At 45.9% G+C, this 71,724-nt stretch overlaps 2 protein-coding genes across 5 annotated transcripts in view; both read right to left on the reverse strand.

Moving 5' to 3' along the window:
* Positions 1–7,270: 7,270 nt before the first annotated feature.
* On the reverse strand, positions 7,271–45,423 carry col11a2 (collagen, type XI, alpha 2). The gene is made up of 65 exons (XM_062558638.1): positions 45,003–45,423; positions 37,309–37,470; positions 36,428–36,638; positions 36,072–36,234; positions 35,555–35,677; positions 31,475–32,464; positions 30,115–30,228; positions 28,673–28,888; positions 27,771–27,824; positions 27,296–27,337; positions 26,948–27,010; positions 26,784–26,858; positions 26,352–26,438; positions 26,013–26,069; positions 25,765–25,818; positions 25,521–25,574; positions 25,331–25,384; positions 24,969–25,022; positions 23,877–23,930; positions 23,695–23,739; positions 23,009–23,062; positions 22,642–22,686; positions 22,499–22,552; positions 22,320–22,364; positions 20,675–20,728; positions 20,527–20,571; positions 20,287–20,340; positions 20,104–20,148; positions 19,931–19,984; positions 19,713–19,820; positions 19,275–19,328; positions 19,137–19,190; positions 19,013–19,057; positions 18,379–18,432; positions 18,081–18,125; positions 17,871–17,924; positions 17,658–17,711; positions 17,213–17,266; positions 16,874–17,071; positions 16,693–16,746; positions 16,370–16,477; positions 16,150–16,257; positions 15,927–15,980; positions 15,716–15,769; positions 15,314–15,421; positions 15,157–15,210; positions 14,999–15,052; positions 14,694–14,747; positions 14,530–14,583; positions 14,329–14,436; positions 14,135–14,188; positions 13,956–14,009; positions 13,822–13,875; positions 13,540–13,593; positions 13,195–13,302; positions 13,044–13,097; positions 12,729–12,890; positions 12,563–12,616; positions 12,447–12,482; positions 12,303–12,356; positions 11,929–12,208; positions 11,717–11,829; positions 11,550–11,618; positions 11,218–11,454; positions 7,271–9,736 (listed from the first exon to the last, which is right to left on the reverse strand). Exons 1-65 carry the CDS (start codon positions 45,118–45,120, stop codon positions 9,590–9,592), a joined length of 6,300 nt encoding a protein of 2,099 aa, XP_062414622.1. The 5' UTR covers positions 45,121–45,423; the 3' UTR covers positions 7,271–9,589.
* A 14,780-nt stretch (positions 45,424–60,203) lies between these two features.
* rxrba (retinoid x receptor, beta a) overlaps positions 60,204–71,724 on the reverse strand; it is an 18,049-nt gene continuing 6,528 nt past the window's right edge. The window contains exons 6-13 of one of the 4 annotated variants that reach the window (XM_037473996.2): positions 71,526–71,546; positions 69,750–69,910; positions 69,460–69,589; positions 68,732–68,864; positions 66,490–66,525; positions 64,660–64,751; positions 64,392–64,497; positions 60,204–64,215 (exon numbers count right to left, since the gene is read on the reverse strand). In XM_037473996.2, the coding sequence (XP_037329893.1) occupies positions 64,068–64,215; positions 64,392–64,497; positions 64,660–64,751; positions 66,490–66,525; positions 68,732–68,864; positions 69,460–69,589; positions 69,750–69,910; positions 71,526–71,546 (827 nt within the window). In that variant the 3' untranslated portion in view covers positions 60,204–64,067. The remainder of the gene's footprint in view (positions 64,216–64,391; positions 64,498–64,659; positions 64,752–66,489; positions 66,526–68,731; positions 68,865–69,459; positions 69,590–69,749; positions 69,911–71,525; positions 71,547–71,724) is intronic. The other 3 variants (XM_037473998.2, XM_037473997.2, XM_037473999.2) reach the window with 3 other exon arrangements.

Below are 71,724 nucleotides of genomic sequence, written 5' to 3' on the forward strand. Positions count from 1 at the left end.
ACCATGGTGGGCACAGTGAAGAAAAATAAACCTGAGCTACCTGCTGAAATCTTGCAGGTGAAGGACAGGGCTCCACTTTCCTCAAAGTTTGCTTTTACAGACACCACCACTGTTGTCTCATATTGTCCAAAAAGAAAACGTAATGTGATACTTATGTCGACTCTTCACAAAGATGCAGCTGTGTCATCAGGAAGTGACAAAAAGTCCACAATCATCCTCGACTATAACAGAAACAAAGGAGGAGTGGCCAACCTGGACAAGCTGACTGCCACCTACACTTGCCAGCGAATGACCAGGAGATGGCCAATGGTTGTGTTTTACAACATCCTTGATGTGTCTGCATGTAACACATTTGTGTTGTGGACCCACATCCACCATTTTTGCCACACATGCATCTAAACACACTGTGGAGTCTCTACCCTAGACTGCCCCCGATCAGGTGAGAGTCTCTATTGCAGCACTGGTGTACGCAGAGGGGGCCGGGTGCAGCTCTTGGGGCGGGTCATCGATGGGAGGTACGTCCCCAGATCCATCCTTGATCAGGGTGATATGCTCCCAGCCCCGCCTGCAGGAGCACGGCTGTGCTGAATTGCCAATCAGGGTGTCGGCATAACAGGAGCTGCACCCTGGCCTCTCTGTGTGTGCCTGGCTCGTATCCGGAGCAGAGCTCTCACCATCGGGCGGCAACGACGGGAAACCGAGGACGTTTTAAGTTGGGGATTTTGATACGTGTTTGAGCCGGTGGGACCGGCAGCACGCGGACCGTGTCCTCATCCTATTGTTTTTTGTTTTGTTGGAAATAAAGCCACGCTGACGGCGTGTTCACCCTTCCCCTCCTAACTTTGTGGTTGTTTTGGACCCAGACGCATCACAAGTGGTGGAGTATGCGGGCGGTCTGACCCAAGCAAACCACAGCATGGAGCATACGGCTGCGTTAGCCGCTTTGCTAAAAAGCCAAGCCGAGCTACAGAATGCTGTGAAGGAATTGGTGGGAAGAATAGACAAAGAGGGGAATGCCCCACGGCCTCCAGGCGCCGTTCTCTCCAAACAAAGTCCAGAAGATGATATAGAAGCGTATATTGAAGTATTTGAACGCACCGCTGCTCATGAGCGTTGGCCGGCTGCCGAGTGGGCTAGTATCCTCGCACCCTTCCTCACTGGTGAAGCACAGCGAGCCTGCCGTGACCTGTCCACCGCCGATGCCCGGGACTTCCAGAAGCTGAAGACGGCCATTTTGTCGAGCCATGGCTACAGCCTGCCAGCCCGGGCCCAGCGGTTCCATGCTTGGACCTACCAGCCGGGAGAGGCACCTCGGGCCCAAGTCGCAGGGCTCCGCCGCCTCGCACACCGATGGCTCAACTCGGGCGAGGGACCGCCATGGATCGAGAGACTTGTGATAGATCGTTGCATACGTGCACTGCCGCCCGATGCTCGCAAGTATGCCGCCCAAGTGAGCCCCTTATCGTTGGATGCGCTGGTCGCGCTCCTCGAAAATCACCAGGTGAGCACGGAAATGATGAGGGCAAGCAGGAGCGAGCCACCCAGGGTCACCCCGAGAGAGCCAGCCAGCCGCGACCGCCGCAGAGCGCTGCCGCCACCCAACGCAAGCCAGCCGAGGCCCCCTCCCCATGCTGCGAGAGCCCACCAGGCCCCCCGGAGGTGCTACGTATGTGGTCAGGAAGACCACATCTCCTGGGACTGCCCGGCCCGAGACCAGGATGTCTCCATGGCTTCCGCCACCAGCACAGACGCTGCTCGGCCCTGTCTTCACACCGGCGGTCCCGACCAGCGACATGCCTACGTGCCAGTGAAGATTGGAGACGCCGACGCCCACGCCCTCGTTGATTCTGGGAGTGTCATCACCCTGGTCCATGCTGACTACGCTGACGACCTGACTACCGAGACCGTCCCAGTAACCTGTGTTCACGGGGACGTGAAGCAATATCCAGTGAGCTACGTTGCAGTCCGGACGCCTAAGGGAAATGTCGTCGTCCCCGCTGGAGTGGTCCCCAATCTGCCGGTGCCACTACTCCTCGGCACAGACTTCCCCCTCTTCCCCCGGTTCTGGGGAAGTGGCAAAAGAGACTTACCTGCTGCACCTCGCCGAAGGGGACGTCGGCGTCGGCCGGCCAGCCCCCCAGTGCGCAGAGTCGCCTGCCCCACCTTCCGGCCCAGCACAGAGGGGACCCCCGGGTCGAGCTCCGGGCCGGAGGAGGAGGATGGCGGGACCCCGCCGCCTGACCAGGATGCCTTCGCGGAGTTCCCGGTGGTTGACGCAGTGGCGACCGGCCAAAGGGGTGAGTTCGCCACCGCCCAGTGGGAAGATCCAAACTTAGAGGCGCCTCGTCGGAATGTGATGGCGATCGATGGTAATTTGTGCCCTGGGGTGAATGAGCTACCAAACCCACATTTCTGCATAAGGAACGGTCTGTTGTATAGGGGGGTTCAAGCTAAGGGGGGGGATCTAGTCGAGCAGTTATTGGTGCCAAAGAAGTATGTTTCCCGAGTATTGTATCTAGCACACACTCACCAGCTGGGGGCTCACTTGGGAGTTCAAAAGACATTTGACCGGGTGGTGGCCAGGTTCTACTGGCCGGGGGTGAAAGGTGCCATTGAACAATTTTGCCATGAATGTCCGGAATGTCAGAAGACAGCACCCCGCCCAAACTTCCGAAACCCCTTAGTACCACTCCCCATCATAGGCACCCCGTTTTCACGCATTGCAATGGATATAGTGGGTCCGTTATCCAAATCCAGCCGGGGCCACAAATATATTTTGGTGATAGTTGACTATGCTACGCGGTACCCGGAAGCCATTCCCCTGCGTATGGCCAATGCGAAGAATGTGGCCCACGAACTCATGATGTTATTTAGCCGGGTAGGGATCGCGGACAAAGTTTTAACGGACCAGGGTACATGTTTTATGTCAAGAGTAATGAGTTCCCTGTACAGATGGCTGAAGGTAAAGCGAATACGCACGTCCGTTTACCACCCACAAACGGACGGCCTCGTGGAGAGATTCAACCAGACCCTGAAGAAGATGCTGAAGAAACTGGTGGAGGTAGACGGCAGAGACTGGGACCAGCTCATCCCCTACGTCCTCTTTGCCATTCGAGAGGTTCCCCAGGCGTCCACGGGTTACTCCCCGTTCGAACTACTCTATGGCCGGCGGCCCCGAGGACTTCTAGACCTGGCCAAGGAGGTGTGGGAAAGCCAGCCTTCGCCACATCGCAGCGTGATCGAGCATGTGGAGCGGCTTCAGGAGAGGGCTAAAAAGGTGTGGCCAACTGTCCGGGAACACATGGAAAAGGCCCAGGCGGCCCAAGCCCGCACCTACAACCGAGGCGCCAGCGTACGGGAGTTCCAGCCTGGAGAGAAGGTCCTGGTGTTGGTCCCCACGACGGAATGCAAGTTCCTGGCAAAATGGCAAGGCCCGTTTGAGGTAGTTGAGCGGGTGGGTCCCGTCAACTACCGGGTAAGTCAGCCGGGCCGGCGAAAAGGCCTTCAGATCTACCACGTGAACATTCTAAAGAAGTGGCATGCGGCCGAGCCGCTGCCGTACCCGGCTCTTCTGTCCCCTGTCTCTCCCCAGACTCCAGAGGTGGCCCTTGGAGAGGACCTTGCACCAGGACAGGTCCAGGATATGAAGGAGCTCCTAAGTCGCAGCCGGGACATCTTCTCCGAGCTACCGGGACGCACAAAAGTTGTCCAGCATGACATCGAAACCAGACCAGGGCAAGTGGTCAGACAGAGGCCCTACAGGATACCGGAGGCCCGGCGGACAGCCATACGGGAGGAGGTGAAAAGGATGCTTGACCTCGGCGTGATCGAAGAGTCCTACAGCCCCTGGTCCAGCCCCATTGTCATAGTCCCAAAGCCGGATGGGACCCTGCGGTTCTGCAACGACTTCAGGAAACTGAATGACATTTCAACCTTCGACGCGTATCCCATGCCCCGGGTCGATGAGCTGATTGAGCGATTGGGGCCGGCCAGGTACGTCAGCACCCTGGACCTGACGAAGGGGTACTGGCAGGTCCCTCTGACCCCAAGGGCAAGGCCTAAGACCGCCTTTGCCACCCCAGACGGACTGTTCCAGTACCGGGTCCTACCCTTCGGCGTCCATGGTGCTCCCGCGACCTTCCAGAGGCTTATGGATCAAGTCCTCAGGCCCCTGCGATCATTCGCCGCCGCCTACCTAGATGACATCGTGGTCCACAGCGCAACCTGGGTCCAACACCTGGAGCACCTGGAGGCGGTGCTGGGCGCACTACGACGGGCCGGGCTAACGGCCAACGCAAAGAAGTGCCGACTAGGATGGACCGAAACTGACTACCTGGGCTACACAATAGGGAGGGGCTGCGTGAAGCCCCAGGTACGGAAGATCGAGAAGATCCAACAGTGGCCACACCCAGTGACGAAGAAGCAAGTGAAGTCCTTCCTGGGGTTAGTGGGCTACTACCAGAAATTTGTGAAAAACTTTGCCACAGTCGCAGCCCCCCTCCACGAACTGACCCGGAAGAATCTGCCCCACCATGTGAAGTGGACCAGGGAGGCTGAAGAGGCGTTCCAGACCCTGAAGAAAGCCCTGTGTGAGGAACCGGTGTTGGTGGCCCCTGACTTCTCGAAGCCCTTTGTCCTCCACACGGACGCCTCTGGGACCGGCATTGGATGTAACATAACGTTACTTGTCCAAATGAAAAAGGCCTCAAATCATTAATGTCAAGGCATTCTCTTCAGATTCGTTTTTTTTACCCGATAGTAACTGTTTTTTATTGTTTTTAATTGCATTATGCCTGGTTTGTTTGTTGGTTTTATTGTTTATCTGTGCTATATACTGTATGTACTGGTTTTACTTTAAAATGTCTACCATGAGTACCATGTAAAGCGCTATTTCAGTAAAATGTATTAATATCATTACTAACAAATGGTATTCTCTTAATGTACAATCTGGTATATATATGCCTTCCACACACTATGTTGTCTGGATTGTATTTATGGTAATGCAGAGACACTCACCTCCTGAACAAAGCTCACCTGATCCCCAGGTTCACCTCTCTCTGAACCTTTTAAGTTTTTATTTATTATAGTTATTGGTGGTAGTATTAATAAAGCTATAATCATCTGTAATAGTTGAATTCACTCAATATGACCTCACCCTTCCATTCATTGTAAATGACTTTCAACCCCATTCTTGATCGTTTCATCATTTTAAAGAACTTCACTGATGTGGTTATTCTCTGTGCTTAAATACAGCTGCAGGTGAAGAGACATGTAGGACCACACCTAGCACAGCAGCCGGTGAAACAGAGCATGCAGCAGGTAATCTATTTCATAATCTTTATTTGACTTTACACTTACAAAACAATTTATTAACACCTAATTCAAATTTTTGAATAATTGTTTACTCTAAAACATTACTGATCCTGTTAACAGAAGAAAAATGTTTTTTAGATGCATTTACTGCCTGTCGTATGACTCACAAGATCAGTAATAAATCTCAACATATGACCAAGAGAAAAAATCAGTCATTGTATTGCAGAGGTGTGGACTCGAGTCATGTGACTTGGACTCGAGTCAGACCCGAGTCATGAATTTGATGACTTGAGACTCGACTCGACAAAACGTACAAAGACTTGCAACTCGACTTGGACTTTAACATCGATGACTCGTGACATCACTTGGACTCGAGCCTTTTGACTCGAGAAGACTTGCTACTTCCCATGAAAACTGGGGGAAAACATTTTCACACGGCCGCGCCGCTCAGTTTATCTGCCGCTGTCAAAAAATGTGCGCCACCTGTATGCAGAGAGCGCGCGCTGCCTGCTCGACATCCAATCACTGCAGTCCATTTGACCGTATCAACGAGACAGCTCGTTCATGGTTACAAAAATCGGGATTTTTTAACCCGGATTCAGACTCCGATGGAAATCCTCGCCAACATTATGTCAACGTCCGTTTTAAAGTACTGTAATGAGCTGAGTTAATGTTATTAGTTAATCAGTTATGCAGATGTTGCATGTGTTCACGTTATGCTCTGTTACCAGCTGTAGTTACGCGAGACAACCCGAGTTTTGGGGGGCCGTGTATGCGGAAGTGTTCGTTCGGCGTGGTGACGGCCAACAGTGACCGAAGTTGAGTTGTTTTATATAAATAAATGCACCGGAGTTGCAAGCCAGTCATCGCCTCCTTATTTACGCTGCAGCATTGGGGTGAGCGTTACAGTACTATAACACGGTCACAGTCGATCCACCATTACCCTTCCCTTCGTAGTCTAGGTCTGTGAGGCAGCGCACCATCACCCAGGGTTCCCCGTCCCCACTATAATAAGAGGACTCGAAATGACTTGAAACTAAAATGGTACGACTTCTGACTCGACTTGATGGCTTTGACTTTTGACTCGACTTGCCTCGTCTTTGACTCGACTTGACTCGGGACACGAGGGCAACGAGACTTACTTGTGACTTGCATAACAATGACTTGGTCCCACCTCTGTTGTATTGCCTATTGCCATAATCTGTATTAATAGATGAACATCAATTGTATGTATTTGCCTTCAGGTGAAGGAGCAACAGACAACTCGCCCTGATTCTGCACTACAGCCTGCAGACACTTTCTTCCCCACAACAAGTTCTGATGTCCATGAGTCCATCAGGGAAGAACTGATTGATCCTGCTGACTAGCCAAAGTTACTAAAAATTAAAATATTCTGAGACCATTATATGTGCTTGTAGTACATTTATCAAATATACATGTACAATATAATACAAACAACATAGTGTACCTATAATGTATAGCAGAATGATAACATGGAATGGAAGTGGTTCAAAGTGGCCGTAAGTGGGAGGGCGCAAATCTTAGTATCGCCTAGGGCAGTGTTTCTCAACTGGTGGGTCGCGCGGACCCGTTTGTAGTGGGTCGCGGGGCTTTGCGTGGAAAAGTAATTGAAAAAAATAAATAAAAAATCATCCTGTGATTTTATTTTGAAGGGACTTGCAGCGGAGTTTTGTCTTTTTTTCCGGCTCGTCCGTCCGTGTTTTCCGTCAGCGCAATTAGAACGCGGAACCCCCCCCCCGTCGACACCGCTAGTGAACGCTGCAGCACCCCCCCCCGTTGACCGATCGAATTTGGTCACGGCTTGTCGTTAAGGGGTAAAGGTGGGTCCCGGAGCCAGACAAGTTGATAACCACTGGTCTAGAGCAGTGTTTCTCAACTGGCTGGGGGACCCGTTTGTAGTGGGTCGCGGGGCTTTGCGTGGAAAAGTAATTGAAAAAAAATCATCCTGTGATTTTATTTTGAAGGGACTTGCAGCGAAGTTTCGTCATTTTTTCCGGCTCGTCCGTCCATGTTTTCCGTCAGCGCGGCAATTAGAACCCATCAGAAACACGATAATTTATGTATGATTAAACCTGGCACATCATGTGAATTGTAAGACGAAGCACTTCCAGCTCCTACAAGCTGCAATACCAGTAAATAACCCTCACATATGACGGTGTGTCCTGTCTGTTTCGGTTTGGGACTCATGAGAAGCGAGGAGAACTACTGATGACTACCCATCAGTTTGGAAATAAAACCAAGAGGCAAGCAGCTCTTTTTAAAAGAGTATATATTACAGAGACAATTAAAAAAAATACTTACACACATTATAAAATAATACTTTTTTTCTCTTTCAGCACCATATTTGTTTTTTAGTTGAAACTGGTTTCAACAGTAAAAGCACACAGATATTTGAGGTCATTCACTTTGGAGAATCTCAATGTCGGAAATTTCAATTTTTAGTTTTAGCTTTGCTACCCCCGTTTTCCCTGCTATAGTAAAAATAAAAATAAAAGGACAAACAATAAAAATAAAAAATAAAAGCAGAACCCTAGTCTGATCCCCCCCTCCCTCACAGCCACGCTGTACACCGCTCGTCTCCTCCCTCTCCGTGGTCTCAGCAGAGGGATGCGAGTCACGCCCTTCAGCCCCCCCCCCTCAGATCATCACGGGGGCCGACTCAGCAATCATCTCAAAGCCCAGTGACCCATTCACCTGAGAGCCAAAAGCCAAACAGTAGCAACCACAAGGAGATGTGACAGAACTGCAGAGTCTCGTTTAATCGTCACAGAGGAAGCACAGTACAGTCGGGGACTTTACAATGAGATATGGCCACACATTGTTTGCTTGTACAAGAGGAGCTTGGATGTAAAGCACCATCAGTGAGTCACTCGCTTCCCTTCAGTCACAGGAAATAAATACAAATGAAATATACCACATTTGACTGGCATATTTGGTGGTCCTTGCATTATTCAATCACAAAGTACCCTGTTTTAAATAAATAAGATAGAATATCACTATTTCTGTACAAATGTAATGTAATGCACATTTCCCCTAGTAAAATACTTCTATGAACCTGTAAAGAGACTAAAGAGTGGGACTCAGGGGGGAGGGGGTGGATATAGGTTTTATGCGTTGGTATAATTAGCACCTTGCCACACAGTTTCTTTCAGTAAAGCATGCGTTTTATTCACTGCTGCATGGAAAAAGAAGGAGGGAACTCTCAGATACATGTTTAAGCCCTGATGATGCGCAATCACAAGATGGAAAAGAACGATGAAGGAACCCAGAAGGTGACCCAGCAGACGCAGGACCGGTGCGTGGTAGTGACCCAGCAGAAGAAGCACCAGTGACAGCGAGAACAATCACATCAGGTTCAGCACAGTTTGGAAAAGTAATGGCTTTTAAATTCACTGATCTGTTCAACGACAGGAGAGACCATCGCGTTTACAAAAAGGAGTCACATGGACTGCGTTCACCTCGCTGCATGACACCAGGTGAACGTGTTCCATCCTTCCTGAGCAGGTGAGCACACGGAGAATCTTACAAAGACACCAAAAAGGAGTGATTTAATGGGAACAACATGGCTGACAGGTCACTGCGCGTTCTATTCTCACACAACTCGTCCACTGGGGTGTACGTCTCAGGTAAAAGGCCCGTTCAAAGCTTCCCATGGTGAACCCCTCCTCACCTGGATCAAAAGAAGTGGAATCAGTGTGTGGGGGGTGACTTTGAGGGGAGGTAGAGCACTATGAGAGGGTACAGTAAGAGAGACACAGCGGGGAGAAGAGATGACTGAGGGGGGGGTCAGAGACTAGGGGGGTGGAGGGGGGGGTTCGGGCCTCAAGTAGGCGGCAGCCCTCCTTCCGGGCCGGCCCCTTTCCTGCAGGTGAAGGAATCACTGCTTGGTTCCGATGAACTCGCTCCTGGTTTTTCTTCCAAACGATGGTCTCCTCTCCGCATGTTTCTTTGGTATTTCTCTCCTCTTTAACTTTTTTTGACGTCCATTAATTGTTGGGAGGATGTCGTTTTCCCCGGACACATGCTCCAGAGTGAGTGTTTGTCTCACAAAAGCATGTGTGTGTGTAGATGTGTGTGTGTGTGTGTGTGTCAGTGGGTTTGTGTTTCATACAATTTACAAGTTAATTTACAAATTACTGGTCGTGTGTTTCTCGTATATAAGTGTTTCTCGAAGTGTGTGTGTGTGCATGAGTGACTGCACGTGTAGATTCTTTGCGTGGTTGTGTGTGTCTGTGTGTGTGTGTGTGTGTGTGTTTTAGCCTTGGAAACAGACAGGTCCCACTTCAAAGCCAAACTGCTGGTTGCTCTCCCCAAAGTCTGACACCTTGACGTCCAGCAGAGGTAGATGCTCCACCTGTGGTGTGATGATCTCCAGGACTGTCCGGTCAAAGCCCTTACGGTACTGCATAGAGAGAGAGAGAGAGAGAGAGAGAGACACACATCAGCCAGATGTTCATATCGTTGAACTCTGCATTATATAACATCACCAACAATAATACTGGTAAATATGCCAAAAGGCAACTTTCCTTTTCACACTTTTCTTTTGCCTTTTTACCACAGACAGAAAACATAATTACAATTGTTACAATGAATAAGAACAAGAAAGGGATCTGGATTGGTCCACCCTCTCAAAAGCAGGATGAATCCTGAGACATATTCAGGTTGATATCTTGTGTTATCGTTAACGTACAAACATCTTCCATTTCTCCCACTTCTCACTAAGTCGCTCCTCTTGAGGTCTTATTCTGTGAGGTTCCCAGGTTCAAACATCTATCTTGTGATGGTGGTTCTATCTCCTGCCATCTCTGTGTAACAGCCTCGTTACTAGCTGCTAGCACACAGTATTTCCTGTTATAGTAGAGAAGCATCCATGACTATGGATGTCAATAACAATAAACCTGTGGATTTTCCCCCAAAAACAATTACACCAATTTCTGGCCAAAATACATGGGAGTAGTTTACTCTATATAGTACATAATGTAATAATAGTAAAATTTGCACCAGGTAATTGTTCCTATTTCAGTTTTAAATAAAATGTTGTATTTTTCAGATGTTAATAAACAGTTGTCCAATTTTCACCAGGTTTATTTTCTGTTTTATTTCTCAGTCAAAAAAATCCCTTATTTGTAGATATCTAAAGTGGTCCTGGTTATTTAGTGAGTATTTGTCTTTCAGCTGCTGGAAACTCACAAAACCTCCATCTTTAATAACTGTGCATGTGTTATTCCATATGGAATCCATTGTTTAAACCTCTGATCAAGAACACATACAATGTGTACTGTAGGCTATCGTTCAACCCTGAGCTCTTCTTATAAACTCCAATTTAAACCATATTGGGTGGCAACCTCCATTTGTTCAAGTAGGTCTTTTGCTATATTTATGGCTCCGGTGAGACTTTGAATTCCCCTTCCCCCAACATATCATTGTAGGTTTTTAAATTTTGCTTCTGAATAATAAAAACGCGGCTTTCTTTGACGACAACATGGAAGCAGAGTGGTGATTTTGTGATACAGTGTTTTGGTTTCTCCTGGGACTTGCAGTGAAAGGGAACACAGTGTTATATTGTCTTAGCTGTAAGTGAGCAGACAACATATTTTATGTATGAAATGTCTATCGATAATATCTACAGCAGGTTGACCATAAGTCTATCTTAAATCTTGCCATGAATCAGCATTATTTCGCTCTCAATGTGATGTATTTCCTGTTGAAACATCATTTTGAGGTAGGGCATAGCTCATCCTAAATCAAATAAAGCATAAATAATATTCATCATTAAAGTCAATAAAGTGCAGCATGGGGTCAGTACGTAAGGGCCACTGTTTTCTACAGGTCTCATACTGAATCAGTGTGTGTGTGTGTGTGTTTGTGTGTGTGTGAACTCACAGAGCAGCCATCCACCAAGGCCTTGATGTAAGGGTTGGTCTCGTAGCTCAGCTTCTCGTCGTTGGCCCCCTGGAGCTGCAGCGCCCTGCTGTAGTCGTTCTTGGCGCTGCGGTCGGCCCAGGCCACTGAGCGGTGGCAGTGGTACGTGAGGTTCTGGCGGGCCTGGACGCTGAGGAGACGCAGGAAGCCCAGCTGGACCACGCCCACGGGCTCACCGGTAGAGTCCACATAGGAGAACTGGGGGGACAACATGGGACAGGAGATGGTGAACTGAAATAAAGAGTCGTTTAGTAAAGACCGAGTTGGACTGTGAGCTGGAAAGGATTACCAACCTTACTACCAGTAGTGAACTGGCTGTACCAGGAACCGGGAGTCTCATCATCCCAGGAACTCATCTTCACCTGCCACCAGGATGGTCCACAAGTATTAGCTCATCTTACATTGTGGACGGATAGAGGAATAATGCTTGTGATGTTTTTTTGTTCTTTGGTGGACTGACCGTGTTGATGTTCCTGTTGGGGTACAAGCAGGTTTCTGCTCCGCTGGTGAAGTTACAGAAGACCTTGAATGAGTCTCTGGAGCAGCCCTGGTTGGGGTCGATCCAGTACTCTCCTGCAGAGGGCAGCAGAGAAACAAAACAAGGTGGAAAACCCGACAGAGGGAGACGTGACGGAGCAGGAGGCGGCTCCAGATTTCGGTCGAGGCCCTTACCGTCTTTGAGCTCCGGCTGGCTCAGGTGCAGGTCCTGGCAGGTGCGGGCCGGGCTGTCCTGGGTGCCGAGGGGGAAACGCAGGGTGTCGATCTCGTGTCTCAGGGAGTTGAGCGAGCCGAAGATCTCCTCCATGCCTTCGGTGCCCATTAGGAACTCGGTGCCAGCGGCGTCAGACGCGGCCATGTCGGCGTCAGGGAGCAGCTGGCTGGCATCGATGGAGCGCTTGGACTTGGGACTCCTCTGGATGGGCAGAGGCTGAATGACCTCGCCTGGTGGGCCCTGCGAGGCAAGTTTACGTTTTAATCCATGATCTGACAATCGCAGGTGAGTAGCTCAAAGTGGGCGTAACTTTAAAAAACAGTGAAGGACTCACAGGGGATCCGGGGGGTCCTTGGACACCTTTTTCTCCCTTTGGACCAGCTCCACCCTAAAACCAGATCCAAAGGAGCATCACTGCATTGGATCCACGCTGAGGCCTCTCTTTATTTCATTGGGCCACAAACACTCTTATACTCACAGAAGAGCCCTTAGCTCCCTTGACACCTTGAGGACCCTGGAAAAGACACAAGGCGTTAGTCCATTGATGGTAATAACATCTTGGGAACAGAGGCAGGAGGAAGATACGGCACTTACAGGCAGCCCAGCAGGACCAGAAGGTCCGATGGGTCCGGAGCCTCCAGACATCCCCTGCGGTGCAACACGATACAGGTCAGGCAACGGTTCACATGTGACTGAATGAAGGACAGCAATGGTGGTTGAGTTGCCCCCCTCTAACTGAAGTGCCAGAGGTCAGACTTACAGACTCTCCCTTTGATCCAGAGGATCCCTGAGGTCCAGGCAAACCTCTGTCTCCCTTCTCCCCCTGCTCTCCTGGGGCGCCGGGGAGACCGAGAAGACCAGGATGTCCCTTCTCTCCCTTGGCACCTGGGTCTCCGCGCAGACCGAGCAAACCAGGAGGTCCCTGCAGCAGGAGAAGACAAGAAAGGAGGGGAAGACAGGGAGGAGGTTGTTGTGGAGACGAGAACCATGGAGAAGACGAAGAGGGAGACAGGAAGAGGACGGTTTGAGAGATGAGATGTCACAGTGCACAGTAGATGTCACGGTCTGATCTTACGATGGGTCCAGGTGGTCCTTTCTGTCCGGCGAGTCCTGGAGATCCTTGTTCCCCCTGAGACACAGCATCGAGCAGGGAGAGGATACATGAGTGTCACGAGTTACTGCATCGCCTCACAGTCCAATCCTGCTACACATGAATCTGTGCTGACCACTGATCCTGGGAGCCCCCTGAGGCCGTCTGTTCCTGGTTTTCCTGGTTGACCCTGGGGGCCGACGGGGCCGGTCTTTCCTGGGGGGCCGATAGCACCCGTGTCTCCCTGGAAAAGATGATTATGATGAGAAACATGATCAGTTATTTGATCCATTGTACATACGTAGAAGCTATGTATCACCATTGCCAAAAAAGAGAAGATACCTGCAAAATAAATTAAATATGAAAGACGAATATATCAATGTTTTTTAGAATTAAATCAGAGTTTGTCATTCATCCTGGTATGGGATGGTTAAGTGGAAGCATCATAACCAGGAAGCTGGTTCCAGAGCTCTGGACTCACCTTCGTCCCCTTCTCTCCCTGACGTCCCTCTGGTCCTTTTGTTCCAGCAGGGCCCTGGAAAATAAAACTTTCATTATAACCAGTGTCGTAATGACTTCAGTGGATCTCCAGATGGAACATTTATTTCAAAGGTTTCTGGGCGGCTGTAGACTTTATAACGTCCTTTACTTCAATTGATTTAGACTTTATTTGATAAGGAGATCAGGGGGGCATTAGAATTATATATATTATATTATTATATTATATATTTTTACTTTTTTTTTAATCCAATAACGACCTTACCCTCTTCCCTAGGGGGCCTGGAGGTCCGTTCTCACCAGATGGTCCTGGGGAGCCCTGCAGTAGAAGCCAGAAAGAGCAGGTTGAGAGCACTGGGGCATCTAGACGTCACTCACATATCTGCATTGGTAACTTACAGATTCTCCTGATTCACCATCTTCTCCTCTCTCTCCCTTCGCACCATCTTGACCCTGAGAGAAGGGTTAGGGTTAATGTCAGAATGAGTACAAGGACTCCAAAGACCATCGGTGGTCTCAGATCTCAATATCTATACATTATCTAGCAATGTACGATGCTGATATAAAGGTGCACTCACTCTGGGTCCAACCTCCCCAGGGGGACCGGGATCACCAGGGAAACCAACCGGGCCCTGAAGACAAAGACAAACACAAAACAACTGAATTTAGCCCATTTAAATGTGGTGTACAGTCTAAAGAATTTACATCACTTGCTCCTTCTGGAGGCAATTCAGAGTGCATTGATGTTTGTGTGTGACATTGTGTGTCATACAGGGTTTCCTTTGGGTCCATCATCTCCAGGTCCTCCTCGTCCTCCAGCACCTCCAGCTGTTCCAGGTTGTCCGGCTTCTCCCTTCTCTCCGCGCTCTCCTCGAGGTCCCTGCCAACACGAGCACAGGTCTCTCTGTTTACTCCTGGAGGCTCTCAACCAGTCAGTAAAGGGTTACTTCGGTACAGTCACTCAGAAGCTCACCTTCTTTCCGGGCTCCCCTACGATTCCAGGTGGTCCGCCCTCACCAGGCTCTCCCTGTGGAGGACAACAACACTTAGTTTGATACTTTATTTCTGCAGACGCCATCAAACTCATAAAGAAACAGTGCTTTGATGTTAGCAAATGAATTGTATGTATGTCTGCACCTTCTCTCCATTAGGTCCAGGATTACCCAAACCACCAGGAGGACCTTGAGGACCCTGATAAACAAAGTCAAACAAAACATTGAAATAATTCCTGTAGAATTGGTTAATAGTAAATTAATATAGAAGAGCCACTTCACATATTAACTACCTAACTAACAACAAGTTGTTGGATCACAACTTGAAATAACTGTATAGAATCATGATGCAGAATGATTTTAACAAACCAAACCAACTATTGCAGAGTAATGGTTTATGAAACCAGTGACAGCCAGTATCATACAGGTACAGATCAAAGGATCACTCACGTCTGCACCGCTGGGTCCAGCAGGGCCACGGGGTCCTGGGGGACCTGGAGGACCCTGGAAACACAAAGAGGCTCACCCTTTAATCCATTCTCATTTTGTTGAGATGAAATGACCCCCACCAGTTGTAATGACCGATATCGTGTGTTTGTGAGACTCACCAGAGGTCCAACATCTCCTGTCTCTCCCTTCTCACCTGGTGGTCCCGGCAATCCCTGCAGAGGTGAACGTTAAGTTAAGTTTAGCAACTTCATCTCAATGTTTGTACAATTGTCTAAAATAACAATGAAGTGACACTTAATGACATTTTTATTTGACCTGTAATCCGATGGGTCCTGGGGCTCCTGGGAATCCTCTGGTTCCTTCATCACCTTTGGATCCAAATGGCCCCTGCTGGCCCCTTGGTCCAAGCTCTCCATCAGCACCCTGCACCACAGAAGAAAAAAATAGATATGAACAGATAACAAAGAGTTTACTGAAGACATTGTGCTCTTTTACTCATGATAGTGATTCAATGTTCGATATTGATCGCTGTAGCGTTTAATTTATTTCATATCCTTGGAATAAAGCACTGAGTTTGTAGCATGAGCAGTGACACCAAATAAGGAGTAGAAACTCATCTGGGACTAAAGGCACACGATCAGGGAACAGGTGCAACCGAGGGGCGCTGCACACCGCCTCGTTTGCTCTTCAAAGAGTTGAGTAAGAGTTTGTACTCACAGCAGGACCGGGCTGACCAACAGGACCCATTGGCCCGGGTGGGCCAGGAGGACCCTACCAACAAACAAAAGACAAGCATACCAACAATAAGCATAACCGCAGTGACACGATGGAAAGAAACACGCTGTTTGATTTTCTCAAAGAAGATCCTGATCATTTCTGACTGAGGGAGATCATAAGACTTGATATACTGTACGTCAGCGCCACTCACATGCTCTCCTTTTCCTCCCTTGGCCCCCTTCTGGCCGTGCTCTCCAACTTCACCCTGCACGGAGCGAGAAACATCACGTTACAGCAACGAGGCAAAGAGGCAAAGAGGCAATGTAATGGGAAGCCCTAGAAAGATTTGCAGGCCCCAATGTGACCAGCTAGTTGGACCATCAGGGAACTGGGGTATTTTCTAAAAGGACGTGTTGGCCTGAAAAGTGACTGGCCTTGTCTCCGTCCTCTCCGGCTATTCCCGGTGATCCCGCCGGGCCAGGCAGACCCACAGGACCCTGCACTCCATCACGGCCGGCCGGGCCGATTGGACCTTTTTCCCCCTTAACAGGAGAAAAAGAACAAAGCGAAGAATCAACACTTGAATCAGAGTTAAATTCAAATGATGAGTCTAATGCGCTATTGACATTGGATAAACATTTGAAGAAAACTCACAGGAACTCCTTTCTCTCCAGATGATCCAGGAGGCCCCTGAGGGCCAGGTCTGCCAGGAGGTCCAACAGGTCCAGCAGTACCAGCTTGTCCCCTTTCACCAGGAGACCCCTATAGCGGTAAACATCAAAAAGACAGCGTCGATTACAGAAAGTACTGTAAAGTAAAACAATTACATCATCAAATCACATTTGACATTTTTGGAATTATAAAAAAGCTTGAAAATATAGATTAACCTAACTCAACGTAACTTACAGTATATACTATTGTACTTTAAAGGGTGCGCTGGTTGGATATTTCTGAATTAATTTTGCTTTGAAACGTACCGCGGATCCAGGAGGTCCGGCAGGTCCTTCACTTCCCTTCAGTCCTCCACCTCCCTGCAAGAAAAGACATGAAAGCATTAAACACTGATGTGTCTCCTAACCTCCGCCTCTCTCCAATCTACTGCCTTCAAAGTGGTCAATATAACAACGGAGCTCAGTACGCAGTGTTGGTCATACTAACAGGGGTTCCAGGTAGTCCTCTCTCCCCAGGGAAGCCTCTCAGTCCTGGGGGTCCGTCTTTACCGGGGCCTCCAGAGGGTCCAGGGTCTCCTTTGGTGCCTTCCTTGCCTGAGGGACCAGAAAGTCCCTGCTCTCCAGGTGGACCTGGGGGTCCAGGGTGGCCACGTTCGCCCATAGGGCCGGTCTCCCCTGATGGACCCTGGAGGATGGAGATGGAGAGGTGCACAGAGAGGAAGAAGATGTTGGGAAAAAAGAGAAGAGAAGAGTTTTGTCGTTTTGGAAAACAATGTGGTCTACAGTTTGAGTAAAGAACAAAGTCTGCACCATTTAAAAGACTCACCTGAGGTCCAACGACTCCAGGAGGTCCAGGTGGACCCGTTTTACCTTGGAAGCCCTGGAGAAGAGACACGCAGTGAGCAAAACCAACTAAGAAAGGTGGATGTGGGGAACTTTGGGGTTGATTGTGATCAAACAAACTACAACTGATGTGTGTCAAGCAGTTTGACTGCAGCCATGAAGAACATGAGAAGACTTAACGCTTTTTCATTCATGACAAATCTCCATCAGGTACATTTTCCAAATGACTGGAATCAGAGTAAAAGTCCTAAACATCGACAGTTCAAACAGGTGAAATGCCTGCATTGAGCTTTCTGAAATGTTATGTTGAAAAATGCGGATTAAGGGAAATCGTGACCTTTTGTAAATTTAAGAGAAATCTCCAGATTCAAATCGATAATGTGTAGTAAAACAAACAACTTTACGAGTTATGAGAAAATTCTCCTTACAACTTCTCCTCTCTGCCCGGGGTGTCCAGGCAGCCCGTCCTTTCCAGGTGGCCCCTGAAAGGATAAATAGACCATCAAATATCAATTGATTCTGAACAAGGAAAAACAATGATCATGTTGGACGAATCCAGCTTTCAACAATTCTCTTCTACACGGCCGAGAGGTGCCACTGTGAGGCATCTACTACCAAGTATGATTAAAACGTTTTCTTACAGGAGGTCCTTTGGGTCCAGGGAAACCATTGGCTCCTTGAGGTCCGGGCAATCCCTGGTGACACAACAACAAAACTTCTATTTACAACTATTTATGTAACATTTGTAAACCGGGCCATACACACAATCTTTTTTTATTTACAATAATAATGCAAAGATTAGAACATAAGCTGTGGCTCTCCACAGGATGGGATGTAGATGAAGCGCTCACCCTCTCTCCAAGAGGACCAGGAGGCCCATCGCTTCCAGATGTCCCCTAACAGTCAACAAAACAACACGTCAACAACAAATGAGGTTTAGGGGCACAAACTATTGTCTCTTAGTCCAATTGAGAAACTGGCATTTTGAGTAAAAAATGTAGAGAAATCTGCTGAAGAAAAGCCATTTTATTGTCTTTATTGTACTTAATCAGCTTGGTGTCAAATTTCTGTTGTAGGATCGTTATGAGTTATGAAGTAAATGGGCAGAGTTTCTCAGTTCAATGTGGATGTTTCACTGCGTAGACAAACCTTTGCTCCGGATTTGCCAGTAGAGCCCCTCGGTCCTCTCTGCCCTCGGGGGCCCTGATGGGTACAAACGGTAGATTTAGGAGTGATGCAGAAGTGATTCGATCTGTTTTCTCTTTCACTTTCCCTCAATTCCTAAACGTTAATTTATTTTTCTCCCCAAAGCAATGACTTAAAATTAGTTTGTTTTTCCCAAACAGTTAAACATTTTATTCATTCATTAAAGTTTGCAGGAGTAAGAGAATGTGTCTAATTTGCACAGTAGAGTTCTGTGGAGATGATGTCTTTTCCCTGAGCGAGCATCTCAGGAGCTAATGGGATTTTTCCATTAGATATATATGTTTTTTACATTTAAGACATACAGATACTCACAAATCATTAAAATATCTTAATCTTGTGTTAACCACACAGCCTTATTTTAAAAAAAACGAAACCAGGGAACCAGAAATAGGGACACGCAGACTCATTTCTGTGTTTCTGCATATAGTTCTTCTTCTTTTTAGCATGTGTCTTTTGTGTCTGCAACAGGTGGAATCTCAACTAACTCATCAGTTAATACGTTCATAAACCGATATACCAAGCACAATAGCTTTTACAAACGGATGGAAAGAACTAATCAATAAAGGTCAAATTGTACCGTTGGTCCTCTTTGTCCTCTCGGCCCTGATTTGCCACCAAGACCCTGAAAACCAGCAGAAACGTTGCATTATTGGCTAGGACGTAATCCACCAATCACTGATCCGTCAGAACCGCTCACTCACCCTTGTTCCCTTCTCGCCGTTTGAACCGGGGAACCCTGGGAATCCAAGAGATCCCTAAAAACAACAACAACAACAACATCTTAGCATCATCATAAGGATGAGTAAATGAGTCAGTGAGGACGACTGGGTTCCCCTCACCTTGGGTCCTTGTCTTCCAGGATATCCAGGAAGTCCAGGTACACCAAGTTTACCCTGAAATCATACAATGACCACATTAGTCAGCATCTTTATGTCTCTAATTAGGTTTACAACCTGCTACACAGCAATGACAATTTGCTCTGATTCAGAAATATACAGCAGAATATGAGGAGTAAATGAGAATTAGCTGATATTGTGTCATTTACAGCAACTACAACAAAAAGAAAACACTTTGGTGTAAATGCACAAGTTTCATTCAAATAAACTTGTAGAAAATACTGTAAATTCTATTGGATGAGTTCACATTCGACCACAAGAGAGCAGCACAGCTTCAGCAGCTTGTCAAAGAGGTTTTAAGGTAGGGGGGGGTATCTGAGGGGGATAATCAGCATTTTAAGGGCACCATGCATTAAGCAGGAAATGGCGCTCCGGTTGTACCTTCTCTCCAACCAGACCAAGTGGTCCGATCTCACCGGGGGGTCCAACGCGGCCCTTTGGCCCCTCGGGGCCATCCTCTCCTCTGGGCCCCGACATTCCAAGCTCACCCTGTCAGCAGGAGACAAAGCAAAACTAAGAGGCGAAGAAGGAACGAGTCCATCAGTTCATTCATCGTCCCTTCCATCGATGACCCAAACGAGTACTTCAGTCTGCCTTACCCTCTCTCCCTTGACACCAAAATCTCCCTTAATTCCAGGGAAGCCATCTTCTCCCTAAAAACACACAGTACATATTTAGTGTTATATAAACTTGTTACAGAAAGATGTGACCGTAGCCTTTGACATGAATTTAAGGTAGAGTTTGCTTTGACTGAGTGGAAGTATTAAATTACCTTCTCTCCCTTGTGGCCCTTCAGTCCACGGATTCCTTGACCTCCCTGCGATGAAAGCGTTGCATAATCAATACACCGATACGCTGAGGACATATAAGCTGTGCAGTTTCAGTTTAATTACAAGTGCACAAGAAAAAAAGAAAAAAAAAGTTGTGTATACTGTGCAAAATGTACTGAACTGACCTTGATGCCACGAGGGCCGGGATAACCGATGGCACCCTGGGGACCATTGGGACCCTTGAGAAGATCAAAGAAAGAAGGACGAGTTAACATAATAAATTATATATAATAATAAACTTCAAGTAAGTATGTCGATTTTCAAGACATTTTAATCAAACTCCTTCATGTGGTATGCTTCATTTTGGGAGTCTCATGTGTAGTTGGTGAACCCGATGTGATGGAGTGTGTGTGATTGACACCCACCTGGTTTCCTTTGGTGCCAGAAGGCCCCTCCTTTCCTGGGTGACCCTGAGAAGGCAAGACAGGGAGCTCAGGAAGGACATTCAGGGTCGTTGGATTTAACTTCATTCAGTTAAAAAACAAAGAAAAAGGAAGAAGAAGGCGAACGTACAGGAGGGCCGTCGGCGCCGGGCATTCCTGGCAGACCTGGTTTCCCCGTGGGACCCTGGAGGAGAAGATGTGGTCGTTAATGAGCGCCCAGAGAGCGCCGGCTGGTAACTGCCGTAAAACACCAGAGACGAGTAAAGCTGAGCTGGACAGAGCCGCGAGGCGCCATGTGATGGTTTGTAGGCGGATCCCATCACTCAGAGACCAACGTTTTATTCCAATGTCCTTTCAGAGTAACTCGGCCACTATCAGTAGGTGAGTGTTTGCCAGGCTAACTGTTTCCCATTGTTCCAATTATTTATGCTAAGCTAATCGCCTGCTGGCTGTTGCTTCACATTTTCATTTATTGAATGTGGTAAAATATTCTCATCTAACTATCAAAGCTAATTGGAAATGAAAATAACTTTAAACATGTAAAAGAGATACAGAGATCCATAAATAACAATTATCAAACAACTCCACATCCCTTAATAAATCCTTTGTAACTTGTTTCTTCTGCTCAGAAAGAAATGAATGAAGAGATGGCACAGAGAAAAACAATTAAAAAGTCAGTAACAGACAGTATTTGTGGAAAGTTTTACTTTGACGGAGTGAAGCAGAACAAATCAAGGCTTCAGTAAAGGCCTGAATGCAGTGAAATTATGGATTTTCTACCTCTGTCTAACTCAACCTGTGATTGGACGATCTGCATGTTCAACGCCTTGTTTTAATCAGAGTGGAGGAGAGCGCCACTCAGAAGTAAAAACTAGCTAACTGGCTGCAGGACATTATTCACTCCAAAGAAAACAGAACAATGTTTCCGTTGCAAACAGCATATTATTTTATGAGTATTGATGTTGGTTTTGTCCTAACTTTGGGAAGGTTTGCCTGAGAGAAATGTTATGGATATTGACGTATTATGGTGCAGTGAGCGTGCTGTTTGCCACCTGTTACTTTGTGAGCTTCTAGCTTTGATCGACAGATGTAAATGCACTGGACAAGTTTGATTTATTTTCTAACCCTTTTAGGGCTGGTTGCAGTTGTGTCTGGAGCATTTTCAAACGGGAAAGTGGACGTTGTAGCCAAGAACGGTGTGACGGATTATTATATTGTTGTTTTTTGATGAGGGATAGTCGACGTATGCGGTTGCTTGACCTGTCACAGCGTCCCACCAGGAGATGTTCTGTATGAGGAGCTTGATGTACAGTGCATGGTACAGTACAGTGCATGGTATGAGACTTCTAATCGAAGGTTTTCTGTACAACCGAAGTGAGTATCTTCATGGTAACAGACTCTCCCCCAACTTCCCTCACTTATTATTTATATTATTATTTATTATTTTCTATTGACCTTTTGACAATGTAGTTACAGTGCATTACTTGGACCTCGGTGCAAATGTAATATATTACTATTGTATAAATAAACATCAGTACAAAAATACAAATCTCAGATCTTTCAAGAATCTGTCTCTCCATCTTCCTTTCCTCTTAAACTGCAAGTCTCCCCCAGACTGTGGTACAATCACTGCATTATGTGTCCTTCCACTATCATGACAAATAAAAAGACCTGAGGCTGCACAATGCACTGCATACAATGGAATATTAGATACGCAGAAAACCTCAAGAGTGAAATCTGCTGAATCCGTTACATTAACCGCGTCGTTCTCTTACTTTCTCTCCCGGGGGTCCAAGTGCTCCTTGAGGTCCTGCCATACCCTGCAAAATGAATAAATGGATGGGTAAATACACAATGTCCACATTGCTATTTCCTTTTAGTTTGTGTGTCTTTAGCACACAATTCCTTAGTACTACTTAGGTACATATCACTAGTCTGTTATCCTCCGTCTCACCTGAGTTCCAGGAGTTCCCTGCTGACCCGGAGGTCCCGGCTCTCCTTGGGGACCCTGAGGGACAGAAAGGAGATCACATGGTGATATTGGTTCATAAGTACGACGCTGCAGGAGAACATGGTTGAGAAGATGGTGACACTGACCAAGTTTCCTTTGGGACCGTGGGGCCCGTCATTGCCTCGTACACCCTGAGGAGCAAAGAGGATGATCAGAGCATTTGGTACTTGTAATAATAACGATGATAGGATGTGAGCCTCAAGCTGCTACTTTGGAAAGTTTGAAAACTCCAAGTCAATCAACAAATGGCTGCCTCCATCCTGGGGGTCCTAAGGTGTCATTGTGTTGTTCTGAGGTGAGTGTGGGGCCATTACATATTCCTATTGAGATTACTGGACCCCGTCTTTATATGAGGTCACAGGGCTTCAGGAGGAGCTCAGTGGCCACAGCGGGATCAGACAATACAGCTAAAACAACAGCAGCACAATGCACTGTGAAATAGTTTTTACTCACAGGAGGTCCAGAGATTCCTGGAGGACCTTTAGGTCCGAGCAAACCACGAGGTCCCTAGAATCAAACACACACACACACACACCAAGATCTGTCAGGACTTACAGATTTAAACAGCCTAACCAATGGATTCTAGAATGAATCATAATGCAGGTTTGTATTAATGGGAAGGTTAAATGTCAACATCAGCTACATTAGCAACATTTGCATTAGGACAAAGCAACAGATGAGTATGGAGTAGTGCTGCCTATTATTGGCCAATAATTGTTACCGTTTGTTGATAAATAACACAGATATTTGGACAACCAATATATATATGCCGGTTCCAGTAGCGTCTACTTTACTAAATTCACTTTCATGTCAAAAAAGGGATTTCATTGTATTACTTTAAAACATTTGTAATGTCAATTCTATTCATGATGTGTTGTTTATTGATTCTTTTTGATTCATAGTGTTATCAGTGAAGCTGAAAAAGTCTGGATCCAGACCTCCAATTTTATGCAATCCCACTTGTCACAAAGAGAACACGTGGTCATCCCACTGTACATTACAGTAACCACCACCCTACCTCCGTAACACTAGGGCTTCAGATAGATACACTGGCTCAGTTTTGAGATGCTGTTTATAACAGAGACAATAAAATGAGGAAGAGATTTCAAATCCAATTGTACTGTCATGGAAACACTCACTGGTTCACCTTGGAGACCCCTTGGTCCAACTTCTCCATCGTCTCCCTGGAAACACATACATAGGAAACCACACGCTGAGTACGGAAATATGCTGATTATCAACAGTTATGGAGTGACACAATGACAAGATGTTCTGAGTAGTGCCTGGAACTATTTCAAAATCTTTTCTCATGTTTTTGTACCCTTTCTCCGTCCTCCCCTTGAGCTCCTGGGGGTCCTAATGGTCCAAAGTCACCCTGAGGAGTGAAAGAGTAAAGAATTTAACCCTGGTCACGGATAGTCAAGTATTACAGTTCTTATGCATATTTGTTAACTACTACTACCACAACACAGATACTACAACCATTTCTATGTATTATAGAAAAGAACAATTCAGGAACTCAATTGACCAAAAACAATAACATAACTGTCCTGGATGATCACATCCATTTTTCGAAAACCATTCATTTGATTTCATTGAAAAGCAGGTAAAAATTATGTCCAGGTTGTCAAACTGATTCAGCAGCAAAAACTAATGGGAGCTAAAGCTAAAAGAGTGTAAACCACCACGTACCCTGAAGATTGAGACGATAGAGATGTTCTTCTTCTAAGCTCTCTCTAACGAGTATTACTATTATAAATTGTTTAACTGTGACTAGCTCCAAATCCATCAAAAATGTTAAACGACTATATGACAGTTGGTGGAAAAGAGGCGGATGTTTCAGACCGGGCCGGAGCTAACTGATGATGATACGCAGAAACAATGGGCCGTCTGCTTTGCTGGAAGTGAACTCAATGTGAACAATCACAAATCTATCTGCTAATTCAGAAAAAAATCACATCTGTACTTAAACGATATACATCCATAAGTGAAAGAAGATAACCAAACACATCATCAATATCATGTAGGAGTGGAGGCTGTGTTTAAAATACGAGACTTCATGAGAGCGGTTCAGGAGGGCATCACTTTCATTTTCTCTGTGGTGATTGCTCGGTTTGCTAAAGAAACATTGATTGTGTAATCAATAAAAAAGCCCAGTTAGGCTACTGATATTTCAAAGCCATCGTCTGGGCCATAGATTGAGACTTGCAGACCTCAGTCAGACATGAAGCCAATGAGTCAGACTGCTGGACTAACAGCCTCATCCTCTGTGCCTTTACACCCTCTCTCCTTCTCTCTCTCACTCACACTCGGAGGAGGCATGGAGGGGGCCCTCCCCCTTAAATCATCTACTGCCTACTTATAATCAAAAGTTTATGAGGCCTTTTAATTGTGATTGCTATTTCAGACTCACCCTGTGTCCTTTGTCACCGGGCAAACCAGGAAGTCCATCAAACCCACGGTCACCCTGCGGGGGACAAACACACATGAAGGTATCATCACTGCGATGAAGGAATGCAGCCCATGTGGAGCTGAGTGAGCTTTGTACAGTTTGGGACCAGAGAAAGCCTGAGCTGCTGATTTCTAATTTCACAATGTAAGTAGAGGTTTAACGTTGTGGACCGAGTCACAGTTATTGTCTGTACATTTGCACTTAAATGACAAGTATTTCCTTTATTCAAACGCAGGCATCTGTTGAAGTCCAAAAAAGAGCGAACACAGAAGCCAACAGGGTTCATGTTGAATGGAGGAATGGCCCCAGAGAGAGGTTACCACCTTAGTCCCAGACTCTCCTGGCATTCCCCTGGCACCATCAGCACCAGCCCGGCCCTGTGGGGAGACCAGCAGAGGACCAGGGGGTTTAACAAGGCTCTCTATAAGTGGGACACAGGCTCCCCACTTGCCAAATAACCATGTTTAGTTTTCATTCTTGGCCAAAACAACACAAGACACTTTTCCAACTCACTCTTCTTCCTGATTTGCCTGGAGGACCCATCATGCCCTGCGGTCCCCTGGAACCCTGGGAAAGAAGCAAGGAATCATGTGTGTGATACATCTTTGCCTTAGATGTGAGCTGAGTATTCTCCCACTAAACATTCAATAATTCCATACATGATGACTGTGGAGGGAAGGGCGAATTACATAATTTGAAAATGAATTAAATTATTTGAATCTGGTGTAAGGTCAAAGGTCAATTCTGTGTTTTTTACCTGAGGACCGGGGTCACCACTCTCTCCCTTCAGACCATTACCACCTGGATTTCCCTGAAAAATACCAAATGATCATACTTTATATTTGCCCTTAAACAATTAGACAAAAGAATAATTGAAGCAGCTTAGTTTAACGTATTGTGACGTAAACATGATGGAACAGGTAAAACATTGTTTTGTATTGTCTATCGAGTCACCTCGAACAACAAACTCTTGATATGAACAGGGGAGGTTTCAAATGAACCTACCAGGGGTCCGGGGCGCCCAGTGAATCCCATCGGCCCAGGAGGTCCTTTCAGAGCCATCTGCAGACAAAGGTATCTTACAATCAATGATCACTGAGGGACATGGCTGCTTGTAATCATTATGTCAAACAGAAAAATCTATAAATCTCTCTAGATGAAAACATCCGCTACATGTCGAAAATCTGAAAGTAGAAAGTTGTTATGAAGTAACAAATTACTGGTGACTAGGTCTTCTCTATATCATGTCATTTCTTTCTTTTCATAAATAGCAAAGTCACATGTTCTCATCGTTGAGGCAAAGGAGCCACATGGTGGGAATGTGAAGTAAAAGTGACGACTGACCCTCGCCTGAGACAAGATGGCTGCTGCCTGAGCTTCCTGTGCAGAAACAGAAGGCCCCTTATCTCCTCCACTCTGACCGAAACGGAACTGCAAAAAGAAGAAAGAAAACAACGCGTGAGGGGATGCTTTGCCTGATGAATGGTGGGACGCCACTGTGGGAGAAAGGAAAGAATCCATCAACAAGAATTGTCCCAATTCTGCGCTACGTGGCGCATGGAGTAGAGAAGGTGCGCCGGGAACTGAAGGTTGGTGTTTGAACCCTGGCTGCTTCATGTCCCATGTCGAGCCGAGCAAGACACCTAACCCCTAACTGCTCCACATGCGCATCTCATTTCTGCAGATTCTTTGTGTTGAACATACCAAACTACAGAGAATATTGAATTTGAACTTAACATCAATCCACTCCTAATAAAGGATGAGAAGGTGACTCACGGGCAGCATGACCGAGGTCCCAGGAGGTCCAGGGATTCCATCCGCTCCAGGCAGACCGGCCCTACCAGGAACACCCTGCGGGATGGACAGGAAGAAGTGAAGTCTCTTACATCTCTTCTATCTCTTACTGTCTGTGCACAGATTGACATGAAGTGAGACCTCACCCTCTCGCCAGGGTCACCGGCAGAGCCAGGGGGTCCGGAGGAGCCAGAGGGGCCAGTGGGACCCTAAAATAAATTGTGAAGGATACTTAAGTATTCTGATTACGGACTGTATTACGGCGTTGCATTGGTACATCCTAAAAGTAGCAGCTAAAGAATAATGTTAATCTTCACAACCCTGCAAGAGTACTGGCTATGGGCTATCAGTACAGGAAACCAGCTAATTACACAACTACCTACAATCCTTCATCGCTAAGAGAGTAAAGAAAAAATACAGGAGTATTGATTTACTGTTTAATGTTTAGATTTCTGTAAAATGTATTTTAGGTTAAAATAGGGACATTTACTTACAGCAGGTCCCTCAGGGCCTGGAGGTCCATCGATCAGCATACCCTGCAGGAGTCCCAATGAAGTTACAAACCTTAGCAGGAGGACAAAATACCTTTCTCTTTGCTCACACTCAATTTCGTAAGATATTTCTATCGGTTCATAATGGACCTTTACTGGTACAATGTTCTGGGCTGAAAAAGAACAATTTGCATCCTACTGGAGGAATCCGTCCCTTTCCAACTGCTGCACTGTCGTCTGTCCTTTGTGAGTCACTGAAATGTAAACTGGCTCATTGAGAACCAGTGAAACCACTTTGGAACAGTGCAGGCAATCAGCCAGCAATAAGACTTGAGACTTTTAAACAAGACAGCCATAGTTTCTCTCCCAAAGCAGTTATCATTTACAGCATGACGAGGCATATCTATCTGAAGTGTGAAACTGTAACGTCAAAAAAATAAATCAAGCCTCTTCTGCTTAAAGACAACTGGGAACTCACAGGCTCCAAAACAGCAGGGTCTCCTTTCTCTCCTTTCTGACCTCTGACCGCGGCCTGAGGAAAACACACATGTAGCCAACAACACAGCATAGTCAGTACAGAGAACCCAACAGGACAAACACACACATAGGAGGCAGGTATGATGACACCCGCATTGGTTTGCTACAGTATATCAAAGGCTCTAGGAAATCAGATGAAATAAAAACCTGATTTGCTTGTGACAAAGTCATTAGCTGTCGTCCAAATACCGATGAGTCAGTGGTTCTGCGTTCTGTTACTTCTACTTACAGAGAATCATCGGGGCTGACCAGCGATACGCAGCAATAAAGGGCATTCAAGAAAGAGGATGCAGGCATCCAAATGCCGCTTTATGCTGCATATGTGATGGTTTAAGCTCATTTGGCTCCCTGATAGCTTCTACCGTGGTGACAGCTCTTCCTCCTGGGTTCCTGAGTTACTCACTACACAACAAATAAAATAAACCCATCTCAACCACCGGTGTGTGGACTACGTCCTGGTCCTTATAGTGGAAATGCATTCAATCACAGGTGTCTCTGTGATGGATTGAGCATGCCTGCCATGTAATGGATTCTATGGATCTTATTTGCATCGAGGCCATTTTGAATTTACTTACATCACACTTTGGGTGGAAAACTGAAACAGACAGTAAATCCCAATACAATAAAATAAATAGAAGGTAGAATGAAGGTCCATTCCAACCCATCTGGGTTCCAATTCGCCCCCCCCAAGTAAGAGGTTTCCAACACACAAATAATTGGTGTCGTAATGGCAAACTCAAACAAGTCATTGGAGAGGACTTGGAATACACTTCAATCAAGGATTCAGAGGTGGTTGAAACCGGTTTTGTTTATGTTTTTTGCGTCTGATGCAAAAAGACTTACGCCTCCCTCGTCTGTCACAGCGGACAGGGCGGGGCCCATGTTGGCATCGCCCCCTCGGCTCTCTGGTATTGGCTCATTGTAGTCCCTGTAGGAATAGTCGTATTCCTTAAGGCCCACGTCCCCAGTCACATACTCCTCAGTGAAGGCCTCCTCGCCCGCACCGCCTGCCTTGGTGGCATCTACCTCCTCGCCCACCAACACTGTCTCCACCTGGGGCTGCTTGGGTTTATCAGAGCCGCCACGGGACACAGCCATGGGCACGACAGGGGGGATGGAGGGAGGGAGGAAAGGGATGCGACAGGAAGAAGGAAGGAAGAGGGAGAGGTGTGTATGATGAGAAAATGTTAGTGAAGAAAAGAGAAATACAGGGATGGGGAGTGGAAGAGAGGGGCATATATAGAAAGAGGTGAGTCTTACCTTGTCAAAATAAACAGTAACATAAGGACAGAAAACAAAAAGACATTTGGTGTCCTTAATGCAGCTGCTTCAGTCTCATTTATGGATTAGCAAGTTATCCTGTAATTCTCCTGTTAATTATCTTAACAACATGTATTTCCACCAAAGCATATCTCCATTGGGTCTTTGTGGAAACACACTGCTGCTATGTGCTACTATAGCTGCTATGTGCTACACTATGCAGAGGCCACACTAGGTTATTTTCTATTTCACTTACCGTAGTAAAGTGAATCCATGGGGAAAATGCTGTACTGTTCTCATGGAAAAACAACAGAATAATCTAAACAATTGATGATAGCAATAGTACAATAACGTGTACATCTGTCCCAAAGACATACCAAATCATATCAAAGTCAGCTAATACAGATAAAATGTTAATGATGACAATATGCATTTTTGCCAAAAAATGTGAACTGTGAGAAACAGATCAGAAATGTGAGAAACTCATTCTCAAATTGTACGATTACTGTATTCTTTAGTTCAGTTAGATTTTTATCTCAAACCAGAATGCATTATATTCATCCCCATCTGAACGGCATATCAAGTATTCCTACGCGGATCCCTTTTCTTTCTCATGTCAAGATCACGACTGGATCAATGAAGGATCTTCAGGTGAGAACAGAGAGAAACGGAGCCACGTAAAAATGTTTGACGATACAAGCAGATGAATGTGGTGCATTCTCTTTGAAAAAGCTCTTCTGGTCTTGTCATGTGGCATCGATGCCAACAAGCCATTGATGTGAGGTTAGAAAAGTTTAGAGCGACTCAGCTATAACTACTAGTTAATAAAGACTGGGCTCACCACCACACAGGTGTTAGACTGTCCTCTTCCCCTGGTGACGATTTATTCTCGTTTCTGTCAGTGTGCTATTTGGCAAATTCTGTCCTTTATGTTTTAAAGTGTAGATTGGGTGAAACTTTCCAAAGGTCTGTATAATGTTTCTCTATGTGTTCTATAAGCTGTGTCTCTGAGTTCTCTTTGTTACCTGTACGGGGATCTCTTCTTGTCCAATCACCTCACCCTCTGGCACCGTCTCCTCATAGAAATAATCAGTCTCTGTAGGGGTGTGGCCAGCCTCGGAATATTCAGTATCTACATCCTGATTGGTCAAGTTGACGGGAATTGGGGTAGCAGGGAAGAAGTAAGCAGATTTGAATTGAAGAGCGTGGTTAGGTCAAAGTCTGCTTGTAAGTGATGATGAGTTAAAAGTAGAAAAATGGATCCCTTCATAAAATTGCGGTTGCCAGAGGCCAAGAATAATCTTACTGGCAACTTGCATCTTTAAAGTTGAAAAGATCCATTTTACAAAAGAAATTTCAGGTAGTTTCAGTATCTCAATAACTATAAATTTTGCTGTACGCAAGATTTAGGGAGTCATCGAGACTTCTGCTGAGATTTCTTTTCTTGTTTTCCTGAACATTCTTTGCTTTTTCAACTCAAAATTCATGAAAGGGGGAAGTCTGCTCTTACTGGAAGTAGGACTGAGAGCCTCTATCCATCCCTTCAGATCGTAACGCGATGCTCTGGGATGTGTAGTTTCACCCAAGACCAGAAAGCACAGCGACAACCCCAATAAACAGCCTCACAGAACCTACTTGAGTTAATTGAGTCAATTGACCATGAACCTCTCCATGACCTTCTACCTCGAATCCCGTCAGCTTCGTAGTATGAATGAAGTGTAACTTCCAATGGTCGCACACATTTCATGTTTGCTTCAAAGTTTCTGTGAGGCTGCATTATTCATATTTGATACAAAATGGCCAAAGGCAGCGAGACAGGTGACAGAGAGAAAGTACAGGTCCAAAGAGAGAGAGGGACAGAGTGACGGAATAGTTTGGTTGTGTTCTTTGTGTTTTCAATGGGGTAGTATTTTTGTTGTCTAAGGTTTAGTTTTTGTGCCACAGAAATCCATGCTCATTCATCACAGTGGCACGTTAAGGACTTTCCCCGAAAAGAAAGAGGCGGAGTGGAGTGTTTTCAGGTTCTGAGATCCAGTTCCAGCTTGAAGGTAGGAATATGAAGTATAGATCAACGAAGCTGTACAACTAGCCATGCTTCCATGTGCACCGCTGTATCATATCATATGGAGAAGCTGGGGTTATCATAAAGATCATATGATACAAGGGAGAAGACATCCAGCTGGGTATCAACCAGCTTCCATCTGAAGACCAGATTGTCCACCATCGAGGAGTTACCTCAAAATCTGCACTCTCTGCAACCTATTGCGACCCATAATAATGGCAAGAATTCAAAGGATGGCCATGTTTTTGCTGCAGCCCCTGGATGGTGGAACGCACTGGCCTGATCAGATGGGACTGGGCCATGTACGGGCCTTCTGTTTGTACCTGTTGGTAACTGTTGGTAGCTTTCCTCTCTGTGGCAGCGGATCCACTCACCACGGACGTTCCAAAGGGCGGGAATGGTTTGTGCAGGGATTTGACATTAAAGTCCACGGGTGACTTGGACTTGGTGGGTCTGGGTGGAGTGGGCCGGACAGGGGCGGGTTTTGGAGCTTCCTTCTTCGGGATGGGAACCTTTTCAACCACATTTTTCACAACTTTGCCCACTGTTGATTTGACCGGATAGACTTTAGTGACCACAGTTTTAACTTTGGTGGCCACAGGATTTGCTGTTTTTGGTGGTTCAGCTTTTGATGCTTTTGTGGGTTTAGGTCCCTTTGATGCGTCTACTTTGGCAGCTACTTTAGCTGCACTGACCACAGTCTTTTCTACTTTGACAACGCTCTCAGCCTTTGCTGTTGTAGTGGTTTCAATTTTTGCCTTATTTGCGGCTTTCTTGTCTACTTTGCCATTAGCTTTGCCGTTAACTTTGACTTTAACCTCTTTGGCCTCAATGGTAGTTTTGCCATTCCCATTAGCCTTTTTCTCTGCTGAAGCTTTGCCGTTTGCGCCAGTCTTAGACACAACAGTGACTTTTCCGTTAGCGTTGACTTTCTTCTCAGCTGAAACCTTTCCATTTCCATTCACCTTGGCCTGAGCTGTGGGCCTAGCCTCAGCTGTAGCTTTGCCGTTGCCATTGGTTTTTGTAACTGCTGCTTTTCCATTGCCATTTGCCTTCTTCTCTGCAGCTGGTTTACCATTACCGTTCTTAGCTGGGGGGGCTACGGGCTTAGATTTAGCTGCTGCTGTTGGTTTGATCTTAGACAAGAGGATCTCTACGGCAGTTGGCTTTGCTCTAGCTGACTTCGCTGGGGAGGACTTGGGAGCTTTGGTGGGAAAAGGAGTCTTAACTACAGGGCTTTTTGGTCCAGTCTTTGCCGGCTTAGCTGGGGTGGGTTTTGGTTTGACAGGGGGGGATTTGGTGGAGGCCTTCTTCTAATATCCACAATAAATGTGTGGTCGAGATGGTGTTTAGTATGTAAAAGTGCATATTGGCAAAGAGAGAGAGGAGGAAGACAAAAGGTTGGGAGTGGGGTGAAAAGCACAAACAAGGGATGGACAGAAGGAGAGAGAAAGACAAGAGTGGATGTTTTGAGAAACAATGACATAGAGATGGCCAAGGCTTGGTTTACTGAGACTGTACAGGCATTACTGGATACAGCAGAGGAGTAATACAAGTTTTAAAATGGTAAGCAAAAAATACAAATGACACCAGTACTAGACAAATGAATTAAAAGGAGGTTTGCTGATCTCTCCAGTAATGCCATTCCCAATATTAATTGACAAAGCAGTATTTCTGCGCTAAAATGATCTCGACCCAGGCACTGAGGGTGTGATGGTCAGGTGAAGCTGATGCTGAACACACACACACGCACACACACACACTCACAGGCCGATTACAACGCACTGAGCAGTCCAACTAGAGAGAACGTTGCTGCTGTTAGTCAAACAAGGGGAGGAGCATCGATGCCAGGCGAGCATGCAAGTACACTTTAGACACATAGAAACACAAAATGAAAACAACAGTACACAATTAAATCTCTCTTCTCATGCTGCTATAATAAAATGACATGCAAATTACCATTGTGAATAAACAAACCCAAATGTCATCCAGGTAAAACAGTGGGAATGAAAAACAGGCGAGCACTACATACGTCATGTATGGCACACAAAGGCGTAGAAGATGTAGAACCATGGATGCATATAACAAGACAAAGACATGTGCATTGATATCCCCCATGTTAACTGGGGCGTTGGTATGGAAACTAATGACCCCGAAGTACAAGCATGCACAACAATAAAGAAACCATGCAAGGAACAACACAACAGACCCATGCCCTGGTCAAATAATATTGCAGCTTATTGCATATATGAAAGAAATGGGTGGAGTCTATCATAAATGACAATGGCCGTGTTTCCTTTCAATCACTAAGCTAATTCTAAACACATTTCTGAATCCTGTAAATTTTGTAACCAAGTGGTTTAGAGTAAGCTTGGTAAAACAGAGTGTAATTTGGTCAGAAGTTGGAGCTTGAGGGTTGCTTTATGCATAGCTGCAGTCTGCCCTTTTTAAAAAGGGAAAACACGGTTATTTTGAAGTAAACAAAACTAATCTTCTGATACTATTTGACCAGGATCAACATTCATTACGTCAGTCATTACGTTAAACATTATTATTGTATTTGTAAGTTCTTAGTTTGTCATCAGTTATTCCATTGGTTTGAAATATTAAATAAGACACAAGAGTTTCTCCACAGATTCAAACAAAAAGGCAGACCACATGACTGACAAATCACCGTGTTTCCTGCTTTCCCCTCTGTGTCAGAGATGGATTGCTGTGTGATGAAATTAAAAAGGTGTGCATGTGTGTGCATCAACACAGCTGCACTTACACACACCCCAGTGCCCCCATTTGGCCACATCTGAACACACGTACACACATTACAACATGCTGAATGACACAAGGACAAAAAATATCATGAGGAGCGAATGTAATCCGATGTGACGGAGATGGTGGAATCGAGGTGTGAGAGATATGGTTTTAAAAAAAGGAGGTATGGAACGATGAGGGATGAGAGGTGTGTGGAATGCTGGATTTTATTATGCTCATTTAATTTAATTGACCTATAAACCTATATTATGAGTCAAGCCTTATCCCTCTCATTCTCCTCCCTTCCTCAAAACCCCAATGGTGTCCTCCCTCTCCCGTGCTCCCTCTTCACCTGTTGACTGGGTGGAGGAGAGGTGGACTGTTGCTTCCTCATAATGAGAAGGGTATTCATGGTCATCCTGCTCCTCATCAAAGTACTGAGAGACACGGGGATGGACTGAAAGACGGCTCAGCAAAGAGAGGAACGCATGAAGAGGGGGAGAGTGGATCTCCAAGTGGAGGCGAGTAAGATTACGGTTAAATGAAGGTAAAGAGGAAAGGGGGGAGGGGGTCTCGGGGCTCCGTACTGTGACTGATACGACTACGTACCGACTGATCCGCCATGCAGGCTTGTTAATCAAAGGTCATGTACTTTGGATGGATGAGAAGTCAGCTCCCAAATATCAGTATATATGTGAGAGATGAAAGGAGGCGAAGCTGATGATGTATGTCATGTGCCCGACCAGTCTCAGTAAGCCAGCTTCATGCCAAATGCTTGCATGTCTCATTTTATCGGAATTGTTCTTAATTAGCTTTTTTATGTACTGAAGAATTTCTCTTTCTTTCATACATGGGTGGGGGGGGGGCAGGGACAGGTCAGCTTGTATCATCCGCTTTCCCCTACCTTTCTGTGTTCCATCGCAGTGGAGCAGGAAACAAAGGGACAACTAGATACTGCTGAAACCCAAGAGGGTGAAAGGACGGACATGGGGCCGCTTTGAGAGGTGTTCTTATGTAAAGCTATGAAAGGTCTCTGCTTCTCCGTGATCTACCTCAGGGACACACAGACCGAGCAGGTGAGGAGGAAAGTGGATGGATACAAACTGGGGCTGATGAAGGGGATGCGGGAGGAAGACAGAAAGGGCGAGCAGCACTTTGATGACGTCATCAGGTCGACCCAAACGGAGCCTGAGGACTTCTCTTTGTTTTCTGAAGGACTGGTGCATTGGTTGTAACCTTTGTTTTTTTTCTTTACTATCTGACCCAGCTTTCCTCACACAACTTTTTGCTTAAATGGTGACCAGGTCCCAGGGTGAGAGAGTATCTTTCATGTAGGAATATTCCTAACTGGATCATCTGATCCGGAAGTATCTATAAAGGCAGTCGTTCTCAGTCCTGATAGAAGCTGGATGAGCTCCCCCAAATCTCTCCATGTCAGATCTTCCAAAAGCCTTCAATGCAAGATACACGTGACTATCATTTAGAAAAGGAAAAGTCCACAGATTCAATTTGGGTCTCCTTTATTGGAGCTATAGATGAGCCTGACAGTGTTCAGAGAACAATGGGATCTGTGTAAAGCTATGTCGCAGGTTTGGTTTGATTAAAGCTTCATATGTGGAGGAATGTGGTTGTGATGCTTTGTGGGGGGTACTCACGTATGTGTGGGGGTCCTGGGCCTGCATCCTGGGCAGTGCGGAGTCACAGTCGGGGCTGTAGTGTTCACAGAAGTCATAGGCAGCCTGCGCGTTGGAGGCGATCAGCAGTTGCTGGATGTCTCCCTATGGAAGGAAACAGGCATATGACCCCCTTATCTTACTGGTACTGTTGGACAAAATGGGACGCATGCTCACATCGTTCCAGCCAATTCCAGACACTAATGTCATGACACCCGTCCATCAAATCAATCTGCAATTTGGTTTGAGTTATATAGGTCAGTGGTGCCCAACTACCAGGGCGTGTACCGGTACCGGTCTGTGTAAAATGTGGTACTGGGGCCGCACCACAGAAAGAACATTTAACTGGACAGAGAGCGTGCCACCAGACTCCCTTTAGAAAACCTCTCGTTTTACTGCAGCAGAGTCTGACGCTCCGCCCCCCTCAGTCCTGGTTCTGGTTCTCCTACCTCCTGGGTCACCAGCAGCGCGGTGCCAGTGCGCTTGGACAGGTCCTCACCTGGAAAACCTCCTCGTCCAGCAGACGGGCCCCGAACACGGTGATGCCGTTGGTGTCGACCTCTGCGTGGTTGCCGCGGGGCAGCGCTTGGCTCATCTTCTTCTTGCAGTCCACCAGCAGAGTCACATTTTTCTTTGAGACAGAGAACGCGATGCGATGCCACCTGGGGGGGGGAGACAAGGAAGAGGGACGGAAGGCGAATAAATGTGTACCGCGACTACAGGCCTGGTTTACAGGACGTGAAAGCTTTTTGATTCTTCCCAGTTACATTCCAACACTCACACCCCCCCACACACACACGACCCCAAACGAGTCGTCTCAAACCAGTCACAAGCTGGTTGTTGCTGGTTACTGACTTGCCATCAGCCAGGTTGACGCCTCTGAACAGTGGGTAGTCCTCGGGGGCCGGCTTCCCGTTCTGGTCCTCATACAGGAAAACAGGGGAGCGCCCCATCTCAACGCCCAGCTGCTGGATGCCCTGCTCACTGTAGATGGAGAGGAGGAAGGCCTGGAGGCCAGCCTGGGCCTTAACCAGAGCCATGATGGAGAAGTTCTCCGGGAATCGACCTGCGGAGGAGGGACGGGAGGAAGGGGGCGGAGAAGAGCATGATAGCAGAAAAGGGTGAGATCACGTGATCAATATGGGTCGTTACAAGAATGGCGTCTGGGTGTTTCAGGACAGGAAACAAAGGCGAGGAGAAGGAGGCAGTAACTGAGAGCCAAAGAAGAAGAAGGGAAGCAGGAGAGGGGGGTGAAAAGGGAGGAATGGGACAAACAAAAAGGCTGGCAGAGAGGAGGAGGACACACGGTGGGACCAGCTGGAGAAGGCAGCTAAACCTCAAGATAGAAGTACAAAATGAGCTTTGACTCAACCACACTGTAAGTGCCACTCTCTCTCTCTGTCAGTTAATGTGTTATGGCTCCGTGCCACAGCTACACTGCAACATATCATTATACTTTATATGCAGAGAGCTCTGTTTAAAATACATCCCCACATGTAATTATGAAACTAGGTTCATATCTTAAATATAAACCCTCCTCAAGCAGCAGTGGCATTGATGAATGTGGAACTACGTAGATGCACTAAACATGATCTTATATGTGTTAAGCAACTCTAAACGTAGCTTTTGAAAAAAATAAAATTCACACAAACTTTTATATTTACCGGAGAAAAAAAGCCTTAACATATAAGAGAGAAAATGAATGCCCTGTCTTTAGATTAAAATAGTTCTGATACCTGAGAAGAGCTGCTTGGTGGGGGCGGAGATCTGGGCCTTCTTGGTGATGCGGTAGGCGTGGTCGGGGCTGCCGGAGCGGCGGGAGGTGCAGAAGCCGGGGACCTTCTTCACGCCCTCGGGGAGGGAGGGGACCTGCAGAGCCCGCAACACGTCCACCGGGTCTGAGGAACACAAGACAACCGTCGTTAGCTATTAATCTGCACAAGCTCCGCTTCACATTGCTCGGCAGCCAATCAGAACAGGCCGAGGGGGGGTGAATACAGGTGTATTCACTCGGACATTTGAATGTTGACGCATGTCAACGTGTAGTAGAAAACAGAAATGTACCTAACAAGGTGTTATCTCAACTATTAGGAAGGGTCATCGTTCTCCAGGCTGAATAGACATCACTGTGAAGTTCTACCTTTGGTTTTCAAAGCTGACTTCTGTACAATGTTTCTGTATCAAAACTAGAGGACATTTTGGCCCAGATGATGAAGACATGAGCTCAGTTCTTGCATTAATGCTCACAGGGACAGGTACAGGAGATGTGCACAATGGCACCTGCTGTACATTCTGGCATGAGGTCAGAAAGGGACACCGGTGTCCAGGCTGCGTGTGGGAGTCTGGTGGAGCTCACATGGACCCGCACACCAGTGGCAGTGATAGTTTACATGAGACACACACATGCCTACACTTTCACACTCTGAGGTCGACCAGCACCTTGTCGGCTTCCTCACATTGCTCAAAGGCACTTCGTCAGTCTGCGTGTTTCAGTTTGAAAAGCACCGTTCGTGCTCTTAGGGAAACATGGAATGAACTGACAATCTTCTACGTGCAGTGGGAGAGTGAGTACTCTGCTCAGGTTGACTTTATTACACTAAGTTGGAAGTCATGTCATCTGCTGTATCACAAAACACTGTGGTTTAAACAGCTGCCCTAAAAACCACAGTGACCCTCCTGTGGCTCTCGTGTTTAGGGGACACCCAGTGTCACAGGTCTAACAGTTAGTCCACGTGGCCCACAGGTGCTGAGGTTTATTCTGACAGAGCAAATGGCCCGTTAACATTGCTTCAGAGGGTCTACACCACAGAGCCGATAAACCAAAATCCAAAAGAAAAAATTCATGAATTTTTGTCCAGTGTAATGACTAATGAATAAAGTTACAATATTCAAAGGGAACAGGAGGATTCATAAATGGTGTGTGTGCCATGTCCAAACTCTTCCCTTCTACTTTTCCAGAATTCTGCAGGTCTGCAAAGGAATGCTGTGAATGAGAAGATTGAGGGAGGGGTTCAGGCAAAGGTGGAGTAGGGGTTGGTGGGGGGCTCGGGCAGTGACAGGAGCCAGCGTGGTTCTGTGATGGCAGGATACTGGATCCGATTGCAGGCCGAGCTCCCCCAGTACGCCCAGTACAATGTGGCGCTCTGTTCCCCCGCTGGCGGCCCAGCTCACGCCTGCAGCCGGGGCCCTTCCTGCCTGGAGGACCGCAATCACACCCACAAAAATAACACGCAGGGGCCGCAGAGGTACACACTGCCCAGGCAGGAAGGAAAGAAAACACACACACACAGCTCACCAGACGAAGGGTGGCAAATAGGAAACCCTCCTCTTACTCCTCTCACCATGAGCACTAGCAGATGGATGCAGCCTTTTGATGTGAAGGCCGGCCAATCACACTGCAGCCATTAAGACATTACATTAAAACAGTGCTTTAATTACTAAAACTCATCTACCTGACGTTACTAATGAGTCGGAATTAAATATAAATTGGTTCTGGTTGATGTTCCCCTTCTGAAACTTTTTCAGTTTGAACAGCGCAAACAGCTCAACTCAACCAAAGAAGAAGTGCAGGCATATCTGCGTTTTTTTATCGTATCAGTATTCTGTGGTGCTTAGAAGCAGTAAAGCTAAAAAATCTTTCAATATATTGTTTATGCTGTACCTTATCTCTCCAAAATAGCAACATATCGCACATTTAGAAAAGCAGGATTAACGTGATGCTCAGTTGGGAAGGCACAATGTACAACCACTACTAAAAGTGCAATGATTTTCATCAGTTTGAATCTGTGTAGTTCTCCTGGGCCGCCACCAGGTGGAGCTGAAAGGATTGGATTGACTGAGCAGAGAGCCTGAAGTGAACCACGCAGTGTTAAACACACCTGATCACACACTTACAATCACACGCGCAGAGAGACACACTGTTGATGTGTACACAGTCTATGCAAACACACACACACACACACACACACACACACACACACACACAGTGAGAGATAAACAACGCTTACTGAACTATTTGAGACGCTGTCCCTGAACAGGGTGAGCGACTTGACAAACATAAATGGTGTGAGTTCTTCACTTTGGGACTAACAAAGGGTTATCTGATCTTAGTTTATGATAAAGTAAATGAGGAAAAACAACCCATGGTATTAAATCATATGTATATGTTATTAATGGGAGGCATAAAGACAGTCCTTTAACACAGTGATAACGTTCCAGGCTGTAAGCTGAGTGTGTTGTGTGCACAGAGACGTGTGTGAGGTGACAACTGAAAACAGTTAGTCTCAGGTACTCGGTGTACAGATGTCTGTGTGTGCATATGCACACATGTCTGTTGGTGTGCGCCCTTTCCTCTTTTGGTACAGCTGTGCCAAATACCAGACAGACACTCCAGCTGACACGCTGACCTCTCACCTCTCCCCTCATACAACGGCCACATTGTTAGACAGAGGCATGTGCAATATTGACCACAGGTTAACTCCTGGGGAGTCATTTGATTAAAAAAAAACACTGCAATCCAATTCTGAATGGCCTTATCTACGAGTCCTCGTAGAGATCATTTGTGTGTTAATTGACCATTTTTTGTATGTGTCATTCATGCATCTTTCCTGTAATATCCTCAATAAGTTAATCTGCTATTTTTAAACAGGTACACGTTTGTACGTACTCTCTAAGTAACAACTTTGTGTTACTGAAATCATATATACTTACAATCCAAACGGTATGAACATTCAGACTCCTTCATTGGGGTAAAATACTGCAGGTATAAATTCTCCCACGGTTCTACATAAAGGTACCGACCCAGTGACTAGATTGACACACACACACACATTCCCACACCATTTTTCTTTCTAAATATTTGGGTCTCCTCCGCATGAAACCCCAAAAGGGCGTAAAGTAAACGGCAGCCGTGCAGCGTGACCACGGCTCGGCGTACGAGCTGCTGCAGGTACTCATTTTAGACATGCTGCTCTGTAGTTACCATTTATTTATAAAGCCTTGTGTACACAGACAGAAAATCCATTATAAGTACCTATGCTGTAAGAAAGGCATGATTAGACCTCTGCATTATTTATATAGTAGAAAATCAGGGTTGTGGTGTTAATTATCATGTAGAAAGCACGTCATGTGGCCAGTGTGCATTAGGGGCCCTGATGGGGGGGGGGGGAGCAGTAGTGGACTCTCCTGGAGGAGTAGAGTTAAAGGAAATGATATTATAAGATCAAAACAATTGTGAACGTTGTGTCTACTTGTGTAAACCACATACCTGACAAGGGAGTTGATCATGAGACCTAGAGAATGAGTCCAGAAACCCCAAAGTGAGTCGCTTTCCCTCGTTTAGAAGCCAATGGGTTTCTTTAATGGGTTTTGGGTTAAATGTTCTAAATAAGGTCTATTGTTAACTTTTATTCCACAATTTAAGTCAGTTAACAGCCCTCTAGTGAAACATGTTGTTGAGATATTTTTGTAGATAAACACCGAAGGGAAACTACCAGGTCAAGCAGGTCCGGTTGTTTTAGTCATTATTTAGTAAACTTCTAAGTCAATCTTGATTCCCTCTAATAATCCTTATCATGAAGGAAAAATATTGTTAGGACATTAATTTATTTTCTCTCCCTGCAGATAAGATCACGAGATCCTGTGTCAGTCTGTGTCGGTCTGCGCCGGCCTGTGCCGGTCTGTGTCGGTCTGCGCCGGTCTGTGTCGGTCTGCGCCGGCCTGTGCCGGTCTGTGTCGGCCTGTGCCGGTCTGTGTCGGTCTGTGCCGGTCTGTGTCGGTCTGCGCCGGCATGTGCCGGTCTGTGTCGGTCTGTGCCGGTTTGTGCCGGTCCGTGCCGGCCTGTGCCGGTCTGTGTCGGTCTGCGCCGGCCTGTGCCGGTCGGTCTGCGCCGGCCTGTGCCGGTCTGTGCTGCCAACGTGTCGTGCTGGAGTCTCGTGTGGTTTCTGGACTGAAGGCCGCAGTCTTACTTTAGACCTCAGGGTGGATCCTGACACCGCAAGACCTACTGCACCAGGACCGGGAGGCGGGCAGGGCCCATTGGTGGGTCTGTGTGGGTCGGTCACTCTTCCCTGCTCGGCTATCTTTAACACTTTCAAAGATAAAGCACTGGTTACACTAAACTACTCCACAGAGCGGCTAACTTTATTTAGCTTTCTAACAATATGACATTTTAATGCCAACAATATTAATGATATAAAGCTGCTACTTCATATTATTTCTTTTGTTACACTAACTGGACTGGATCAAAATAAATGATAACAAAACTCAAATCATCTAAAAACTGCAAAGGTACTGCAATAAATTTACTCATCATTTATAAAGAAAAAATCTAAATCAGCAAAGCAACAAAAACTCACTTTGGTCATTTGAGGAAGAGTCAACGAGGTTTTACTTTAAGCCTACATTTAAATTAAAGGTATTTAAAAACAGAACTGTGATGAAGTCACTTATACAGGCAACACTTGGAGGAGGAGTAAAGGAAAGGCATGTTGATGATGTGAGTACATCGATAAGGCCTCTTCCAATATTCCCTCACTAAGTTATGCAATGCACACACAGGTCAGGACTCTGTGTGATGAACAGATTCTTTTTCTTCTACATCGGTGGTCAAAATACCATCTCAAACTGTTCAAATTCCACATAGGAAAACTGAATTGATGTCTGGTCAAGAGATGTACCCTAATATTACATATTACATGTGGGAGCACAGCTGGGCTCTGCATGCTCCTGTGCCACAGAATTACAGTGACTCAGAATAGCATCATATACAGACAGCCTGTCATTACTCTGCTGGCCTCCACTACATCTTCTGATAAAACAAAAAGCCTGGACACACACACACACAAACCGCTGAATCACCATCAAAGATCCATCTGCTACTCGCTGTGCTCCTTCACATCTGGAGAAAGGAGAAGTTTGCAGTGTGAGGTGATGGTTCAGAGCCGAGATCCTCGGCTTTACCTGCTAACCACCACTAAGACACAAACAGGCCCTTCTGAGTTACACACATGTCTTTTATTAACTTCTGACTTTGAGGGAACCAACTGAGTTTGGTAATGAACAGGTTATGATGGAGGTCAGTTTGTTTCTTTGTGCTTCATGATTAGGTGCATCACAAATGACAGATTGGCTGAGATATGAACATCTCCTCAAACCCTGTCTGAGAGCCGCCTGGTGTGCTTCTTAACTCGTGCACCTTCTGTACACGTGGACCACCACAGCCACAGGGGCCCATGGGGAAATGATGACAACGCGGCAGGGAGACACTGAAGGGACAACGCTGCCAGACTGGATCGCAAGTACCAGCAGACTGAAGACACCACCCAGTCCCAGCAAATATAGTGGCCCTATTCACCAGAGAGAGAGACCCAGACAGACGGCCCTTTGAGGAGCGCTCAGCTTTGAAATGAAGTTGAGGAACATCCATGTCAAGAAAATATTGCCCTCTGATTTTCTTCCTCCTTTGAACAACACTCAGCTTTCATACCTTGCTGCAGGCCTCCTCCTCCTCCTCCTCCTCCTCCCTCCTCCTCCCTCACTCTCCTCACCCAGTCTGCTCTCAGGGAAAAGAGAATAACCATGAAAGATTCTGACCACTGTGCTCTCTAAATCGGTCTTTCACTGCTTGGGTGGGGCCCTGTTACAGTTCACACTAACATCTGCGCGGCGGCACCACGCTGCGCGCATGCGCTTTCTGTGTCTAGACGGCGCGCGAACGTGGTCCATCGTGCGTGCAGCAAAATAGAAATAAATAGCAGGTTAAATGAGTCTTTTTTAATAGTATCACTCTTACATGATTGCGTTTCAAAAGAGCACCGTCGCGCGCACATCGCGTCTGACGTATTTCCTTTAAATGACAGATGCAACGTGCACGAGGTGTTGCACACAGAGGGACATTCACACACGTGTGGCATACATTTCCACCCCTCCATACCTTACAGGCGCATATGTACACAAACAGAACTGTACAAAGCGCACACAGACACGCGCACAGTGGACGCTTTGACTCCCGCGCGGCTACACTACACCCTATTCATAGAGAGCAGAACACGGCCCAGGCCTCCGTCTCCAAGATCCACGCGGGACACCGCGGGAAGGTGCGATGGCCTCGCGCAATCTGCATTTGGAAACGGGGCCAAAGAACACACTGGAGGAGGCGCATTGTGTCCCAAAAGGCGCGCTGCTCCGCGAGCTGTCTCCAAACGAGGAGATAAAAAACGTACACACTCATATTACTATAAATAATAGTCAGAATAAAAACGTTTCCAACGTAGTCCAACGAAATGTCATCATTTAAAATGGCCAGTTAAAACCTCACAAATCGTTAAAAGAAACCCGAAATGATGCATTTCTCTGTCATTTGATTTGTCTCAATGGCGCGCCGCGTGTCATTCTGAACTGATCAGTGAATCAATGGGTCCTCTGTTAGAAAACAACACTTATGACAACTAGCGGTGCGCGATGGAACTGCAGCGCATTCAGATCATTCCTCTTCACCTGAGGACAGTGACGGAACAAAAAGTAATCACTTCCCACTGGGAACATGTTTGAAACCACCAGTATAAACCATTCTTCTCAACATCCCTGTACTAATCTCTGCTACCAGTAACAAAAAGAATACACACGTCACACTGCTGTCCTACAAGGGAACGTGACGGATGGACCGGCTGAGCTGAGCTCACGGTCCCTGCTGGCAGCCCCGTCCGTCCACGGGACACAGAAATACTGGAACCCGGTTTGGACAAACCAGATGCTTAGTCGGTCAAAAGCGACTGCACCGTCCTACCCCGTGGCCCCCGGGGGAGGGGGGGGGGGGCACAAGAGGGCTCACCAGGATTCTTGGGAGTGAAATTAATATTATTAGCACAAGGTGACACCTGTCAGCAGGATGCGCAGGCGCAGGCACGGACAGACGGACGGGCAGAAAACAGGGGAAGAAGGTTCAGAGAAACGATCAAAAACAGCTTGTATTCCAAACATAGTAACTAATACGTGTAAATGCTTTTCTGCAGCAACAATCAATTGGGGCTGGGCAGGTTTAAACTGACTGATAACATCTGTTTTAATACACAATACTGAGTATTTTCTTTCTGATTTTATGGGGCGCAGCACCAAAAAGATCACAGTTAAGACTGTCAATGCCTATATGTTCGGTACCATGATCACATGAGGCATTTAGGGAACTAAACATAAGTCACGCTGGGATGCTTTTGAAATTTGACGGCAGTTAAGCTTTTGAACGTCCAAATATTCAAACAACTTAAAACAATAAAAGGATGGTCGGTGCGCAAGCGTCCCACAACACATGAGCATTTACGCACGGAAAATACAGGCAGACAGTGAGGGATGAAGACATTCCAAACTGTAATAAACGAAGACCCAGAGGTGGCCAAACCCACAATAAACTTTAAATAAAAAGGGCCCGTCTTACCTGCCCGGACCACGGTGGTTTGGCACAAGATGAGCACCAGGGTCCCCAAGGCGAAGGGTGAGAAGTCCATGCGCCATGGTCTCCTTTTCTTCCGGTAGGGACAATCTCCAGTATCCATAGTGTCGCAGCAGTTGGCCGGCCTGGAGGAGCTGTAAATGTGGAGTACGGTGGAAGTTATCCGACTGAAGCAGAGCAGCCAGGCACGCCTCTGGAGACGTCTCTGCCTCTCTCCTGGAGACCTTTCTTGATGGTTACGTGTCCGTCTGCCTTAATGCATCAAACCTAGACACCAAAAGGGGATTTAGGGCTGAATAAATATATTTTATTTGAACGTTTAACCCCTTAGTGCTGAAGCCCCATTGAGTCAGAATGGGTACCCAAAGTGGAGAGAGCAACAGAGAGAGACCTGGAATCACGCTCTCTCTCTCTCCCCCTTCTCTCTCTCTCTCCCTCTTCCCTTCTTTACTTACACACTTACTCCCACGGAGAGTGAGAGAGTGTGTGCATGTGTGTGTGATGAGAGAGAGAGAGAGACGGAAAGAGAGAGTGATGGCAAAAAGGGGGCGAGGTAGACGCAGGGCGTGCGTAATTGCGCCCTCAGTCCTCAACATCTGGGAGTTTGAGCTGACTGTTTAAATGATACATATCCCTTTACAAATAATTCACCTCACACAACAATCCAGTCTTTTTGAGTGAATTGTCACCTCACACAACAATCAAGTCTTTTTGAGTGAATGGTCAGTGAAGGTAATTTATGTCTAATTCACTCCAAACAACGCAAGAAGAGCTGGACGATCTTGCCCTTTTATTCTTCTACACCTTACTGTTTTTGGTTCAATGACAATTAAAAACCTTGCTTTGTAAACCACGAGAAAGCTGCTCCGTAAACGATAAAGAAAGTGGGAGTATCCGCGCGGTGCAACCGAAGAGTGACAGCTCGGCCAGCCAATCAGGCTTCTGTCCGCTCAACTCACCGGGTCCCGCGATCCTTCATCATTGGAGCGTTTCCTCTCGTGCTCATTTGTTACCCCCACGTGGCCTTGTTTTGCAGAAAGGAGAGAGAGAACGAGAGGGACGGGCAGACTGAGAAAGCGAGACAGAGGGGTAGATAATTGTATGGTTCAAAATGCAAATGAGGCAATATCTATTTAAATACATTTTAATTAAGCCAAAAGGTGCATCTCTGCAGCCAGAAGCAGACCTGCAGGTCTGAAAGTCGAGATGATTGGCAAGCTTCTGGTGTCACTTGAGGGACCCACAATCACGTGGTGGTAATCAGAAGAAATAATGCTGAAAAGCAAAATGTGTACCAGTGAAAGCTGGATTCATTTCTGAGGGATCTGTAGAGAACAGCTGCACATTTTTGTATCAGATTAAACAAACAAAGAAGTTTCTCTGGTTAGTATAATAAAGTTTTTATTATTTGTTGTCACATTTTCACGATCGTAACTGAATCAGAATAACTCATATTACAAGAAATTTGAATGAAAAATCAGATTCTTTCAATTTTGGCAACCGAATTGTGAGCCCTGTTTGGATAGAAGTTGGTCAGGTCCGTTCTTTTGGGATTTCTTGATTTTACGAGAACTGAAGTTCGACATCAACGCAAACTCTCAAACGTGACTGTAGTCAGCAGCTTGTGGACATGAGCGTTTACTTTCATTTTACACTTCAAACATGTCACACTCTTAGAGGGAAACCTGAAAGTCCACAACACCACCAAAGTAAAGTACGAGACAATATCAAAGTACCGGGACGTAAAATTGAACTAGTAGCAGACATTGCTTTGATAATGTCAAAGTGCCTTTCATATCCCACCTGTCAGAAACACTTCAAAGCTCTCCTGAGAGCCTCGTAAAGGTTTCTAAAGCCCGAGGTTAGTCACTTTCTTTGCATCCACCAAGCAGCAATTAACCATAATTATCCCTTGATGCTCTATAGCGCTCACTTATTCTCCCCCACCCCAAAGCTTCCATTTCTGTCTGTTTCTGCGAGGTAAATTGGGGGAGGGGGGGGGGGGGTGTTGGTGCTCTGTGGTATTTCCTTGATGACTCCCATCACTATCATCCTTTCCACGCACTTGGTAGAATGGAGAAAAACCTTGAAAGGTTAAATAATTAAAATTACAATCGTTCCGTGAGGTTCATTCATAATAGAGAATTAATATATGACAGATTGAAAAGAAAGGTTTGATGAATTTAAGTTGCCATTTTTTAAATGAATAGCAATGAAACATGTGAATGCTTCACTCTCACCATGTCCACAGTGTAGTCTTGTGATCTTAGAAATCTGTGTTCATTTTAAACCTTTGTGTCTGTAGACGTTTGTTTTCCCATCAGATCAGATTTGAAACATCTTTGAAATGCATCATCGCCATCGTGACCAAAGTGGATGAATGCAATAATGCATTTGGGTCACTTGTTCTGAGTAGAGTGCACGTTGGAGTTGAAGACACCTCGTCAGTTACCACGCTCCCTGTGACAGCAGACTAAACACACACACACACACACACACTACAAGTGGCCATTAAAAGCTGAACCTGTGTGTCCCTGTAGCATTACCTGTGATGAGTGGGGCAGCAGATCACTAGTAGCTGCACCAATCACCGGGCCAAGCACAATAACAATCAGGTAACACTACAACCAGCTGTCACAAGGTTCAGAGACAAGAAGACAATATAACAAGTACACTAAATCCTGTCAATTTGACTGAGCAGATTCCGATCTGTAATGGGATGATAGTTTCATTTTGTTTTAATGTTAGATTGTGTTTTGTGGGATCGACGGCATCATTTGAAGCCTTTCTAGTCCATTCTAGGGGTTCCTTAAGGTGGTTTGATCTTTTAAAGGTGGTCGTGTTAACAGAACACCTTCATTAGTCACACTCTTATGCAGTCTGTTTTCAAACGCTTCATTAAACTAAAAATAGAATCTCAGTGATTATACGTTCATCATTTCTATCAAGAGATAGAAGATCAGCCCAATGTCTTGTCCCCTGACATCTTGCATCTTTTACAGTGGTGGATAGTTCTGTACTAAAAGCCTCCGTGGGCTCCTCTCCAGGTGCCAGGGCTATACTTTTCCTATACGTTGGGTATGCTTTTATGCTGTTGACCCATGAACAGGAGGCCCGCCTCCACCGTCTGGATCCCCAGAATACATTTCTACTGTGTACCAAATTTCAGATAAAGAAAAAAGGGACACGCTGACGGCCATGTGTATCTCTATTTGGCAGTAATGTGCCGTCCGTGAAGACCTGCCCCAAAACAGAAAATAGTGGAGCCTTCATATTAGAAACTATAGGGTGAGCTTGGATGGACTTGGGATGCGAAGCAGCTTTTGGCTGCTGCATCTAGCAATTATCCACAAAGAATCAGAAGGAAAATAATATATGGAAACCACAGGGAGAATATAGAAAATCATAGAAAATCAAAAAAAAAAGATGCCTTTGATGGAATACAAAAAAACAAAAAGCGGATAGAGGTCAACAAGACTGAATTGGAGAGTATCAAAGCAAATGATGGAGCATTTAATGAAATAAGTACAGAGGCAGACTGTGTTATAACTGATTACTGGATGGAAGCTACTCCCCCTTCGTACACGCTGTACGTAGCGGTTCTTCTCACCAGGAAGCACTGTGGACAGACATTTGTTTTTAGACACAAACAGTCTGCTTCTGTTCCCCCCTGAGCTCTGAAAGTAGAAGCCACATGTCGTAAAAAGAACATCCCAAGAGACGTCTGTGGAATGTGTTTGTGCTCCACTTTGCATGTGCATGCATGTGCAGTTTTTATCCACTTAAAGCCATGGATTCATGCTCAGGGACTGTAATCACATGGAGTAAAGTGAACGATTGATTCCTCTGTGTGGGTGTGTGTGTGTGTGTGGGTGGGTGGGTGTGTAATCAGGTTCACTTTATGGATATTTGTCAAATAAAAATCAGTTTAAGTTATTTTTCAACATATTCCTATTCCATGTTCCTAGCCTAATTGGTAATGGAAGATTTCAGTGTCTCTATCTTAAAGGTATCTGTTGAACGTGGGCTGTCTTTTTCATTACTGAGCAGTCTAGGTATTGCACATAAAGTGTGCCGTGGTAGTGCTCAATCGACATGAAGATTTTACACAGACACCCACAATCTGAACATTGAACCTGAAAATAAGCCTGATGCGTCCCCGATGAGGCCGGTTCAGAACAGGTACCTGATTGAACTCAACGGGATTCTGTGCCCTGCCTCCATTTGCTCGACGTGCTGTACGTCTCTGTAGGTGACGTGACTCTGTCTACAACTAGTCCAATGGCGAGCTGGAGGAACCATAAAAGCACAGTGGGAACCAAACAATGATAAAGAGGCACAGTGATGCGCTTGTGGCTCAGGGGATACAGCGGCTCGTGCTTTAACTACAAGGTTGGCAATTGGATGTGTCAAAGAGTTTGTGAGCAAACACCACGTTATTGTAGCACCAGGTGCAAGCCTTCAGGGTCTGGGCTCACTGCGCATGTCTGGCCTGAACCTGACCTGGGTCTGACACCCCTGCTGTAAAGGACCAGCCAGCGTTCTGATGCTCATGTGGCCAACTGAAGGTCCGTCTCCTGAGGGCACCACCCGCCATGCAGAAGGAAAATATTGCTCATTTCTCTACTTATTCAAATAATAATATCATTTGTTTCATTATCATGGGCTGTGGACAGAGCAGATGAAACGGTGACTGTTGAGGTACCCGGTACAACAAGGGGCTAGCTGGTTAGCATGCTAATTTCAGTACAGCTACACAATACATTGACCTCTTCACATTCGGCTGCTAATGTTAAATCGTTTTTTTTTGTGCATATTTTAAATAAGAAATCTGGCGCAGATCCGACACAATGCACCTTTAAAGTTATGATTACATCTTGTTTAGTGCACTTTTAGTAGCCAATGTGTTTTGTCTCTAAGGACCACACCTTTAACCATAAGCAATCCGGCCTTAGCAACGGTACAATCCACATAAACGGCTGAGCATCCACATTATGGAACTGCCACAAATCCCAAAAGGGAAGGATTTGCACATATTGCCAGGCAAGCAGCACGACGTCATGGCCTCGGACAAACCAAGCGACCACTTCACCGAGAGGTGAGACTGCTAAAATGTTACGACGGCGGTAGAATAACCTGCCATCAAAATGCAGGTGCTGCACTTGTCTAATCCAGGAGAAAATTGGCGTAACAGGTCATTGTGAACCCTTCAATTACACCAATAGGCTTTAAAGTCAGACATGCTTGATTAATAAAGCCTTATAATTTGCTTGCCGGTGATTTCAGGGCTATAAGAACCCAGAGACCACAAGGTTCCCCTGAAGGGAAGCTCCATAAGATGTGGCCACCCACCAAATCCTTCATTTCCAACACTTCATCCAGTGCGACGGCGGCGGGAATCTTGACAGGTTGTAACGTCGAAGGGGGACTCGCATGCAGCTAATAGAGCCGCCTGGTGTGGTGAAACATCTGGGTCAACGCAAGCTTAGAGAGACTTCAGGGATTAGGACGACTCAAAAGTTAGCAAGTGCCTGTGGGCAGCTTTCTCTCAGCGAGCTATTTCCAAAAGGAGAAGCTTGTAATTACAATAAAGCGGCCATATTATACTGCCGACTTCCTTGGAAAGTCTGTATTTTACTGGGCAGGGCTGCAAACGCGCGCACACACACACACACACGCACCCTCCTAGCCACAACACCCCCCGGAATAGATCAGAGCGGGGGCTCGCTCGGGAGAAACGGGAGAAAGGGAGTGGACTGATGCTCTGTGGGGTCAGGATGTGCGATGAATAAACACTCGGCCTGCTGAAGCTGCTGGACGTGTGCGGACCGACGTAAAAAAATAAATCAAAAAAATGATTGAAAAAAAGAAAAAGGGAACTGGGAAAGAGAAAGGGTCAGTGATTTTCATTCTGGCCAGCGGACACACCCAGCCAACCACATACCTCCAAATAGGCAAGGACACGAGGAGGGAGGGGGCACAGCGAGGGTACACCTAAGTGGGCGTGTGTTTCTGTGTGGAGTGATCGCGCGAGTATGCAGGCCAACTGATGTATAACAGAGTGTGCGTCTGTGTGACAAAGATTACGCAGCATATTATGACAAAGTGGACTCGTCCTTTAATATTGCAACCCTGTAAAACAAAGAAAACACACCGCGTGGGTTTCCTTCTCTCTCATTCTGTATGTGCTTCATTAGAGGCTCTCAGCGCTGAGCAATTCGTTTCTTTTTTTGGAGTTTGAAGAACACTGTGACGTTAAAATAGCAGTAGGAGAACTCGAGGACTCTTTAGTTGAATTACTCACTGTTAGAAGGTAATTTGCCTGGATGGCGCATAATGCCTGGTCTAATAAAAGGTGTTTAGGAGGACTGACGATAAGCACGAACCACGATGGGAGAACATATTACACTGAGTCATGAAGTCAAATCACTGCAGCGTAATATAAGGAGCAGGTCACATTCATACGTATTCACTTAAAACATAAATTTACCACAATTAAACCGGATAAGTTCCCTACCAAACTGCTCCCAAAATAACCACGGGAACAGGAAATCCAGCTAAATAGTGCTGAGGACAAACCACATCTACCAAGATCCATCATGAAGCAGCCAAAGATGGAGGAGAGATAGGCCTCCACTGAAGGTCGGAGGAAACTGCTGCCTGGGGGTGGGGGGGGGGGGACGAGGACCGTGGAAAGATACACGCAAGAAAAATCAAAGGAGTGAATAGAGAGCTGGTGGGGGGGGGGGGGGGGCACACAGGCATGCAGAGGGTGAGATGGAATGAATGAGGGCCATTGATAACGAAGGAGTGAGAGGACCGAGGTGAAGGGAGGGAGAAAAAGAGAAACCGGGAGCAAAATAGTGGGAGGAGGCATCTAATGGTATTTACACAGGACATGCCAGTTTTTTCGGGGAGGGAAACAGTGGACGTATGAACAGAAGCATGGCGCACTGACCTACTGACTAAGCCCCAGGGTGGGACCTCAGCATCCTGTTCTTTCCACATATGAAGTCACCGAACAGCTGCAGCACACAGAGGGCCACGGTGGGGCTCCAGCACACTTCCCCTGAGGAGGTGCAAAGGTCACCTCGGTGTAAAGGTGGCACGGACACCAAAAACTCATCTGTGTGGGGAGCTTGTAGCCCGAGTTACGTGGACGACAGTTATGCGTCTTTTTCTCTCCCGGAGCGGGAGGCCAACAGCTCAGAGTTTGGGCCGGTTGAGATAATTCATGCCGACTGCGATACCTCGTGCAACCAGGGATCACAAAGATACGTATCAGACCACATGAGAAGCAACTGACGCCTCAACAGCATCAATGACCCCACGAAGGCGCTCCTCAACGGAACATTCTGAGGCGGTTCTGTGTTAACAAACGGACCACCGGGTTGGACTTGTGTCCAACGCACAAGCATCAACGAGTCAAAGCACCATGACCTGCTGGTGAGGAATCCTCCGCTGGTAAGGGTTTCATGGTCCAGTCATTGTCCCTTAAGAAGTCCCTAACTAGGCACAGTCATGAATGATTTCCTTGTTTAAACACCGATTCATGGCACTATTAAAATAATAGAACAGTCTTAAACGGTTCCTCAAACCAAAATCAGCGCGCAATGTGGAGGGCTCGGTTCACAGCTTAGTTCTCTGTAAGGGACAACTCCAACAATTAAAAACAATTTAGACAGAGAATCACACACGCCCTGCTGATAGGGGTGTGACACATGTATCTAATGACTAGGTGTTAAGGTACATTACCATTTAATGTACATCCCCATGCTCATGCTTCCATAGCATTGAACCATACATTTCATATATTAACACTCATTCCAAAGATTTTTTTTACAGCCCTTGAGAACAATGGATGAAGCAGACCCACACAACTTGGTCAGGTTGAACTCGTGCCCCATGACAAGCTGAGGTAGCCTGAGTAAAGTTGTCAGGAGAGCACATTTAGAAGGAGAAGGTTCTGACTGTGGGTCCGCTGTAAGGGATGAAAGAGGAGAAGAAGTATGTGAAGCATCAAAGGTATTCAGTCATGGTGAAGGGACGCAGGGCAGCAAAGCCACGCCCAAACCTGGACCAGTCAGCTGGATGCTGAGGGGTCCCAGAGGAGCTCATTGTGCCGTTAGACCCCTCGCTGCACCTGGACCAGATCACCATTCCAAAGGGGGGGGGGGTGGGGGGGGGGGGAAGGAATCGGAGCAACGACATGCTGAGGATTTAACACTGCAATCCATCTGTAGATGGTGATTTGGTTTAAACGAGGAATCCAATTTTATATATACACATATATATACATATCTATACACATACACAATTATAATCAGTTTTACATAATTGAAGACATATTTTCTGGGGATTAGTTTTAGGTGAGTTCAAACATATGCTTTTAACATTACTATAGCGTGTTTAAACAGACCTTTTTAGGCTTACAGTTGGAAGCCTTTGATTGAGAACAACAATCCTGAATCTAAATGAATGCCACTGAAGAACTTCGTAGTGTCTGCTCAGCGGTATATTACACGGCAGCATTATGTGTGTTCCAACATTGGATGAACTTCCACTAACTGTACGTCTACTTTGTTCTTCCCGATGTCGGCTGAGACACTTCTCCGACCCTCCTCAATGGGCCACTGGGACTCAGAAGAGTGGGCCATCCCTCAGCCAGAAGATGGGCGGTCCGACCCCCATGTCGACGTGCCCAGGAAAGACAGCAACTGCTCCCGAAGGCTGAGTCATCGCCTTGTGGACGTCACATGGTCCAGATGAGCAGGTGGCCCCATGCATGGTAGCCCCTTCCATCACTTATGGACTGGATGTCAATGAGTGGATGACATGTCGCTCCACGAAGCACTTACCATCCCATGAATACTTAAATGAGCCCGAACCCTTTGCGTTCACCGCCAGTGTCCTTGGCAGGACACCTGAATCGCTCCGCTAGCTGTGACTACAGTGTGTAAATGTTAGTGACTGAAGGGCAGGCGTCACTGTGTGAATGGGTGAATGATGACATGGCATGGCACGACAGTGATGAGGACTAGCCGAGAGACACACATAGTCCCTTTACGTTGTCCCATTGTTATCAGCTCATCAAAGCGAGTCGGAATAAAGGGGACTCGACGTGTTGACTTAAGTCTCTCCAGGCCGACTCCTCCTGGACAGGAACGCCCAGCTCCACTCTCAGAGCCTCCTCCGCCGGCCGAGGTGAATAAGGAATGCACCGGGGGAGAGGGAGGGAATGTACCACAGGGGTGTTGAGGAAGGGGGTGGGGAGGCAGCGGAGGCAACACAGAGGGGTTGAAACAGAGGGGTCTTTTGTGAGACAGGAAGCTGCTGAGACCAGGGCCCTCTCATGGGTACTGTAGAGGGGCAGAGAGAGGCCCGGGACGTGAGAAAGATGGGACGGAGGGGACGAAGACGAGGAGAGATCAGCAAGGACAGGACGACACCCGGGAGATGGTGCCAAGAGGCACGAGGGGCGGAACAAGTGCAGGAATAGGGTGTAAAAGGGCAAAATGGTGGCCTAAAAAGTCTTTCTAAAACTTGGGATGGGATTAAGCACAGGGCCCAAACAATAATAATGTAATCATAATAAAGCACACCCCACCACCAAAGCTGCTTTCCCCCCCTCTTAATGGTGCTGATGGAGCTAAAAGTTACGTGTGTAACGGTCATTGTATTTTTATAGGGCCTTTCTAGTCTAGTCACTATGTCACCATTCAGCCATTCACACCCACACAGATGGAAGTGGACTAATGCTCATTCACAAGCCAATGGGACAGCATTTGGAAACAAGTTGGGGTTCAGTATCTGGCCCAATTGGGCTTATGGACGGAGGGACAATGAGCCTCTGATCACATGGTGGTGGACCCGCTCTACCTCTGGAGATACAGCCGCTCCAAACTCGGTCATTCATGGATTTAACTGGAATTAACAAACACTCTCAGGAACAAGAGGTTAATTAAATACTGGAATGACTTAATGATATCAATGTACCAGAAGTAGGATGCAAAGATACAGGTATCCGATATGGACTCAAACAGCTGGAACTGGTATCAGTGAATGTGGGCCAGTCCATTCAGACAACACTTCAGTCTATATTTCAACCAATTTTCTGCTTTATTGAAAAAGGTTCTGACTTGAATTTAAACTTGTTAGTTCTAGTTTTTATCTTAGTTGTTAATATACTACACTGCTCTATTGGCATTTGCTGAAGAACACCAGAAGTGACCTGTGCTTTTCACAGATTCACGCTGAGCACCTCTGAGAGACGTGAAACACTGGACGCCCTGACGGGCCACGAGTTTGACATATGGGACCTAGAGAATGAAAGAATGGCCTCATGATTACCTGACCTCAACCCGATAGAACACATCGGGGACATAAGGTTTCAGTCCATCAGACTTTACTCACAGACGCAGACAGACAGATCAGGGAGGACATCCCACAAATCCTAAGTGTTCCTTTAATTTGTTCAGAGGAGTGTATTTATATTTATATAATTTGAATATGCTTAACACTGGCGGGTTCACTGAGGTCTCACCTGAGCGTGGTGAGTGCAATAAGAACGCCTACAAACAACAACGTCGAGGTCCTGGACCCCCACCTGCTTCAGGAGCTGTACACTGTGTGCGGATAAATACCCCAGAAATATATAATACAAGAGCGGACGCTGCACTCACTACAGAGGAGCTCAGAGGAGATGAAAGGGACGTTTGGTTGTCTCAGCATGGAAGTGGTCCCATCATATGAAGGTTTAGAAAATAGAAGACGAATTTGAGATGCAGCTCAGCACCATGGCAACGTTTTTCTAGCCAGTTGTGTGCTGGTCATATGTTCAAAGTTTAGAACTCCCTTTTGCCTCATAATGTTTTGTTTTTGCTGCTATATATTTTTCTCTGATCACATGAGAACTGATTTCTAAAAAAAACACTGTGTTCCTTAAAGATCTGGAGGAACCTCGTAAAAAGTCATTCATTATCAGTAACTTAATGTAACAAACAATTCCGTCAATCGTGACTTTAAACATACTATTGTTATCATACTAAAGGGCAGCAACAATCTGCTGCTTCCTTTTATTCTTCTGCAAGGTAAATATTCATCATGCTTATGACTTTTACGGTTAAGGGGAAAGTCCAAGTCCATCGTAACATGCCCTGCTGTGTCCTTCTGTGACATTTCCTTCAGCGCATCTCTCAGTCTCACTCATCCTCCACGTTCCTATGATTAGAGAGCTAGAACAGAATGATATACTTTAGTGGGACCCGCTGCTCCGTTTCACCCAGATTTAGCTGCTCTCTAAGTGCACCCTGGCTCACAGTCGGCCTGCGTGCACCGAAGCGCCAGCATATGATTACAGAAAGAACATGGGGACAGTGGCTGACCGGTAATTTGGCTTTCCCAAATGTTGTCACAGTCATTCCAGTCTCTTCCCGTCCACACAATGAAAAGACACATGTCCCGTATGACATGGCTGCATATGAAGCTGATGCTAAATCCCAGTAACACAAGCTGCCAGTCATTCATGGCACTTTGATTCAACAAGGGAGAAAAATAAACTAGAAAATGCATTTCCTGCTGAAAATGCATTGGAATGCAGGAAGCTGAAATTAATTTTTAAAAGTTGCTTAAAGTACAGAAATGAAAAAAGCTGAAATTAATTCTAAACATTGCTGAAATACTATAAAAAGTTGAAATACATTTGCTGAAAATACAGAAATTAGAAAAGCTGAAATGAATTTGAAAACACAGAAATAATAAAAGCTGAAATTAATTCAAACGTTGCTGAAAGAATAGAAATAGGAAAAACATTTTTTGTAGTAATATAAGGTTTAGTACTGGTTATAGTTGTAATTGTGGTACTAGTGGTACTAGCAGCAGTAGAAGAAGTAAGTACTAGTTTCACTAGTATTTGAAAGCAATTGTGGTGTACCTATTGTTGAGGTACAGATAATCATTCAGGCTTTTATTTAGAAATAATGGAATTGGGTGGGGGGATTTGGGAGACAGAATGTTTGTTATTCAAACCAAATGGACTTGGTAAAGAAAATTTGTACAGCGCTCTTCTAGTCTTCTGACCACTCAAAGCACCGTAACACTACAGAACCTACCATACACAGTGGCGCCTGCCCATCAGTAACTAACAATCACACACTGTAGTCACAGCTAAAGGAGCAATGCTGGGATTAAGTGTCTTGCCCAAGGACACATTGACATGCAGGTTAGCCGGGCCTGGGATCAGACCGCCAACCCTCTGATTGGAGGACGGGCGGGCTCGACACTCACCCACAATCGCCCTAAGCTAAGAAAACTAAAGTTATTAATTGATGGGCCTCATCAAACATTACAGTAAGAATTCCCTCCATGGGGGTTGAAATACTAGTTCTAGTAATATTAGGAGTAGTAAAAGTCATTAAGTAATAATACCAATTGAAATACTAGAAGTACTACTAGAAGTACTAGAAATATTAGTAGTGGTTGTAGTACTATTTGAAAGAGCCATAAGTATTCAACGAAAGAGCGTTATCCTAAGCTTCATGGCTAAATTAAAGATAATCATTGCAGCTTTTATTTTGAAATGATGGTATTGGGTGAATGGGTAGAGGGGTTGAGAGACAGAAAATATTAAATAATAGGCCTCATTAAACATTACAGTAAGAATTCCCTCCATGGGGGTTGAAATACTAGTAGTACTAGTAATATTAGTAGTAGTAAAAGTAATTTAGTAATAATACCAGTTGAAATACTAAAAGTACTACTAGAAGTACTAGAATTTTTAGTAGTGGTTTAAGTACTATTTGAAAGCGCAATAAGTATTCAACGAAACAGCTGTATCCTAAGCTTCTTGGTTAAATAAATTATTTTGAAATAATGGTATTGGGTGAGTGGGTGGAGGGGTTGAGAGACAGAATATATTAAATAATAGGCCTCATTAAACATTACAGTAAGAACTCCCTCCTTGGGGGTTGTTTTGAAATGATGAGAGAAGGTGGAGAGAAGGAGGTCATGTCAGGCTGCACTAATCAGCTAATAAGGATCAGCTGTGAGTCACAGAAAGAGCCCCAGCTCGTTGTCGCGGCAACGGAGCAGCTGCACTTAGCTCACAGACAGTTACTGAGAATACACACGTCAAACAAATGCTTCCTGGAGAAAAACTATTTGGGGTAGCCAAAAAATAATGACATTTTGAGAGACACAAGACTCTACCGAACGCATGAGTGCAGTTTTCACGTCTCTATGTGTTTTAAAACTGCTCAACTAGCAGTTTACAAAACATGTACCTTCTGTTGTTTTCTGACTTTGTCCGCACTGTAACTTCGAAAGGGACCCAAAAACTAATGAAACATAATTAGTGATTATGAAAAAAGTATGATAGATATCAACAAGCTGTTTTTTTATGAAATTGTGTCAACATTTTAAAGTTTAAATGGTGTCTATAGCTGAAAGATTGGAAAAGCTAAATAAGTTTAAATTTGAAGAGGTTTTGAGAGGATTTGAAAATTGAATCCATTGGAAACCATGTTAAAAAGGTTGATTTTAATTTATATTAATTCAATTGTAAGAGCTAGAAAGCTGAGGAGTCATAGCCCCCCTCCCCTGAAGGAGCTGAACATTTTAATATTTGAATGGTCTTAATAGCTGAAAGTGTGAAGGAGTTGAAACGTGCGGTGGAAGAAATAGAATAAGTAAAATAAAGATTCGAAGAACAACACTTGGAATGCATCAATGCATTCCAACAATTACCTCTTAATTGCATTAACTATTGGCAGTTAACAGGAGACAACTGCAAAGAAATGCAGCTTTGAAGTAGTGTGTTAAGGAGTTTCATTTTAGAACAGAAGATAACACCTGACAGCGTGCCCTCCATTTCGGTATTTGCTTCATGCTCAATGAAGCTCTGTCTTGCTTCTTCACACCTCGGGCTGGTGTGTGTGTGTGTGTGTGTGTGTGGCCACACACAGGATGCATCAAAGCGGCTCCCTTGATTGGTGCACAGTAATAACATTCAGTATGTGAAAACATACTTTCTTCAGGCAGGAACTGAGAGGGAATGTGACCCTGCGTATAAAAGGTGTCTTTCTGCAGCGCTCACCAGAGGGAGGGAGTTGGCCTAAGAAAACCAAGCCAGGGAGAGGACGAGTTACAGCCAGAAGGAGACTGGGGAGAGAGATTGAGAGGTTAACTGGGAGGATGGGGAGGGGGGGGGGCAGAGGAGGTGAGGCGATGTTGAGGAGGGAACATTAAGGCTGCAACAAAGAGGAAGAAGATGGATAATGGAAGGTGAAGGTGGAATATAGTTCAAAATGATAAACTATAATCAATGGGTTTGCTGTGAACTAAACGTCATGATTGCTTTCAGTGCTCGGCATTAAAATGAAAAAGACAACTTTAAGCTGAAGTAGTATCATTCAGGTGTGGAGCTCTTATTTGATGTGAATGTGATGCTGCCATGTGTCTCCATGGTCCTGAACAGACGGCTCATTGTGCACGCTCTCCCTGCTGGCTGCTGCCAGCCCCTGCACACCGGAGAGGAGACACACGTGACTGTAATAGTTTAATAAATCCTGCTCAGAACCCATTAGTGTGCATTTGATAGTTCATGTACAGCGTTAAATCCTTTCGCTCCAACTGCAGGACACAGGCTTTAAAAATACCATTTACCAAGCGTGGGGGAGGCTCTTTCCTTTGGGTCGTGGAATGGTGAACGGGGCTCTGGATGTCCCCGGTCAGAGGACAACACGGACACACTCACACCCACATTCCTGCCTGTGGCCGAGGGAACAGGAGCCAGCTCCGGGGCTCGGGGACATTTACCTACACACATGCTCCTGCTGCTTCCTGATTGGCCGAGGTGCGTTGGGGTAGGCGATGGAGCAGCAGGAGACCCGGGTTGCCGAGACTCGTGAGGAGGACGAGAGGTCAGTGCTCCCTCTAGAGGTGGAGAGCTGGGCCAGCGGTGGACCGGGGGCCCTGCGGTCCTGCTGGACTGAGGAGCTCACCACTGCCGCCCCAAGACGCCGTGGGGGTCCAGTTCAGGCCTTCAAACTCGGCACACAGAAGGGCGGTTTATGTGGAGCTTTGAGGAAATGAGCGCTCCGTGACTCTAAACCCAAGATGCACTTACATCTTGCAATGTCTGAAATTAAGTTTTTTTTTTTTTTAATAATCACTTTAAAACACTTCACGTACAGTATTAAAAACTTTACTCAGACAGGACACAACAAGGAGAAACAGGATGCAGAAATAATCACTGATAAAAGTACCTCTTCTCTTTTTTTCTTTCAATCCCTGAAGCACACAAAGTCGATGGGCTCCATGATGATGGAGAGGGATACAGACAGGACACAGAGTGGCAGAATCAATTGGGATTTTACACCTCATGAACATGTTTAATACTTTGTAAAAAACAAAAGAAGAACAGCGTCGTTGGTGAAGAGGGAGACGGGAAACAAAGACCAACAAACGGTGTGTGGGCTTTTCCAGGATGAAGAGTAAAGATTGTAGTTGGACCAGGGAAATAGTTTTTTCTCTTTTTCTTGTTCAGCAAATCAAAGTCCCTGCTCCTCTTTCATTCTCCATCGCTTCTCTCTCACAGCGTTTACTCAAAAAAAAAAAAAGAAACTATGAATGAACAGCTCTTTAAAGCGAGCGATCGGTTGACCTCCCCTCCAATTCATCCAATCCCACCAGATACTTCGTAAACTGGGCCTGTGGATTCTGCCGACATTTTGCGCTGTGTCTGAATTGGTGCCACAAATTCGGACTGTTTGGCGACGCGTGACTGGGACAAACGCACGGAGGAGCAGGGCTGCGTTTCCCCGTGTTGATGGAACCAAAGCAGCCACATCCGCCAGCATCCACTGGCCGCTGGGCGCTGGCTTCAAGGCGGGACGGGCTCTGTGTCGATAGGTGTCTCTACGCAATGGTTGATTAGTCAGTCACAGCCTGTATCCCATAGCAACCAACAAAAGAACGCTACTCATTTCAAAATGTAACAAAGATGGCAACAATAAATACTGCTGCGCGTTCGAGAGGTCACGGCGTGCGTCGGCCTCGAGTGCTCAGTCGCCAAACGTTTGTGGGCGGCGTGCTGCGACTCACGTCCGCAGAGAGCGACCCGTTGGCCCAATCGCTTCCTCGCGCCTCTCCAATGATCAGAAAAAAAAAAAGAGCTTTACATCCTTTTTCAAACAGTCCAGGATTCTTTTTCCAGGTCCGTCCTAAAGCTGAGCGTTTGTTGAGTTTAAGGTGAAGCACTGGAGGAGGCCAGCACCAAAGCTACAGGAGCTGCAAACATGTTCATGAAAGCTTCATGTGGCCACACACACACACACACACACACACACACACACACTACAATAAATGCTCAAAATGGCACCCACCAACCACCAGGCGGCGCTAAAACATCATCAACGTCTGTTTATCCTCCACTAAAGGACCTAAGCTCAGAGCACAGTGTCCATCATTGGCCATCAGTTGGAGGAATTGGAATTCTGAATATTCTCACTGACAATTCATGTCGACTTGTAACAGACTTCGCTAAAACACAACAACAATGTGCAACTGTTTACCACAATATGAATAAACAAGCTGCATATCCTTTTGTTTTGATTGGTGTACCAGTACCACACTGGTATTTCTTCTTCCCTCCAGCACTCGGCTGGTTGAGCTTAGACATTCAGCACAGGAAGCTCCACAGAAACGTCTTCTCTCTGAGGGACCTTCTCACATCAGGATGCTCTTCACTAGCCCCCACCAGGGCACACTTCTCTCCTCATGGAGAAAAAACAAAACTACAACACCACCAAAGTCTTAAGGTTAGACCACCGCACTGACACGTTAAACAAAACCACCTGTCTGACAGGCCATCTAACGGTCAGCCTCCGAGTCCGCATCACATGGGGGGAGGCCACGGCTCGTATCTGTGAGAAGTATTTGGACTATCTGCAGGGCAGGAAGCGCGTTGCTGGCTGTGGTCAAACAGCTGCTTTCGTTGCCTAAGTGCTCTCTGAAATACAAAAACAAACAGTGGCTGTGTCTGGAGGAGCACCAACACTGATCACACAGCGCCAGAATGCACCAGCACAGCTGGTTCCTCTCCCATCGGAGGGGACCAGGGGGATTCTACATCTTCAGCACACCTGTTGGATGTGGGGAATGGCTGACGGATTTGTCGGAGTACTTGCATAAGGTTTGCATTGATGTAAATGTGCAAGTCTTGAACTATATTTGTTATTTAGCACCTGGTAGAGGACAGCTGTGCCTCTTTCCCGTAGAATGACACTGCAGAATGTACGATTCTCATGGCTAGTAACTAAATACACCTCGGAACCGCCGAGCTCTTTTAAATACTAAATAAGCACGTCAGAAATCTCTGTGCATGCCAGTACTGCTCCCCTTTCAGCACGTCGACTAATTGAGAATCTGGATTTCTTTCTGTGCTACCTAAACTTGACTTTCCTCGTCAATGCTCAGATTCAGCCGCCCAAAATGTTCAATCACAGTAAAGGTCACAGTCAGCCAGCCAAAGGGTCACAGAGAGCGACAGGGAACATCGGCACAGGTCGGCGCGGTCCGGCCCCGGCTCCTTGATGACCTCACACAGGAGGCCCGTCCCAGTCTGAACCGACAGCCAAGACAAACATGCAGATGCACTTGTTGGAGCCACACGTTTCACATTGTCACATTGAGTGTGAACAGGCATCTGTTAGCAGGACTCCCTGACCGTCTACTGACCACAAGCATCGAGCCGATGCACCCGGAGTGCAGGTTCCCAGAGCTGCAGGTAGTAGGTGTAGGATTTACATTATTCAGCATTGTAATCATTGCGTTACCGTAACACCACCTGCAAGTGGCTCAATCCCTGGTTCCTGTCTGTCAAGCTGGACGCAGCCTGCTGAGGCCGCAGAGGAGCCAAATTTAATATTGATCGATGATAGAATCATTTTAGCGTTTTTTTGTTGCCCAAAGAAGAGTGCAAATAGGGGCTGGACATCCTGGTGGTCAGCCGCACAGGAAGTGGCCAGTCGTGTAGCGAATGATTGGACAACAACGCAATAATGACAATAGCTTCAAGGGCATCTAAGGTGTCTGAGAATCAATGGTCATTTCTAGGAAACATTTACACAGTTACAACAAAAGTGCATAAATGACCACCAGCAAAGGGAGGATTTTGAAGCGAAAGACAACTAAAATGTTCTTCTTGACTGAAACTTCCTGCTACCTGTAAGACTCTGAGCTGTTTAAAATGCCAACCAACTGTCACAAGAGGGTGAAATCAAAACTAGGTAAAATTCAAGTCATTCTTCTGTCTCACGAAGCCTGTTTGTGCGCATCAGGCTGGGAGGGACAACGTCCATCTGTTCAGCAAAGTGCTCCCACTCCCCGTTTCCTGGATTTCAATGCCTTGGGAAAAGCTCTCATTTCATGAGCACAGTTTCAGCATGATTACCCCCCCTAAAAAAAGCAGAAAATGTTTCAATGTCTCGGAGATTGGCTGAGTGGGTCTGCATGTCCACTCCAGGACTCCTTCTGACCAATAACATTTGAGTTCATTTGATGACGGACTAACGATGCAACCCAATTTGAAGCTAAAACCATTCATGAATAAGTAACCGGGGGTGATCGATATAATCCAGAGGTGCAGCTGGCAGTGAAACCAAGTCACCCAAGTTAAGAACTGATGTGAGATGTGAGTACTAAAAGCTAACTGGTGGTTAAGAGGTGACCTGTACATGTGTGAACAGGGGTTGTATTGTTTAAATCCCAACAAAACAAGTAGCGGAAAAGATGGTGTGTGTGTGTGAGTGTGAGTGTGTGTGTATGAGCGTACAGTTCATCCAGAGCCATATTATCCATGTGTTAGTTCTGTTGCGTGTCAATTCATGTGTGCAAGTTAAGATCTGCGAGTGCGCGTTATGATAATTAGCCAGTGACATGGAATACGTGTACGCGTGCTGGTACATTAAAACCAGCAGATGCTGCAGTTTAGAGGGCCAGCGAGCCAACGCCCCCCATCCTGGTGTGCATCGGATCCCGACTCGACCTCCTCTAGGTGAGCTGGTGGGGGGCCTCCAGCATCTCCATCAGGAAGGTGTCGATGGGCGTGTCGCCAATCAGTTTGAAGAAGAACAGGTGCTCCAGACACTTTAGACCAATGGAGCGCAGCGCCGGGAGCCGGAGGAGGAGCTTCGCAAACCTGGACGACGGAGACGAGAGAAATGATCACATGGACTAAACATTCAGGAGACGGCGTCTCGCTCTCTTGCAGCTGCTCTGTGCTGCGGTGCCAAGTTTAATGTGGCCTATCACGTAACCGTGGTGATTCGTCAGAGCGGACCCCGCCCTCCTTGTTTACAGCGCGTTCCAGCTCACCTGCCCAGCTGATCGGGGTATTTCTGTTTGCAGTAGGACTCCAGGGACGCGTACACCCTCTCTCTCAGCAGCTCCACCTCGCCGGGGCTGGACAGACCCTTGGCATCTTCACATGGAAACAAAGAACTTCTAGGTTATCTCTATACAGGAATGAAACACTTGTTTTTTTTATTTCTAAATTAGTTGAATATGCCAGACTTTCCAGACTCAATTGGTGTCCTTCACCAGTCTTTCATAGTGATTTTCTACCCGCCACGCGCCCACGTACCTGGGTTGAAGAGGATGATGGCTCGAAGGCAGCCAAGCTCCGTCTTGTCCATCTGCATGTCTCTCATCTTGCTTACCAGCTCTGTCAAAACCCTGCAGAGAGAAGAGGAGATGGGCGGAAGGGTGTCCCAGTTTGAGAAAATTCCAAATCAAAGAAGAGAAAGACAAGGGAGAGGGATAAGAGAGGAAGAAGACAAGGAAAAAGAAATAAAAACAAGAAGAAGAAAGGTGAGAACAGAGAGGGTTCCAGACTCCTTGATCACCTTTAATACACTGTGACTTCTTAGTGGACTAAACTAAATAGAGCTAGCTGCTGCTTCTGAAGAGGGAAGACAACAAAACCCAAACAATGCTGGAGCAACTGCTGCCACCTAATAGTGGTAAGTTCTATTTTTTTTTAATTCTGGGTTGAATTTAACTGTGCTTGCAAACGCTCAACAGTTATTATTATTATTGCTTTAAGATGGCCTGATTATTCAAATATACTACAGCTGGGGAGTACAAATGTGCAACTATTCCCACCACCTCAACCTATGTCTACAGGGAGAGGAAATGTCTCGTTTAATCTAACTGATGGGTTCAGAAGTGGCCCAGGGTATAAACAATACATCCTCAATCAAAGAATTGTGTCCACACACATGTGAGCTAAATTGAAAAGAACAAAGACCAGCCCACAGCAAGGAAGGGATAGGCCATTTGGATGCATTACTTTAAACTATAAAGAAGGGATGTCTCACACCCAAAATTAAGTCTCTGTTTTCTCTCATGCCTCTGGTTGAATGAAGAATGAAATAAAAGTCTTGATGAATCGGAGTAAACAGGGGCTGCGTTTAACAACAGTGAAACCATATCAACCATGTGCTTAGAAACTTCATCCAAGTGTCATTGATCCACTCGTATCGGACACATGGATCACTACTGAAGGTCTACTTTAAACCTCTGTGGATAAACAGGGGCTAGTAGTGAGATTCTTTGTTCAACATGGAGGCATGTGGGGAGAACAACGTTTGGATTTACAAATGTTCATTACATCTCTAAACGCCATACATTCTATTTTACACACTTCACAAATCTTGACACCTAAGAAAGTAAAAAGAAGCTGTTAATCAAGAGAATAGGCCTACTTACCAAGCAATGCAGTCATTTCTAATCAAATGAGTCCGATGTGAATGCAACAATATGTAGAATGTCACTTTGAACTGTGGTCAAACTTTAGCTGCTTTAATTAGTTGTTACAGGACATTGATGGAAGAGGAGAGGACTATGCAGACGTGAGTGATGGGGTGGAGGGCGGTTTTGGCTACTCTGTCATCGGTCACCGCCCGAGCTCAGCACAGAGCGCATTGATAAATGACGTTATTTTCTGCCCTTCAGAGTGATGTGTATGTCACTAATGGTGAACAACAGGCACTTCCCATCAGACAAGAGGGCCAAGCGCACCTTCAAAAAAGGTCCAGACGCTGTGAAAGAACAGTGTCCCGTCCTTCTAATAATGCCCACATGTTTCACTCTGCTCATTATGGTCTGGCAAGGCACAACAAGCATTTGGTTTGGGGAGGAAGATGAAAAGTATCTGGCAGGCAATTGGCTGAGGCTTTCATCAGACGAAGCCACGCACCAAATTATGGGGCTGATTTCTAATTCAAAATGCAGCGCTGCTCTCCGTCTCCATTATTATCATCTAAAGCAAACCACAAAAGCTCACTGACTACGCTCATTCTGTTTTATTCTGTAGGGAAACGTACGGCTGACTCCTGCAGAGCTTCAGCCTTTCAGCTACGGTTTCAAGAGGAGGGGTTTCAGAAAGGTGTTTGTGTAGAGGCGTAATTACCTGTCAAATATGGCCCCAACCTCGGCATTGTGCGCCCTGTGTATTCAATCACAATGTGTTATTACAATGTCATTACACAGTTACATTGTTATAACAAACTGACTTGTTCTCTGAGCCCTTTAGCTTTACAGACAGTCAGTGCTTACATATGATTTTACATTGAGACGATCTGTAGTGGTATTTACAAATGTTATAGATGATTGAATGCAAAGGTTCGTCCAAAGTCGGAGTCTGATTTATCGAACACCTGCTCCCAAACACTGATATTTCTCTACGTGTACCTCTAGTAAACATCTAATGACATCATGAACTGTATTCTTCCACAAGGCACCAACTCTATAGACATGGATTCAAATAAGCAGAAAAAGAGCTTATGATAACTCATGAGCCAAATGCATTACAGCAGAAAACCATTAGTACACAATAAAGCGGTGCCCCCCCCTTGATATATTGGGTTTATGATGGTACCTCCTAGCAGTGTTGGGAAAGTTCACATGCGCGGTGCGACACTGGTGGCTGGTGTTGCCAGATTGGGTGTTTTTTCCCCTACTTATTAAGGCGCGTTTACAGTGTGTTTTCTATAGAAATCTGGCAACCTATTTGAACGATGTTAAGCTGAAAGAACGCGCCGTTCACAGACACCGGAATGAACGAGTTCACAGTGACGTTCATCGGGCATTAATACAGTACGTTCAGTTCACGTTCGCCCAAAATATGAACGCGTTCATGAACTATCGCTCAATGAACGCGTTCAGGCACAACACTGCCTCCTAGTGTCCATTCATTTGGCTGTCCCTGTATCTGTCTATTTAATGGAAACCTTAGCGTGACACAGCCAATCTAAGTGTTTGGCCGTGGAAGGGGTCACATGGAGCAACAACCAACGTTTCCTGCTCAAGTCTCATTCTCATCCTTCACCCTTTAAGGAAACGAGTAAACAACAAACACCAACAAAGGAACCCTGAAATGGATGCGGAAGCAAGCTGAAAGAAAAGGTTGCAGCTGGAAGAGAGCAGTGCTGGGAGAACAGGAGCAGACAAACTGCAGTAACCTGACCGGATTGCTTGGAAAAATGAATCCTTTTAACAATAGAAGTACTGTGTAATTAACACCAAGTCATTGAGACTTGGAGTGACTTATGATAACATACTGAACAACGCCCCAATGGAAGCAATGATATTGTATGAAGGGCTGCACACGTAATCTACCAGTGGATGATGGACTATTAATTACACCCTTAATTAACTATCATGCTCTCAAACAAACTACTATCAAAGTTTAGTTAGCTCATCATTGGTTTCCCTTTGAAAGTAGCAATGAATGGCTGATGTAATCATGCAGAACGAGGGAGAGGCCTTCATGTTTCGTCTTCCGGAGGCTTTGGAATCACTGTTTTAAAAACTCAGACTAACAGGTGGTTTGATAGGAATGTTAGTGCTGACTGTATACCTGCAGCCATTATTAACAGGAAGTGAGGACTGGGCAATATTCCTTCATGTAAGTTCAGTCTTTTCTGGTAGCGAACTTCATTCACTTTCATTCATATTGCCCAGCCTAAAAACACACAAGGCTCAGTATTACTTTATAATATTACTTCTTGTACAATGTTGTGACTTTGGATCATTGTTTGGTCAGTAGAAAACAAGATGCAACCCAAGGATACATTCCTAAGGCCTCCACAACATTCTGCACAATAATGGGGGATACATCAATGTAATTACAGGTGTTTGGATGGTATAATAGTTAGCATTGTACCATTGGTGGTTTGTGTGCACTCATGCATGTCTCTGGGTAAGCATTAGTCACCAGCCTGACCCAGCATGCTGTTTCCCTACAAGCAGTACAAAAGGAGTCTCTCAGCCAATCACTGCCAGCGCAGAACAAAGCAGCTGTAGCCAACCAAAGATGAGTTGTCCTAAGTTATCTTACCCCAGACATTAACGCAGCTAAACAAATCATGTGTATAAGTACGACTTCTTTCTTTATTCTTAGGACTGAGGCTGTGGGTTTGCCAAGTAAAGTCGGGAGGGGACAGTTGATATTTCAGGCTAAAACTTGGTGGCCCTAATCCTGTGTAGAAGCGGCTCATTCCAATTAGAGTAGAAAGGTCTTTGATAAAGCATTTGCATTGTTTTGGTGGCATGTCCTCTCCAGTTGGCTCACCCTAACATCTGGGGAAATCCCTGGTGTTTTACATCTGTCAAAAAGACATGCTTTGCTCAAACGTGAACATGTGTGTTACCTGTCAAAGATGGCTCCAACGCCGGCACTGTGGGCGCTGTTCCTGTGGACATGCAGGCCGGTGGCCAGCAAGATCCCATCCTTCACAGAGATGGAGCGATGGGAAAAGGATGCGATCAGAAGTTCGTTCCAGCCTGTTGGGGAGGGAGAGTTTTATTGGTTCTGGTGAAATCAGCCAGTTGGAGTGCTTTGTATTACTTTACACCTGACATGAATGTAAATGTTCTCGGTCCTCATGGAGCAAATTAAAGCTCTCTCATCAGAGGGACTGTACTTCGCCCTTCAGGTGTTCCAAAACACTTTAAGACCACATGTCATCATTCACCCATTCATACAGCCATGATGACGGTGCGACCTGCCCAACAGGACCGACTAATCATTTATACCCTTTCAGACACACAGGAAGTGTCCTCCGTGAGCAAAGTGCCCCTCTGATTGAAGGACAATCTTTTCTGCACTGAGCCACAATCACCCTGCTGTCATTATTTTGTAACAATCAACCCTTAACTTAGAATCTACTGTACCAGCTGAGCCGGGACACTTTACCATCTTTATCATTTCCTTATCGCTTGCCAAAGATATCGTCAAGATATTTTTAAGATTCAGGACCCTATTTCTATTTGGAAAAGGGGGATGGGAAGTATGAAAAAAAAAAAGAACTCAGGACAATTTGGAATAGGTCTGGTGCTGTGGCAGAAGGAGGCGTCAGTGTGACTGAGGCAGACGTACCTGCGCGTAGCAGGATGACCTGGTCGTCCAGGGCCAACTCAGAGAAGTGCGGGATCCTCTTGGCCCACTCCACCAGGGTGAAGAGCTGCTTGTCAGCGGCCTGGCAGATGTTGGTGACCGGATCGTTGGGCTGAACAAAGCAGAATCAGAGACCTTGTGTCATTCATATTAACTGAATGTCATAATAATCCTAAACAAGACGACGATGTAGACAAGCTGCCAATCATCTCATGTGTTCAATGTTTGTATCAAAAGGAACCAGGTTGATTTGCTCCATCCAGACTACTCACAGAGCTGCCACCTGAACCTCCGTCTGCGTGGAGCTCCGTCTTCTGCTCCACCGCCACCTCCGCTTCCAGAATCTTCTCCACGGGCATCTCCTCGTTCACCACACTTGTTGACTCCACCTCGCCCTCTCGCTCCCTGTTCCTCTGGCGCTCCTCTTGGACAGCTGCAGGACGGGGTATGGGGGGAGAGGAGCACAGGAGAAAAACAATGAAGGACAAGAAACGGGGAGGACGAGAGAAAGTGGGAGAGCAGCAAAAAAAGGAGAAAATGGGCGTGGGAAGGATGTGAGAAAGGAGGACAAACGCAATGAAGAAGCAGAGAAGGTGCAAGAGCAAACCAAAAGGACATTTTACCGAAGCAAAGGGCTTGGGCAGGCAACCCGTGGCAGTGATCATAGGACATCATTGAGGACGAGAAACACGCAGCAAAAGAAGGAGAAGGGGAGAACAACGAGGAGAAACACAACAGAGCACGTGAGACAGTTGGAGATAAACAGACGATTCAAGATGAGAAAGTATTGGTGCAGGGAGAAGGTGGCATAAAACATGTAATGAAGTTAAACAGAAGAGGAAAATAAAAAAGTATTAACTAACGTGCCAAAATGTGAATAGAAAGGATAGAAACACAATGGTTGATAATTCCAGTCTCTCATTCTGTCTTTCATACTTCTTTCAGGCCACTTGGTGAGTCATGAAGGGATAAAATACGACATTCACAGAAGAAGTCAGTATTTACTCCCTAGTTATCATTATATTTCCTAAAAACAAATCCACTTATTTTAGGAGCTTACCCAGATCAAGAACAAGCAGGTTTCTCGTTTCAACAGATGAAATGTGGTCAGAGGTCGATTTTAAGCTTCAAGCTTTCAGCGGCTGTGATTTACTGGCTTGAAAAACGGAAATGTGGGCCTACTAACAAATGGACCAAAATATATAAAGGAATATCAATGTTATCTTTGCTGCTGTCTAGTAAAGAGGTTATTTGAAAAAACAAGGTAATAATAAGGAAATAGTTTTCTCTTTAAATGTTTGCTTTGATCAAACATTTTCAGGGGAAAATATTCCATCATAAGCTGCTCAGAGCTAATGTTCAGAAGGTAAACACGTCATAGCTTCCTCTCCCATATGGATGTTATGATGAAAACGTCTCCTTCAAACAATCGACTCATTTGAGTTTCTCTCCAAAAACTAAACGCAAGAATCCTCTGATCACCAAGTGTGAACAGTCCGACACATCAAAGCAGAGAGCTGCCCAACACAACCGAGAATGTTCCAATAGGTACGAATGCCGCTTTAGTTTGAATTACATTATGTGAGCTAATGTCATGCAATAGACTCTTGATGTTATCACCATCAAGCCGCCTTGCTCATTGTGTCCACAACAAGTCAAGGCCTGTGACGCAAAGCTGCCACTCTGAAAGCCAAAACATTCCGAAAAATATCTGTGTGAGAGTTTCCAAAAGCTTCTATTGTTCTTTTATAGATCTCAAGTATCTCAAAGATGGGAGTTAAAGCTTGGGTCAGGACTTAATAAACAACAGGAAGCTATGCAGTACAGTAGCATGAGCAGGAGTGAGCAGACTCCTTCCCTGGACCTATGAAGGTGCAAAACAGACATAGGCGAGTGATTGGAGGCTGGCCCTGGTCCACCTCTGGCTACACACTGTGGGACAACGTTTTACAGGAGCTGCTTCTCATCCATATGCAGTGTAATATCTCTGTGTGGTTGCTCACTCATGCAGACAGACACACACACCCCTCCCTCCCTCTTCTCCTTACATCTGTCGTTCATCTTGGCCACTACAGAAGGAGGGATGGGGGAGAGAGAACGAGAGGAAACAAAAAGAGGAAGAGAGGGGGAAAGGGGGTTAGTGTTTACAAGGCTTACCCACCCCCATCTCCCTCTCTACCACTGTGTGCTCGTTCTGTCCGTCTCCTTTTGTACAAATAGTGATGAACTCTCCTAGTTCAAATTCAC

The sequence above is a fragment of the Pungitius pungitius genome, chromosome 17 (assembly GCF_949316345.1).
Source record: "Pungitius pungitius chromosome 17, fPunPun2.1, whole genome shotgun sequence".
Lineage (NCBI taxonomy): Eukaryota > Metazoa > Chordata > Actinopteri > Perciformes > Gasterosteidae > Pungitius > Pungitius pungitius.

Excerpts from the sequence above, each read along its gene's own strand:
- col11a2 (XM_062558638.1), bottom strand. The coding sequence starts at position 45,120 with ATGGATACTGGAGATTGTCCCTACCGGAAGAAAAGGAGACCATGGCGC. Across the intron at positions 19,191-19,274 it reads CTGGAAGACAAGGACCCAAG|GGATCTCTTGGATTCCCAGG; the intron begins GTGAGGGGAACC and ends TGTTGTTTTTAG. Across the intron at positions 13,594-13,821 it reads CAGGCCCCCTAGGGAAGAGG|GGCCCTGCTGGAACAAAAGG; the intron begins GTAAGGTCGTTA and ends TTTATTTTCCAG.